The sequence below is a fragment of the Mya arenaria genome, chromosome 12 (genome assembly GCF_026914265.1).
Source record: "Mya arenaria isolate MELC-2E11 chromosome 12, ASM2691426v1".
NCBI lineage: Eukaryota > Metazoa > Mollusca > Bivalvia > Myida > Myidae > Mya > Mya arenaria.
The window spans coordinates 34,634,408-34,706,496 of NC_069133.1; the positions used below are offsets into that span (position 1 = coordinate 34,634,408).

Sequence of the window (72,089 nt, forward strand, 5' to 3'; positions counted from 1 at the left end):
AGTTTACTCTCTTTTTTGGGGGGGTGGGGGGTGGGGCGGGAGTAAAGATTTCGGTTCTGAGGTAGGGGCGCAAGTCAAAATGTTACGCTCCCTCTGACGTCGAATCCCGTATCCGCCCGTATTAGGTATCCAAAGCTAAATAATAAACATACAGTTCTGATTTATGGTTCATGACTTCTGCAGTACTTAATGATGATATATGTATAAAAATAATCAGCAGTGCTACCTGTCACAGTGTGGTAAGACTTCGATAAGTATTGCTTTCCAACCTAGGTTTTCCATTCAATGTACGATCTATAAATACTACATAGGTAATGTCTTTACAGACGTGGGCGAATTGTTAGATCAGGGTATATTTTTATTTTTCCTTGGCCTACTTGGGTGACATCACGGTTATATATTTTGTCACATATCATACATGTGAACAAGATCGAGTTGGGCATGGTGGTCGAACACGTTAAGGTGTAATAAGTGTATATGCAAAGTATTTGCACGTGAACGAACGCACGTTTACCAGGTCGGCGTGAAATAAAACACGACCACATGTAACGGTTGTCAATATGATGAAATTGCCGATTTAAAAAAAACGTATTCCCCAAAAACGTGGGCAGGGTGTAGTTTTTCTTAAATGCCCCCACCCCCGACTTTTTAGGGCTAAACGTCATAAAAAAAAACTGGATGGCATTTGAGAATGACCAGGGGGACCTAGCGAGTGCATTAAAGTTATGTTGTGAACCTGGTACGAGCTACTCCGGTTCGCGTGCACCAGCGTATAGCACTGACGCACGGGGACCCCCGTACGTCCCGCTTGGAAGATGGGACATTCATTACCCACATTCTCTTTGTGTATTGTATATATAATTAAGCTCGGTGCACTCAAACGTACATCAACTGTGTACTGATAAAACAAACACGTATAGCATTTGCTTTAATTCCATTCGTAATCAAGATTAGAAACAATATGTTCATGCCACTGTGTTAGGGGCCTCAGAAATTACTCATTTTAAATATCGGTCACATTGACCTACTTCATAATTTGTTTGTTGACGTATATTTTTGAAAAAATATATCATATGATGTGATGCGTAATGCTGCTTTTTTGACATCGTACATCGGTGTCAGTTCCAAATTAAGTCAGATGGTCATATTTTTGCCCCCATATAAAAACTCATTATGTACAAAATGAGGCACCTGAGGGTGCCGTTGCCATGTCAAATTAACGGACAGTTGTTTAAATATTTATCTTTGAAACATGTTCTAGACAAAAAGTCAACAGTTCTGATAAAATATGAAGGGGTTAACATTTGTGCAGAACCTGCTATTTACTTGTGAAAGATCGCTGGGCTGGTGTTCAAACCCTGACCTTAGCAGATCGCAGCTGATCACTGTTATTGGTGGGCGGAGCTACGTGTGATCATATGACTTAAACTGTTATCTGAATGTTGGATTGTATCAGCTTCACAGAATAGTCTTCCTCATTCTGATCCACCAATCATACTGTCATATTTCGGGCGCTCAACCAATGAAAATTGCGCTTACAAACCGCTCTAGTGAAATTTGGTAAACAAACATCGCTTTGCCTCAACGTGAAAAGCTCGCCTGTCAAAACAAAACTGACGTTCGAATGCAGAAGTAGCTTTGGAAAATTCAATTTATTTTGTTGTGATTGTCGCGATCTCTAAATTTTTACCATGTTTAATATTACACAACTAATACAAGCAGCAGAATATTTGGACAGACGAGAAAGAGGTGAGAATTTTAGCAGAAGTGGATTTTATGTGAGCGTTCCTGAAATTTTCGTCTGTTCTGCAATTTGCCACGTAGCTAAGGACGTTAATGTTTGCGAAGAATCTATGTTATAATTGTTAAATTTCAGAAGCTGAACATGGATATGCATCGACCCTTCCAATGCCAGATGACTTTAGCTTAAAGAAGCGTTCAAAATCAAAGAAAACTCAGGGAAATAGGTAGGGTGTTGGAAAAAATGGGTCATGTTTATAGAATGTTTAGTGTCGGATTTTACAAAATCAAGTGTAATTGTGATGTTAATTCTGGATTTTAATGTTAATGTTGGCATTCAATTACATGAATGTTGGATTTATTTCTCTGGATTATACTCCTATATTGGATTTCTGAAAAATCTTTTGGATCAGGTATCTGAAGGCAAAACCAAGATGGCCGCCAATCCGTTTGTGTTGGTTGCAAAACTTGCCAATTCAGCAGTCAGCTTAACTCATTAAAATATCCTCAAGTCGATAAGACTGATTTTGTATTAAATAGAATTGTGTTACAACGAACAACATTTATTGAATGGAATAATACCGCATTGAAACATTACAATTTTAATGAATTAAAGTCTTGAGAAATTAGGTCACTAATTAATTTTTGTTTCTGTTTAGTTTCTGATCACTTTTCATTAAGTGTTTGTTTCTTGATTGATTCTACATACCACCTTCTTTGTCGGAAATGTAATTGTCACTTAAATCTGAATATATCATTTGATCATTCTAACCCACCAACCGGGTGACCAACCCGTGGCAGTGAAAATTGAAATGCCGCCCTTTACTTCAAAATTTGTTTAAGTCACACTGGCAAATGTGACGAAACAAGCCATAATGCTGCAATTATAGGGCGTTGGCAGAGGTTTATAAATTTTAAAAAAAGTTTGTACTACAGCAAACTTGCACTTTTTTAATATTGTAATGCATCTGAAAGCTAGTGAGGTCAATGGTTATTTGTTATGTGATGATTTCCTAAAAAATACAATGCTGAATGATTAAAAAAAAAATGTAATTTGAGCTTTGCAACAGAAAAAAGTTTTTATTCCGATTCTAAACAATTGTCAAATCTGGTCGCATCTTAAAGCATAATGTATGTCCTTTGAAGTTTTAACAAAACATTTATGTGGTCAATGTATGACAGGCATACATCTAAGCTCACAGTTTAGATTTAGCAAAAAGTTAATTTAATTTTGAATATTTATAACATTCAGCGCCAGTACTTGGAGTCTTCTTACTGCAAAAACACGTCAACACACGGTCCAGAATGAAATGAAAAATTTTGGTATCTAAAATGCAGATTTTTTTAAAAGCCTTTGTTTTAACTTACAGGTCAACTCACAACGAACTAGAGAAAAACCGGTAAGTTACTTTCTCAAGTTAAATCATTTTTTGGAGTAGCATCAGTACTTGTGTCACCTTAGAACGTCCTAAGTTTGCTTCAAATTCATGTAAACATCCTTTCCACAAATATATAATCAGGGAGTAACCTTGACATGTTAAGTACATAGCCACTGAACACTGTAGCTCTATGGGAATTTTTGATGCACAATAGTGGAAGTGGTATTTGGGTCAATGTAAACTTGTATGAGTCTTATAAAGTTACTTCCCTTTACTTGGTGAATAAATGCTGTGTGCTTTACAAAAGGGAAATGTTGAGATGATGACATTGATCTGAAATTTTGTTAAATTGTTTCCCAAATTCTGATGATGCTTTCATACACATATAATCCTGTTCTTTTGATTCTTACCAGATTTTCTTTCTATTTTCATGTATTGGAATTTGAGTAAAATAGAATAAAATGTTTTTTTTTAATAGGCCTTAGCCTGCGTAACTCATCACATCGGAACATTGTTGTTGACTGTCATACCATGGTTTCTCTTATATGTTTTTGCAGAAGAGCAAATTTGCGATACTGCTTAGAAAAGTTAAAAGACATCGTGCCATTGGGACCAGACTCATCGAGACATACAACATTAGGGCTTTTAATGAAAGCGAAATCATTTATTAAGGTAAGTGTTAAACAACTTTGTATTAAGACCTAAAAAAACAAATATTGTCCCTACTAACCACATTTTTTTGTATACTTTTAAATTAATGTGTTGCTGCTAAGACTGACTTCATGATGTATCATGAAATGGGTATTACAGCTATTGTGAACACTAAGGTCTTTGATTTGAAATATTTAATGCTATTGGAGAGGTATGTGACTCAGCTTCTGTTTCCAAATTAAATAAGCCTTCCAAAATTTTGAAGCCATGAACAATTTTGGCTTTCAATCCGCTATTTTGGAAAAAAAAAAGGAAGTGGGAAACATTTCTGTTTGAAGCCACTTTGATGTCAGGGGAAATCAACCATCTCTTAAGTTGCAAAATGGGATTAAAGTGATTTTTTAAATTCACTTACAAGTATGTTTTGTTAAGTTTATTTTGAAGTAGTTGTAATTTACTCAAGGTTTCATTTTTCGGGTTGGGGAGTCAGGTTGAAGGAATTGGGGAATGGATGCTGGGACAGCACAATACACTGACTGATAAAATGTGAACGCTGGCTGACTCAGATACGAAACACTTGTCACAAGGAAATTATAATACTGTTTCTGGTTAGGTCAATGTATCTCAGGAATATGTAAGATATTGTGAATGGATCAATATCATATGAATTTAAATACAATACATGTGTTTTTTACCAGACTAAAATCTTTTTTTGCTCATAACTTGTGTTTTTAGTAAATTGGCAATTCTTACTGACACACTCAAATATTCCCAGACTTTTCTAGTGGTTCTGAAGATTTTTCACAAAATATGGCCTACATAGCTTAGTTCATCAGGAATATCATATAATTTCTTGTTGTTAATGTTTTTTCGATGAGGTATGTTTTTTGTGGTTGAGTGGTTCACCAAATTAAGAGGACTTTTTTGCCGATGTTATTATTACCTGATTATAAACAGTCATTATTACCATTTTTATTATTTGGTTTAATGCCAGTGGCCCATATATATTTTCCCCTGTTCAAGATTTACTGTGATCATTGACAATAATTTTTCTCTGAATGGCTTATTGATTAGATATGGGATATTTACTTAGAAATATATTAGTAATAAATTGGTCCGCTTTGGGCAAAATAAAGTCAGCCGATCAGATAGATTGTTATTAAGCCTATAAAAACATAGATGGCCGTTTAAAGGGGCTGTACTCCGTATGATAAAGTAGAGAAATAATAAGAAAATTGTTGAAAACTGACATAAACTTGGCATCTATGTGTACAATGCATTGAAACTTACTAACTGATGTTCCACATAGTTTACAATTTATTTAAGTTTAGCAGTTATTTCATACTTTTCCATTAAAAAAGATTACTGTAGTATGTCTACCAGGTAGAATTCATTCCTTATGCGTGATTGGCTAGTCGGTGTTATCACGTGATATTACCGAGGTAGGTGTATAGCTTAATTATGTCATCCAATTATAGTTAGCCGTCGTAGCTCAGTGGAGACGTCGCTGGACTGCAATTTTGGCGGCACGGGTTCGAACCCGGTCTCCGACACAATTTTTTTTTTTACATTTTGGTGCTTTTTTTACAATTATGATATCAAAGCGTAACACACTCTATTAGATAATTGTCATGAGATTCGTTACAGAAAAAAACTTTTTTGGTGCCAATCTGGTGTACAGTCCCTTTATAAACCATTGGTAGCAGTATCGGGCAGTGACGAGGGTTTTTTATGTAAGATATTTACTTGAAAAGTTACTTTTAAGAAATTGCCACAACAAAATCAGAATGCTGTTTCCGACTGTTAAAATGATGTGTAACAGTATTGATTAGGGATGGGGATTTTTTTAATAAAATATTTGTTTTCAAAATAAAAATTTCCTTAATATGCTTATAATGGATATAAATATGAACATATGAATAATAACTTCACCATCAGCGGCAAATACTGGCACCTATGGTTCAAGCATTATGTGAAGAAATAATGCTCTGTTATGTTACTGGATGAAAAATCAGCCGATTATCAGCTGATATCGCAGCAGGTATGCACTTAAACAGCAAGAATTAGTGCAGGTCAGCTAAATAAAACATAAACTGGAATCCCATGATCTATGATGTAAGATTCCTTTTTTCCTTTTGGTATTCCATGAATTTATGACTTGTCAAATGTGTGGCGTGTCAATGGCTTGTCATATCTAATGCCTTATTTAGTCAGAAACATGGTGCTGATGTACCCAATTATGGTTGGGTTCATAAAGTATATTATTTTCACCAAATTTTTTAAGTGCAATGGTGATGTAATGTTTGCAACCACTTGTAACGAGGTGGTGATTTTAAACAAATGTTCCTAGTACTTAATAATGAAACAATTTCATCATTCTTTTTGAAGTGGATCCCACCTATCTCGTACATTGATCACAGAACAGTTTTATTGGAATATGAAATATGAAAGTTGATTAGCTTATCTGGCTCTTAATGGACACTATCTCGCAATGCAGTACATAGTATTATAGGCTCGTCAACACTTTAATAAGGATTGCACTTCCTGAACAATGGTCTGTTATCAAGTACAGATCATAAGTTAATATCAGTGACTGTATTGACTGAAAAATGTCCTGTTTCGATGACGAATTTCATTCCTATGTATTGAAACTATTTCAAATTTGAAGAACATGCATATGACAGTCTGGATTAATGGTTTGAAGTTTCCTTAAGCTTTTCAAATGTTTAAATATATGGCTTTGTATACAGTTGATTATTATTCTTTATATCTCTTACATTTAAACGGGTTAAAGGGAGTATAAGGTTTTATGTGAGGTTAAATGAAGAAGTTGATAGAGCCTTTTCGCGTTTATCTTGCGTTACTTATGTACACACTTAACTCAATTACTCTTGGTTTCCGTTTTAACCGTAAACAACTTTAATATCATAGTGAACAAGAATGAATGATACTATTCAATGATTCATTTTGAAATGCAATCAGATTCACACATTTCAAAACCATTGGTCTTCAGGAAATAATTGAGGGTCCGAAGCTTATAGTTGTGTGCACAGATTACCGTTAAATTATGCATTCAGCATATGCACATGTTTAAGGATGATGAATCCTCGGGGGGTGGGGGACTTCTTTCCTGAACAATTTAGGGCAAAAGTTCAACTCATTTCCCTATGTTTGAAAAAAAAACTTTTCCACCAAAAGTGCAAATAACAAAGTTCTTTCTTACAAGTAAAAATATGTTATTAAATTATTTCATGTTTTATCCTTTTGTAAAAATGCGCTTATTTCATCTTATTTCAGCAAAAAAATTAGACCCCTAAACAAAACACATGAATTAACATGAATTAACATCCACACTAGTTTATGTTAAATTTATTATGGACAAATCATATAAGATTTAGTTGAGGTTTCCACAGGTTATAGGTTATATGCTCAAAAGATCAAAGTGATTCATTTAAGTATAGTTTTGTTGCTTTATTATTTACATATTTCTTTGTACTGTATATATAATTATGTACCTAAAGGGCTTTGAATAAGAAATGATTGAATGAAGGATGTGGGTAGATCAATTAAAAAGCGGTTTCCCCAGAACATGTAAGCACGGACCATTGTACATGACAGTTTACTGAATAGAAATAAATACAGCTGAAGTCATTTTTTAAAAGAAGACTTGTTTGCAGTAGGGTGTCAGAATGTCCCGATTGAATTTACAACTTGATACAAGAAATAACTCTTGAATAGACCAGCTTATGATAATAAAACAAAAACATTTTAGCTGCTTATCTGTTGTTGCTGTTTTTTTTTAAAGAAAAAAACTATTCAAGATATTCAAATGAAACTTGGTACAATATATGTTTGCCGGAGGCAAAACACACGAGTGCAGTAAAATCCATAACTCTAGCGCCAACAATTCTTGAGATATGCCCCTTGTTTGATTTGGAAAAAGTTAAAGGCCCATAAATCTGGCTGGCTTAAATGAAACTTTGGTTATGTCACTTGTTTTACTAAAAAACCTCAACAAAAAAGGGCCGCATTGTGAGGTCTATTCGTATTCAGTGAGTCCAATGGACCATGGCGAACAGTTTCAGGATGGCCCTACAAAGATTGCCCATAATGTCGGAATAAAGCAGTATCGATCAGGCAAGTAGGTTAATGCCCTAAGTATCAGATTTTCAACCAGCGAAATTGACACTGATCAATAGCCTTATGGAGTTCTATTACCGGTACATTAAATGACTATAAAATGACCAGTAGAACTGATTGATTATACCAGTATTTGCTCAGTGAATGGTTTTCAGTTTCAAATTGGTTTGACAAATATTGCAAGTCAAACATTTTATGAAATGATCATGTTACGGAAACTTTAAGAGGGCTATTTTTCAAGCATTGTTTATACATGAACTCCATATTGGAGCTGTTACAAGGTGGAGCTTAACCATTCAATAACTAGCATCATGAGCATGTGGATGAATCACAAAGCTTTTCACTTATAATGCATGCTAGTTATTGAATGATTATACAAAACAGTTAATTCAACCATAAGCTGCCCTCATGATTAATATACTTTGCTTGTGCTGAAGCACTTCTGTAAAATTTCAATGAATTTGGTTGTGGGTGCAGTATGACTATAGTCCAACCTTGTTGACTCGAACACCCAGGGACCCACGAATACCTTGAGCCTGGATTACCTTCAGTAGAAATAAATCTGTCCTTTACATCCAGTTCAAGCAAACAAGGAAATCGAGCCAAGCAAGTTGGAGTCAATGGTGTTCGACTGTATTTTATATTTGTCTAGCCTGGCCTGCATCACCGTATCCTAATGTAAACATTTTTTTTTTTTTAATCCTTAAAATACTGCTATTTCGCTGAACTTCTTGGTTTGTATGACCTGTTTACATACACTTATCAGTTGTTGTTTTTTGTAAGAAACATTACTATATACAAGATACTACTTAATTGCATGAAATCTGAGGAAGTCTCTCATTGGGTGAACAACTGGTGAAATGGAAATTTAGCGTGAGAAAACTGTATTGATCCAGTTCAATCAAGATCTTTGTCCAAAAAAAATCTTGTAGATAGTAATCTTCAAGAGAGGAGTAAATGATTGTGATTGCTTATATGCGGGAATCAGTAGCTAAGGGAAAGGGTCAACGATGTCACAGGTTGAATAATAATAGCGTTGCACAAAGTCACCGTGTGAAAATAAATACTTGTCAACTTTTGTAAAGAATGCTTTCGCTTTTAATTTGCGCTCCTAGCGAGTTATTTTGTGGTAGGAAAACTACTGGAGCTAATTGGTGAAAAGTAATGTGTTGTGTTCAAATTACCGTTTTCACAAATTTAACTAAAAGTTAATCATAGCGTAAAGGCTCTCGTTGTTGTGTTGTAATTTACAACGAACCATTTTCTTTGTATTTTTCTTATAATAATGTGGCTATGGTCGACTAGATGAGGATTTCAGGGTTCTTTATAAAGTCGACTGAAATGAATGTATGACTAGTTTCACCTAGATGTGGTTTTCGCTATTATCTTTTGAACAATTAGATAGGCTACACGCGCCTATTGTTCTTTAAACTGTCATTATCAGCTGATCATGTTTGAATGAAGTCAGATTTTTATCAGCTATTTATGGTATTTCTGATGACATAGCTATTTCGATAAACTCAGTCTTCCTCTCATCACTAGTGAATTTTGTTTGTACAACTTGAACTTTTGGAGTTTAGTTGATAAGTTTATACACAGATTACCATAAGCAAAAAGTATCCTTCACCTTTTCAGTTTGAACTTAATATGCAAATATGATGAAATAAATTTTGATGTTTTTTTGAGACATTGAAGAAAATTGACAAAAATAAATTGTTGATTAGGTGTGACGTGTCATTTGGAACATAAATCATTCTGTTTCCCCATGCACTGTCTGTTCAACTCTGGAAAAAAACATTGTTATATCAACGGCAGAGTAATATTTTCTGTTCAGCTCCTTTCTTGAATAAAACCCATTATTATATCAACTGTAGAGATATATTCTTTGTTTACATTTTCATTATACTGCTAATAACATTCGTTGCTGTTTCCTTGATTTGAAAGTAACATCGTATGATTATTAACAAATTGCTTCCTTCTAAACATTTCAAACAATCAACGTTGAGTGCGGCTTCTAACCAATTACTGCAACGTTTTAAAATTTCCCCCTTTTGTGAACGTTATAAAATACCGCCTTGCATTACCTTGAATTGCAAACAAAACTAATTCCCATTAAAAGCCGTCCTTTGCACTGCAAAGAACAAGATCAGAAAAAGTAATGAATAAACGGATGGCACTGTCAGTGGAATATCAGGGCGCCTGAATAACAGCATTCAGAAAAGTAGGTCTTCGAACTTGGCAAATAAATCGCCCAATTTTTTTCCCAGCTTCATTTTGGGTTATTGTTCACAATTATCATGATATCATCAAAGCCAATATTAATGGATTTTGTTCCCCTCAAGCCCTACATCCATCATGTTGATCTAACTATTTAATTAATGTACAGAAGTACCCATTGATTTCCTTTCCGCCATTCTGATCAATAGATTGTCACAAGTTCTTTCAATCATAGCCGCAATTCTGACGGGATTTTAACATTATTCTAAGGCACTGAACACTAATGACAGCAATAGTTCATTCCAGTGCTATCAGTGGTCAAAATAAGGACAAGCCTGCAAGCACTGCTCTGAGCTTTCTTTCTGATTTTTTTTATGACCAACACTAGTGTCAGAAATCAAGCAGTCTTCAGATCATCAGAAAGTCTTTAATATAGATTTTGCTAACTGCGCTAGCACTTTATTTAATAATAAGAGTACCTTGGTACTTTACTAAAACAGAGTCACAATCTCTCATACAATTTATTTAAATTCACAATCAAAGTAAACAAACATTTTGAAAAAAAGAGAAAAATGGTCTGGTGCTCTGTAATGATTCATGATCGTATTAAACACGCACAGCCGTCCATTTTTCAATCACTAAAATTGGGGAACAAGACTCCTTGTGCAGATTTTTTGGGTCCCCTTAAAGGGCTTTCAGGTGTCAAGTTTCTGTTTTGTTCACAAAGCATGCTTGCGTTCCTACAAAACTGTTTTTGTCCTTGTTGTTCGATTGTGCTCATTTTGTATGATTCATTTCAAGGTTCAATGTGATTTAACTATATTTTTAGTTTGACACAAGAAAGATCTTGACCTGACGTGCGTTTGAGTTATAATTTTCTGTGACCCTATTGTTCATTGGTCGTTGAATGGGCTGAAAGGGTTATCGATCATTTCATGTTTAAATAACAGGTTTTTTCTATAAAAACATAAAAAACATCTTCATGTGGTTCTGTAAACATTCAGATTTCCATTGGAAAAATATCTTCAAAATCCCCTGAAAGTCTTTTGAGCTGTTCACAATAGCTGTTTAATGAATACTTTTTTGTACAAAGTCATGTGGTTTGTGATTAAAATTCTTTTTGTTGTGTTTGATTTTCAATTAGTAATGTAAATTAGATATTATATGGTGTATATTTAATATCTCCACAGCTGAGCAAAAAATAAATTGGTTTAAACTTTTAAAAACGAAATAGTCTTAAAATCTTTAACTTGTCTGATATATCCATTTTTTATCTCTGTAGAATCTTGAAGAAAAGGATCGAAAGACGGCGTCCACCCGGGAGCAGTTGCGACGAGAGCAGCGCTTCCTCCAGCGACGATTGGACCAGCTTATGGAAGGGCAATACCGTGTGCGACAGGAGAGGTCCATCTCAGAGTGTAGCACGGCCACCAATTCTACATCCTCCTCTACCTCAGAATCAGGTTAGATTGGTAGTCAGTACAGGAGGGGGGCACTCGGTTGTTGTACCACCTTGTTTACGTACGGGGGGAATACAAGGAGAAATCCGTCTCAGTACACAGCACCATTACCATCTTGACTTTTTTTTTCAGAACCATATTAGAATCATTAATGAAGTTTCTTAGTGCTCCAGCTAGGCCCATTTTTTGGTTGCAGCACCCATGCCCTCTTTTCCAAACACCCATGACCAAAGTAACTAAGTTGAAGGCACTTTCTTACCTCATAAATAGTGGCAGTTATGAGTTGAGTTTTGAAATAAGAGTCTTTATAATGGACGATTGTTCAGTTAAACCAAGGATAGTGTCAGATTATTTTAGGTGATAACTAAAACTTGCCACTTGCTTCATGTTTGGCCTTGACAGGTCGGCCATGTTTTCAATTTTGATATACCTGCTAAATACCAAGCCTGCTAAATACCAAGGCCTGGCATGAATTGTCTTGACATTTCAATGCAATTTAAACTTTTACCTTTAAAACAACATGCTCATAATTTTCTGACTACCTGGCTGGTGCTGCTTGATTGAAAGATCAATATATATCTGAAGTCAGCTGTTTCATAATAGAATATGTAAGTCAGTTTGTAAACAATATTTTTTGGCAGGTTTACCATTTAAATGAGCATGCTTCACTGAATCCTTATAATTACTACAAACTTGAAAAAAAATCAGCTGACTTTCTTAATCAATTCACCATTAACTTGGCGTAGGGCCTACTTGTCAGTACCAATGAAACAGGCTTTTCTTTCATGATTAAATCAAGGTCAACGACCCAGCAAAAAAATCTCTACTCTTAGGGGGATTAGAGTTGATGAATTTTGTCTCTTGGTATGAATAATGAATAGATTGATACTTATCCAATGATTTAGTGATGAATTGTTTCTGAAAGCCAATTGTAGACTATTCCTGCATGTATATAATAATCGCGTGAGAGTTCCGACAGAATAACTTGCGTTAGAAGTCTTCATTAATGACGGCAAGGCGATACAGCTGAAATTTAACGTATAGACAAAACAACGAGATCTATAGGTACAAAGGGAAAATATGCATTCGTCAGCAATTGAGGGGGTTGGGGGGGGTGAGGTTGGCTGAAGGTGGCGCCCCGGCCTTAAATCGTTACAAGTTTACTTTTTAAGTTTATATCAGAGAATAAAGTAATAATTTTCACTATTAAAATCAAAATTTATTGTAACTTGAATTGTTAAAAGTTTCTTGCAGTAGAACCCTCAACCCCAATGCAAACATTTTAAACCTTATCAATTTTGTTTCTGAGGGAGGGGCTTATGTCTTAAGGTTGCACCCTTAAGTTTCAACCCCTCTAGCATCAATTTCTGGATCCGTCCCTGGTATAAACAAGGTCACTATAAATGCAATGCTGTAAAGCTAAAAAAAAGGGTTCCATCAGGTATATCCCTGACACATTCAACCATTATAAGTCCCTGCCTCACTTTTCGTGCCAGGGACAACCACTTCCAACAAATGTGTATTTCTGAATTTTTTTTATTTATAAACCATGTAAAGGGTCCTTTTAAAATTACCAGAGTCCTCAACTATGAGAGTTCAAGGCTTTAGCTGAAAATTCCTAGGGAAATCCCCTGTTACATCTGTTTATGCTGAGAGCTGCTATTTATTAAGTTTTTGCAGACATATGATGCATATAAATAGTCACAAAAATTCTTTCAAAGTAGCTGTGTGAAGTTAGCTAAACATACGACATTGGACATTGGACATTGAAAATCGAATGTTGTGCTGGCACGACATTGGACATTGGACATTCAAAAGTGAAAGTCGTGCTAGCACGACATTGGACATTGGACATTGAAAATCGAATGTTGTGCTGGCACGACATTGGACATTGGACATTCAAAATCGAATGTTGTGCTGGCACGACATTGGACATTGGACATTCAAAAGTGAAAGTCGTGCTAGCACGACATTGGACATTGGACATTCAAAATCGAATGTTGTGCTAGCACGACATTGGACATTGGACATTCAAAAGTGAAAGTTGTGCTGGCACGACATTGGACATTGGACATTCAAAATCGAATGTTGTGCTGGCACGACATTGGACATTGGACATTCAAAATCGAATGTTGTGCTGGCACGACATTGGACATTGGACATTCAAAAGTGAAAGTCGTGCTAGCACGACATTGGACATTGGACATTCAAAATCCAATGTCGTGCCAGCACAACATTCGATTTTGAATGTCCAATGTCCAATGTCGTGCCAGCACAACATTCGATTTTGAATGTCCAATGTCCAATGTCGTGCTAGCACGACTTTCACTTTTGAATGTCCAATGTCCAATGTCGTGCTAGCACGACTTTCACTTTTGAATGTCCAATGTCCAATGTCGTGCCAGCACAACATTCGATTTTGAATGTCCAATGTCCAATGTCGTGCTAGCACGACTTTCACTTTTGAATGTCCAATGTCCAATGTCGTGCCAGCACAACATTCGATTTTGAATGTCCAATGCCCAATGTCGTGCCAGCACAACATTCGATTTTGAATGTCCAATGTCCAATGTCGTGCTAGCACGACTTTCACTTTTGAATGTCCAATGTCCAATGTCGTGCCAGCACAACATTCGATTTTGAATGTCCAATGACCAATGTCGTGCTAGCACGACTTTCACTTTTGAATGTCCAATGTCGTGCCAGCACAACATTCGATTTTGAATGTCCAATGTCCAATGTCGTGCCAGCACAACATTCGATTTTCAATGTCCAATGTCCAATGTCGTGCTAGCACGACTTTCACTTTTGAATGTCCAATGTCCAATGTCGTGCCAGCACAACATTCGATTTTGAATGTCCAATGTCCAATGTCGTGCCAACACAACATTCGATTTTGAATGTCCAATGTCCAATGTCGTGCTAGCACGACTTTCACTTTTGAATGTCCAATGTCCAATGTCGTGCCAGCACAACATTCGATTTTGAATATCCAATGTCCAATGTCGTGCCAGCACAACATTCGATTTTGAATGTCCAATGTCGTGCTAGCACGACTTTCACTTTTGAATGTCCAATGTCCAATGTCGTGCCAGCACAACATTCGATTTTGAATGTCCAATGTCCAATGTCGTGCCAGCACAACATTCGATTTTGAATGTCCAATGTCCAATGTCGTATGTTTAGCTAACTTCACACAGCTTTTCAAAGTAGTGTTGACAATTTTTTGGAATAGAAATGCACACACAAGAAGGCATTGCAGTGATCTGGTCTATCTATTCCTTCTGCGAATTGCCATGACCTACGCGTGTGGGAGGTTCGGGGGGATGTCGATAGCGACTCAGTTGGATGATGTATACGGATGTTTCCTACTTTCCTAACCAGCTGGCTTGATGTGTAACCAGTTGAAAAAAGTTGTTTTTTTCTATTTTTTAACTTGCATTTATCTTTATTTTACAAGATGTTTTGTCAATGTATTATCATCTGATCCTTATTATGTAAAACAAGAACTTGACAACTTGTTTTAGTTTTATATCACCCTCTCTTAAATATATGAACTCTACTTCGCAGGAACGGCTCATATTTTCTTTAATGTGTCTGTGTTTGATAGAATGCAATTTTTACTTTCATTATTTCATTAGCAAGTAGCTGTGATGTCATTTTACCTGCTAATTGCAGTTATGCATACATGCATATTTCTACTTATAACGGTTCAACTTTGCTTTTATACAATTTACACATTGTTTACGAAGCCAGACAACAAATGGGCTCTATTTAACCGATTTTGATCATAACATCATGCGTTGGCGATATAGAATCATGTTTCAAGGAGGAACTATTTATAACCGTGTGAGCATCGAAAAATGTATTTACACTTAAACATTTTTTATGTATACTATATTCCTTAAAGTGATATAAAATGTCGTATATTTTTGTTTATTTTTAAAAAAGCGCGCCTATTTTTATGCGAACAAAACGTCATTTCGGAAAACACGATTTTAAAATTGTGTCCAAACCCTGTGTGCGCTGACATTTGAATTTTAAGTTAAAGCGGGCCGATATCAAGACGGTGAAAAATATCAAATTCTTATTTCACTGTTGGAAAAAGTGAACTATTATTATTACTTTCTTTATAAATCTACATATATCACCGGAAAGCATATAATAAACACTGACAATAACAAGTTAAAGACGTTACAATTTAAAGACGTTGAACAAGAAATATGTTAACACGACAACACTTAGTCTAAGCATATTTGACTCTTCTTCCTAAGTTTGAGGCTTAGAGCTCCTTACACACTGGTCACTTAAGAATGCAAAGTATGTTTTACACAACTTTAATCATCGCTTGCGAATAAACGCTTGAAGCAACATGTTGACAGTTTGGCAGTTTATGCTGCCAAATTGGATTTGAACGCTGAGCAAAAATGTTTTTTTAAAACGTGAATTGTTTAAAGGTTATCTGTTTATGCCAGCAACTGACTTCTATAGAACGTCAATGTGAATGTTTAAGCTGACTTACATTAAGCAGTTACCCTAACCAGGAGTCAAAGAAAAGTGTAAGGCCTTTTTGCATTTACAAGTATCTAAAACTCTTTATGGATAGGCTGAAATGGAAAATTTGACTTCTGATTTCAGAAAATCTTATCATTTCTTCATAACACGGCATTGATTCGGATTATGTGCCTCGGTCAATATGCCCTTTCATTAATGACTTTCAGGTCATATTGAATGGCTCACTAAGCAATAACTGTAAACTTTTAGTGAGAAACTATTATACAAATTTGTACAAGTATATTTACATGTGATGTTGTAGTGGATGGGATCTCTGATTTGTGTCAGGGGAGATCACTGCATGGGACATTTGCGGTTATTACTTTTCAAATTGTCTTGAGTGCATTCATTGAGAATCTCATATTTCACAGCAAATCGGCACTATGCAAAACTCGTCTGAGAGTCTCAAATATTAAATTTTAAAGACAGTGCATCCGTACAAATAATATATTTTGGGAATATTAGTAATAATTAGTACTAATACAATGAAAAATACAGAAACAAGCCAAGGAGTCCAAAATTCAAAAAAAATAACTAAGCCTTGTTTAGGGGCGCAAGGCATGGACCAAAATGACAAGAACTATAGACACAGACATATAGGACTCGGCATGCCCAACAAAATGAATGACTGCCCTAAAACATCTCCGACGAAGAACATGACACTATGGCTATAGATCCTGCGTATGGTGGAAAATTCTGAAATTGCAAACCCCGAAGATGTCAACAATTGTTTATTTTTATTGTTTTGTGGGTTGTTGAAAGATCCTAAAGACAAAGTTATGATTTTTGACGCCACGTTTGCTAGTAGGTAGTTGGTTATTGATAAGCTTTGAAGATGCCCAATTTAACCCATTTTTGATATATTTATTCCTAAATATAAACACATGTACTCCCTTAGGCCGAGGTTGCCCCTTAAATGAACAATGTTGCTGCTAAAGCATGATTGCAGCTCGGGCAATATTTCAAGGGTATATTTATTTTCTTACAAGGCAATTGGTACGTCGATATGATGAAACAACAAATACATGACTTTTAGTTAAATTGTCTTCTTTATCAAGTACTCATTGATTTCTTTTAATTGCAAGCGATAACGCAATATGAAAACTAGGTAAAGACAGACAGACAGACAGACAGACAGACAGAAGACAGACAGACAGACAGACAGACAGACAGGCAGGCAGGCAGGCAGGCAGGCAGACAGACAGACAGACAGACAGACAGACACCCCAAAAGAACCCCAGAAAGACAGAACATGACATGGTAATGTCATAATATTTACATTACCACTAAGATACTACATTGAATAAACATATAGTGAGGAAAGTATTCTAAGTTAAATAGGCCTATGAACAAAATAGGAAATGAAAACAAATACCTAATTCTGTCACAAAAGCCAAAATCTATTAAGAAATAAAAATGTAATGATTTCAGATCCTGCTGAAACCATTTTTTTTTAAATGTGTACAGTATATTTTTATTTTAAAGTTTATGTGTTTGTCAAGTTTAAAAGTGTTTGCAAGGCACGTCTTATTTGTCGTTAAAACCCGATTATTTTACGTTATTTTTTTTATTAGACTGAACAAATCCATCATACCATATTTTACGAGAATTCTTCGATGCTCAAGAGGACACATGTTCAATTCGTACAGCAAAATATAACATCTTGCACGGCGGATTTATTGGGTTGTTTATTGACTTATGCATCGGGTCACAAAGACTAGAATTAACTCATCTTGGGACCTGGTTTTGCAAAAGAGCCTGTCTTTGAATACAATTGGATTCACGCGACCAGCACTTATTGGTGTCTCGAGGAAGAATTAGCCTATGTAATAGGATGGAAATACAAGAAAGTAAACATCTATGTTAGACGATTTAGGGATAATACCTAGGCAATACAGAAGTAGCTTGACATCAAAGTTCTAAACTTTCTCAAGATCGATGTTTTTCTTTGGTTATCAGGAACAGTCGTTATCGTAATGTAAAATGTTGACACGCTCAGCCAAAATAAAGCTAGCGTATTTTTATATTGTTGTGATAAAATTACCTTCCAGAAAAACAACAACAAAAAAAACTCTTCCATAAAAAGAAGGGCAAGGGTAAATTACCTTGGAACTATGGGTCAACGTGGATAAACTGTATATCATGATAACTTAAAGGTTGCAACACAAGTTGTTTGTTTCCACTAATCCGACATATTATATTTTGAAGTATGCTTCATAACTGCTAACATTATTTAAACCAGTTACAGTTCCAAACGCATAACGATTTCTGACTTGTTTCAGCATTGATTACCATTCTGCTGTAACATTCTTAATTGTATATGCGTAACAGTTATTGCTTAAGCTGCAAATTCTTTTAGTAAAACATTTCTGGCACGTTCAGTACTGCCTTTCCGACATGGTCTTAAACTCTCGCTTGTTCTGTAATATCATGACATATACATTGATGAAATCGTGTTGTGCGTGTGCCTAATAACTATACTCTTCTCCTTTATATCATAGATTGAGTGGCAAAACATCTTTGACGAAACTTATACTTTAATAACAACTTTTAAAATTATTTTTAGCCACTTTCCTTTGGTCAAAACTGAGTACTTTTTCAACGCCAAATAATTTCAAAATAATAATTTTATATTTAAAAATAATGTTTATGTTTAAATAAAGATATTTGTGATGGATGGCTGGAAATACATAACTAAAAGTCGATTTGGAAATTCTAATCATTGTTTTCAAACGTGTTCTTGAAGCTAAATGCTCACCAGCTAAATGCTCGCCAATTTGCTTCGTACTTAAGAGTTCACCACCAATGAAAAAAAGAAAGATTTTGTTATGACAATAATGAAATGAATACGAAATAACACTAAATTTAACAAATATCCTCTTTTAAATATTTTTTTCCGTTGGTAAATAGACTAAATACAGATACTTTAGTAAAATAAAAATGATATTTAACTGTTTTAAACAGTGGATTTATTAATTGATATTATTGATATTCTTAACATTTTGTTCAGACTTGGCCACTCGTGAACTATTCATTTCGATGCTCTCTCTATGACTATATTGTGATCTTACACTGAATCAAATAACTATCCTCTTTATGCTTCACTAAATGACTGATTCAGATCCACTTCTGCTGACATCCGTGTACAAACTGAAATAACATATGTACCAGAAACGAGCTCTTTAGATCTCTGATTGTTTATACTAGTAGTTGAATATTGTTTTCCAAAAAAGAAAGACATATCATATATTTAACATAACGAGGAAAACTCTTTAAATAGTATACCTGTGTTTTCAGACCTGATTTCTTGGTTTCGATCATGCAAACCATTCGGACACTAGTCATCCCGGTGGTTTACCACTTCCGGGTGTTTTCATTAAATATACCTCTTGGTTGCATTGTTTATATAGACTAGGCTTATTTACCTTGTAATCATATTGCATAATCGTTTGTTTCATTAAATGACATGTATTTGTTCTGCTAACATATTGACGTTTCAGTTGTCTGGTAAGAACAATTGATACACTGTGGAAATATGTTTCGTGTTGCAACTTTTACACTATGGTAAACCTGAGCTGTTGATCAAACAAAGCACGGATAATGTTATAGATATACAACTTTTCATATAAAAAAATTCGTCATATCATGACAACTGGCACAATTCGTAGTTGAAAAAAACAATAGTGTGGGGGTTATTCTATGTAGTAAATACTTTGTTGTTTGCAATCAAAGTGCACGGAGTATTAAGAAAACATATTAAAGAAGGCCTGTTATTTTCAAAGTATTCCATAATAAGTCAGCAACCTAAAACATTTGTGTGGATTAAAAATTGTATTATCTAATAAAACATCAATCTGCTTTTCTAATTCCCTTGTTTCAAAATATTGCGAATTAAACAAGAAAATTCCGAATAACTTCGAAGTTGAATTGATCGCAGGCGATGATAATTGCAAACAATGAATGTAAATAGTTCATTAGAAGGAGACATAAAATTCATGTAAAAGAAAATGATTTCAATTTCAATCCCTTATGAGCCTTTAATGTTTTGAATAATCCATTTCAGTCATAATATAATCTTTAAAGGGCAATTAGAAACAGCTCATGCTCTATGTTAAGTTCCTAAAACATTTATCTGTAATCAGTTCTTAAAGAAGATGAAAACACGTACTCCCATGGCAATTATTGCGTGCAGAACCAAGAAAAAAGATTAAATTTTAGATTTTACGCTGATGGGTTTGACAATGGGACACAATTACATATTCTGATCTTATCACTTTAAAATGATTCTGACAAATATAACTGTCAACTTTCCATTATTTCATAATTATGTTTTATGTAGGAAGTCATTAAGAGATTCACGCATGGTATAGAGATATTCACGCAAAATAAGCAAGTTATTTTTAATTTTGGTTTACTAAAAGGTTGTGCCGATTTCTGGTCTGCGGCCAGTTTATGCCGAATCAATGATTTAGTAAAGCAAAAAGAAAACACTTACTATTACTTAAAATGAAAGAGAAACAAAAGGTATTAATAAAATTATATTGGTATATTAAAAATGACATTCCTTTTTTAAATGCCTTTTAGCTTGAATATTTTAAAAAAAACCTCTCGATATTTCTAAGTGTTTGCTTCACAGAACTGTAATATTCATTAAGGTTTCTCCATGAATACTATTATTTATGCGAAAAGCTACAGAAACAAGCTCTGTAGCAAAAAGTTTAAACATAAACCCGGTTTAATGGCACTGGGTAAACGCCAAAGACATATAACATAAAATCACAAACAAGAATCATGGAAAAACAGCAAATAACCCCACAAACAGCACAGTGCATACATACTATATATAAAAAACTAGGTATGTTTATCAAGGAGTGTTAGGTATCGCCTTGGAACGGTCAGTGAAATGTAAATTTACTAGGGGTTTAAACCAGTTTATGTGCACAAACCTCACTCTTATACCAAAAATCCTAAATAAAGATAAAACGCAAAAAGCAAATCTTATCAAAGTATGCATTAACATGAGGGAACTTAACAATAAAACAAATAGAAATAAACTTATAGATATGTCTAAACGATAAAGACCGTACACGTAGTAACTTCAGAATAAAATCATATGAGTATTGACATGATTATCTAGCTTTCCATTGGTTAAAAGTCTAGAGCAAACACGTTATACTTTAACATGTAGGACATACCACTATTTATTTTATCGTTTAGTGTGCAAACTGTTGAACTGTTAATGTAAACAAAGTCATGGGGATTATCAGAATTATGCAACCAGAGTTGTCTCCTGAGATGGCGCTGCTTTTGCCCAAAATAACACACGGTTTTCAGCTGCCCTCTGTTAACTATTGAAGCTTATTTGAAATACAAGTCAACCTGGATGCTACTCATAGCAGTGCGTTACAATATCATGTATGATCTGAATGATTTAGAATGTTCTTCATGTCCTTCGTTATCATGTATATTGTACATAATATGTTCTGACTTACATTGTCTGTGAAGTACCAAAACTGCAATCCTAGCTATCGCGTTGGGTACTTATTGAGGTCGAGAGGCGATCTCCTTGGCTGGAAATATAGATTATAGTCAAATAGGTCGTAGTACATAGGTCACTCTCATGAAAGTTCCTGCATCTTTGATAATTGTCAATTTTAGAAGTGAAACAAGGAAGGTATATACATGTATATATAATATATATATATAATTCATTGTACCCTGGCAACATGTGAACCACAGGTCCTTTAAATAACTCGATCGGCTTTTAAGTTATGATCAAATTTTGCACGACGACGCCGCAGCCGGCTAACATCAAGACTAGAATAATTTCTTATGTTTTTAAAGAAAACCCAGACGAACTGAATTTGAGCAAAATGTGTTCTGTTGGGTTTTAAATGATACAGATATAAAAAATAGCTATCCTGCTGAGGATATATCAAGCTTGAAAATGGTGAGTGTCAGTCCGTCCTCTACAAGCTTCACACTCACAAACGTCACGATAAATCTTAATCATGGACAACATTCCATGTAATAAATTAGGAATGCGGTATTCGACAAAAAGCTGAAGGGAAAGTAAAACACGAGACAAAGTAATTCACACCCTCGGCGTCTGGACATAATTACGACTAAAGATATATCCAAAAATGTGCTGGCCATATATTAATTAAAACACGCACTTTTATGCTGTTGTTTCCAGATAAAATGTTGAAAATTATAGGGCCGGGCGGTACAATAATCCGATGGTCTAGCTTAATATTCTCGTGTGATGCGGCTGTGAACGAAAAGCTCAAAACAGTCGTAACGCGCGTATATGCGCCCATAAATATCTGTTATGGGCATACCGATACATAACGAGAGCACTCCTAGGATATGGGTCCACTGATTTATAGTTATTGTTGTAAAATACGTATGATTTTATGTATAGATAAGACGCTTAAAGTTCCTGGTCACGTGGAGTGTTGAATAATTGTATATGGAAAGTGGAAACAATCTTCCGAATGAGGTTATTATTTTTCCTACAGAATATGCTCTCAGATAGAGGGGTAATAAGAACATAGAGAACATAGAGTTCAAGGGGCTTAATATCAACAAACCCGAAGTCAAACGTTTCACTGTGACGAGTGCGTGCTTCTCGAAGACATACCTTAAACTGTGGTGAGTGCGAGTTTGTCCCGAAGACAAATATTTCACAGTGACGAGTGCGTGCGTATATTACGTACGTTATTGTTCGTTTCCGCTTATCCTCAAAACCATATTCAATTTCAACGAACATTTAAGCTATTTTACATAAACTATTTAGTGCACTGAAGGACAGCTAAAAGCTTTTATTTTTGAGATAAAATATAGATTAAGCATTTAAGCTGTCTGCCGTTTAAGGTCTGAGCCAATCTTACCACAATTCTTGAATCTGAATCAAGGTCATCAAAGCCGCAAAGCACTATCATATGTCTGTTTTTTTTTGTTTAAAGTTCGCATTGTCATCAACTTTTAGTATACTGTTTTATATAAACAGCCACCTTAAAGAAATGTACGAATGGACTGTATTCATGGATCGTTTCTCTAAGCGATGCAAGTTTTAACATAAATTTAAATTGAATATTTTCTCTTAAATTCTTTGTCGAAGTTTGGCAAAAGACTAACAATATTGTTATTCAGCTTCACTCGCATATTACAACAAAGTAACGAGGAGGGATTTTGCATATTTAGATACTTGATCCAGACCATGCATTGTTTATATGAACTCAATAACATCATCAACGGTATTTTATGTGCGTTCTAGTAGACTTATGAACGCTTTTGGTAACTTTGCAAATTCACGAAGCGCTTAGGCCTAAAGAAAATACATATATTCGGTTCGGGTTACCCGACCCTACCGTTTTATAGTCAGTTTGAAAAAAAAATGAAATACTAAAAAAAAAAATATGTATATATATAATATTTTTTTTTAATTGCTTTTCACTTTGTACTTGAAAACCTTAAATTCTTATACAGAAGATAACTTTAACACCATTATCCAATGATAAAAATGACATTCTTATATGAAGCCTAATAAAAAAAAGCCTACCTACCCTACCTATTTTTGAAAAGCATGTAACCCTAACCAAACATTTTTTAGGCCTTACCATTAAATCATACTATGTGTACTACTGAACTATACATACTTTTTTGCAATAAGGTTTGTCCCTTCTTTATATTAAGTATATCGGTATGTATGACAAATTAGGTGGTATGATTTTAAATCCGGCAAGCAAATTGTCTGACAGTGTCTGTCCGTGTGTCCTTAATACATCATTGATATTTTGTTTTCGGATATATTTTTTATGAAAACAAGTGAAACACATATACAGACTTATGCGTATAACCTGCATTGAACGAAAGCTTTACATAATAAAATACCCCGAAGTGTTGCAGCAGTGTTACACTACATTTGCTTTAAGTTAAAACATTGACTGAAATTCATTACCATTGATGGAGCTGACAAGCTAAAAGACTGCTGACAAAATATGAGACACAAATTTTCATATTTCAGTTCGAAAATTAAGGTCATATGGTTTAAACCGTTACAAACGGTTTAAGAAAAATGCATTAAATATCCATTTTTGAGCTTAAATATAAAAATCTATTTTTTGTCAACATTTTCATTTAACGGTTTCCATGCATTTTCGTTCCGAGACCAAAAAAAAAAAAAAAATGTCAAAACGTTCAATCTGTGAGAGGGCAGCTTAAAAAAGATACAACTTAAATTGATTTCCATAATTAGATAATAATTACTAAATAATTAATGCACATTATTTATGCCATCTGGGCATTACAACTCATGTGACCCTGACAGTTTGACTTTGCGTCATGTGGTTTATTTTTTGGACGACAATTCATTGAAAATCTTCAAGTGAACTTTAATGTAAAATTATTAAAGTCAAATGACGCAAAAAATAATAATGAATTGAAATAAAAGGGAAAAAAATGCCTCAAAATAATATCCGTTTGCAATTCATGCTAAGGTTAATACAATTGGTATGATTAGTATTAATCAGTACGCAATACATATATTCTTATGATTTTTATTGATTGATTTTAAGTCTTTGGAAATGTCACATTTTGTCTCATATTCGTACCAGTCAGCAGGGAGCAGTTTCCATTAAGATCTTATTCGATTTCAGTCGTAAAGTGAAATGATTTTAGTTTATTATTTTACAAATAAACCGTTAACATTACTGAGGAATTTTAACATTGTGTTGCCATAGATGACATTTATACATATTGAAGTTACTACTGAATTCCCAAATTGAAACGTGCAGATGATGTTAAAAAGAGAATAATTTAAGCATCGCCTTGTTTACAATGAAGAGGCGTTCCTTAAGCTTTAAAAGAAAATCTCACTATCAAAAGTTTAGGGATAAAACGCTACCTACTCAACGTCAGAGGTCATACTTTGGTCAACAAATCAAGCTTCGGTATTTATGAAAGAAACCAGGAAGAAAACGGGTCCTTTCTTAAGTTTGCATTTTACGAATTCTGATCACGATGTTTAAACTCATCGTATAAATCAGTGAAAATTATCTACTGGAGAGAAACGCGATTACATCAAAATACAGTATAATTAATGAAAACAAAACATGTCTACATCGGACGAAGAAATACTTCAGCAGCTTAATTATGAAGAAGCTAAACAATACGTTGCAGGTGTTGTGTTTGTGACTTTAATCATGATTGCTGGCGTTGTTGGTAACCTCCACGTTCTCTTCGCGTACGCCTTCCGATCAAGCCTTCCAATCATCAAGTGTTTATTTTGACGCTAGGGGTGTTGGATTTCACAACGTGTGTCGTCGGGATGCCGTTTATTCTGGTGGATCTAAGGCATCCGCTGACGTTCACGCTCATAGCTGCGTGTAAGCTGCTGCGGTTATTCAATTACTTCATCTGCACTCCAATTGGTTGTCATCGTTATTGACAGGTATTTTTTCAAGTTTAATTTGTTGTTCTTCTTCTATTGTTGCAATTTTGTTTAAAGTAACTCCATCACATTAGACGAAGACCATGAAAACCGCACTACGTCCTGGCAATTTCAACGAACACCGGGAGGACGAGGTCAAATTCTTAAAAAAATGCTTTACCCAAGTTCATACTACGTCCTAACTGCGTCCTTGCCAGGCATTCACTGCGTCTCACACGTTCCAAATACGTTCGTACTACACGCATCTCCACGCGCGCACCACGTCCAATGCGTTCTTAATACGTGCACACCACGTCAACTACGTTCTTTGTTCGTTCTTAATACGATCTGGAAGTGCTTATCACGTCCTCATTACGTTCTTATGACTTAAATTTATTTGTATGTGATCGAGATGAAATTAACGTGTTCTATTTATAACTGGCCTATTTTTTATTCATATCTAGAGTTGGTTTAAAGTTATAAGGGAGTTGAATCCCGTATTTATACATGATCACTGTTCGGAACCTAACTGGACGTGAAAAGAACCGGATACAAATGTGTCTAAGACGTGTTAAGCACCGAAAGAACGTGTTAACAAGCGAACGAGGTCTTCTTCAACCTGGCACGAACGGACATGAGCGTAGAGAGGTTGTGGTGAGAACTCCATTGACGAAGCAAGAAAGCAATAACAACCTTAGATACAACTCGAAGAGAACACCATTCAATATTTCCCGTCCAGTGTCACGCTTGCTCTACGTCAATCAAGTTCCTAATATGTTTTGGTTACGCCGTCACTTCTTCCATGTCATCGTTAATACGTTCTTATTAAGTTCATACTACGTCCTGATTTGACAACGTCTTCACTACGTTTTTTTAACATGTTCAAAGTCCGCTTACGTCCTTCATGTCCATAAAGACCATACCACGTCTTTATCGGTGTCTACTGCGTTCCTTCTACGTTGACCAAGTTCTGACTGCGTCCTGCCAGATTGTTGAGGACGTTAAGGGAACGTGGCCTAGTGTGATGGGTGCATAATTTTACCTAGAACAATCTTGTTTGTTGCAGATATTGTTAGCTTAAGCATTGCATATAAAACATTCTGCGCGGAGAATGTTTATATACTGTTTTTCATAAGAGGCGTCAAAAGGCGCAGACGTGATGCACTTTATATGAAATTAATATTAATGTATTGTAGTAAATCGACTTAAGATAATTATTTGAAAGCAAATTGTTGGTTTTATTTTACCCATGTTTCATTTCGTAGTAGGCTCGTAGTTACCAGCAAAACTATCAGTTTAAAACAAACAGCACGAACAAACGTACTATGAAATAACGCCAGCAACAAACGCAAAAAAGGAAAAAAGTAAACCACCGTTGTTCTGTTATAGAATAAGTATGTTGTTGTTTTTCAGATACAGAAAAATCTGCGTTCCATTTGGTCGCCAGATGTCACTCACACAGGTCAAGATTTCTTGCGTCATCGTTTTGGGCGTGTCTCTTCTGATATCTTGGGCAGCCCCTAAGCTCTATGGGCGAGATACTATTGTGACGTCAGACGTAAATATCAACGGCACGCGGTACTACGAAGAGGACCGATTCCACTGCACCAAATACATGGCCTACTTTAACGCCCTGTTAATCCTTGTCTTCTTTTCAGCGTTGATTATTCTAGCTGTGCTATATTCTTTGATATGGCGGAAAATTAGGAACCATAGTGCCACCAAGAAGAAATTCAGCCAGAAAGAAACTGAATCAGGAACAAGTACAGCCATGTCGGTAGTGACAACTTCAGATAGCAACAGTTGTTCTTAAGGCGAGAAGAATGACGTATCCAGTGATGAAAACATTCCTGAAAAAGTTGAGTCCAAAGGCAACAATGTGCTTCCCCACTCAGCAAAATGCAGCGTAGGTAATGATCAGAGGGCCAGTCGAACTACCGTCATGTTCCTCCTCATAACAGCCGTGTTTTGCTTAGTTATTTCCCACATCTGTTGTTGAAGATCATAACATTCCTCAACAAGGGTTTTGTGGAAAACATGACTTTTGCGGGTAAAGTGTTCTATCACACATTCATCTGGTGCTTTTTCATTAACAACATGGCAAATGCGTTCATCTACGGTTTTTTGACAGGAGGTTTAGGTCTGAGGTGAAGAACATGTATTCGAAACTGTTTTCATATGGAAAGAAATAAAATGTGTGCATGCATACCATTTCATTGTAAACATTTCTTTGCCGTGTGTCCATTCATTTCATATAAATGTAAATAAACTCCTAAAATCTTCACAATCGATCATTGGCAATTTTTTAAAAATATATTCATATTTGATTTGAGAAATCCGCAAACTTTCTTCTGTCTTGGACGAATATGAATTGGCGCATTATGAAACGTTATTTACTGACGAAGCCCATGTATAAAAACAATACTAATGACAAACAGTAAAAACTCTTATAAACACTTCGATATAGCGGAACTTCGAGATAACAGAGCTTGACATTGAATTCCAACTCTTACATATGCATATGCTTTTAGCCCGCCGTCTGGACTACAGTGTAGTCATACACTTTCTGGTTTTAACACCAATCATTATGACCAAGATATGTTTACAAATACTTTAATGCAAATACCTAATTATGGCTAAATCTGGCTCCCTTGAATGATGTTTTAAGTCTGGCCCTTCCAATTTAAATGTTATTACATAAAAAATATATCTGCTCTCGATAAAAAAACCTTTTTTGATAAAAGAACTCATTATAATAATCAATGATATTTGTCTTAACCTTTTATCTTCTTAAGGTTTGACAGTTGGAAATGGGGTCATTTTAGTCATTACCTTAATGCTCTGATCTCATACATTACATATTTTTGAAAGTAAAAGTCCTAAAATTGTATGTTCTGCCAGGGAAAAATCAGTCATGGTATGATGCACAATTACGACAATTATAAAATAACCTGCAGGAATGTACGTCCTACACCATTTTCTGTGTTCCTGGAAATTTCGTCTTACGGTCACATTTTTTTCTCCCAATCCAAAAAAGAAGATCCAAATATTAAGCCACCCCGGAAATCTTTACCTTGCTCATCGGTGAAGATAAAAAATAAATCCGTATGTAAAATATAAATTACAATACATTTTTACTGAATTTTGTTCAACTTTTGCGGAAAACAAAGCACCAATATCGCCGTTCGTTTCAGAAAAACACCCTACGCTCGGGTTTTGATGAACCTATCTAACACTCTCGGCCCTGAGAGAAACTGAAAATCTATATATGGCTTCATTCGCATGTTTTTTTATTATAAAACAGTGATTTGCAATTTCAAATACTACTGCAGTCAAGTTGAAAATTACATGCATTTACACTGCTCTGTTTTAATCATAATCACTAAACCAATTAAAATCGCAAAAATATCGCTAATATTTTGATGTTGTTGTTGTTGTTGTTTTTCAATGCAATAATAAATAGTGCAATAAAATATTATTTGTTAGTCCGTCATTGTAGGCTCTCGTTGGTGACAGGTGGTCTCGAACCATCACTTGTTGCGTTCACACCTCTCGTTCGACAACAAGGTTAGATTTCACTGCGAGACCACAAGGCCATTGTGTCTGCTCACCGTCCACCCATCGAGTGTATATAAACATATGAGTAATACGTTTGAAAGAGTTGCATCCCTTGCAAATAAACGTATCCATATGTACGACACGCATGCCAATGGATATAGATTCCGAATATAAATCACAATTAAACTGCTTGCCGATTTGATGAACTTTTTCTTTCAAAAATAAAGCACTTTAATAGATATACAGATTCTTTTTGTCGAAGTCGAAGATTTCCTACCGTCATTTTGCAGTCCCACTAGTAGTGTGTTTTTCTTCATAGAATTGCATTTTTTAAGCATGCCGTATGATAACTGCAAATATATATATACATAATTATATTGTATAACTGCATTTGCTTCGATTACTTTATTCCGTTTTCAGCAATAAACTTAAAGGCCTTTCAAATACTCTAAATCTTTATTTACTTTTCCCGCTTACATGCACAGAGGACGTTAACAGGAATAAGTTTGTGTGTATTAACATCCGCATCTTGGTCAACGAGGTGCAATCTGGTTATATTTTTATATGTAATGAGTCTAACCGCGAATGCCACATTCCACCTGTTTACAGTTTTTGAGTGTGTTCTGTATGATTTCTTCAAGCTATAAATGCTCGATGAAGTATCGTGAGTAAAGCAAATGGTGAGGGTACAATACAGTCCTAATACGTTGATAGGTACAAGTTATACATACGTTGACAAAGAGTTTTAATGATCCAAATTGGCGCGTTTTAGTCTTTTTAGTTTGTTCAGAAATTTGTTTAAATTCACAACGCCGTTGTTGAGTTTTTTAATATAGCAAATAAAGAATGTCATTAGGAAAAATATAACAGGCTTCTGAATAACTGCGATTTATGTCACACAAAAATCTGCGTGTAAGCGTTACCATAAGCCTATTCTTTTCGCCTTTTTAGGCCCTTCCAAAAACACGTTGACTTTTCGTATTGTGTAAATATTATTTTGATAACATTCATTCAGAAAATACTTCTATGATAATATAAACCTTTCAAGTCAAAATGAAATGTTAATGATATTACGTGTTTTATCTGTTTTGTTTAACTAACACTTTTGTTTCATGCTATGCATGCCCTAATGATTTCTTTGGTGTTACTTTTTTAATAAACAGAAAGTGAATAAACAGTATAACAACAAACTGGAGAACGAATAACCACCGCTGATGTGCAATTTCAAATACTAGTGATTTGCAATTTCAAATACTACAGCAGTCAAGTTGAGTATTACATGCATTTACACTGCACAGTTTTAATCATAATCACTGTTATTGATGGACACTAGATAGATATCAGCCTTTATTAAAAAAATTGTAGCCACGTGGCCACAAATCCCAAATAAATTCGCCACAATATCGCTATTATTTTGATATTGTTGTTGTTGTTGTTTTTCAATGCAATAATAAATAGTGCAATAAAATATTATTTGTTAGTCCGTCGCTGTATGCTATCGTTGGTGACGGGTGGTCTCGAACCATCACTTGTTGCGTTCACACCTCTCGTTCGACAACAAGGTTAGTTCTCACTGCGAGACCACAAGGCCATTGTGTCTGCCCACCGTCCACCCTTTTAACACATCGAGTGTATATAAACATATGAGTAATACGTTTGAAAGAGTTGCATCCCTTGCAAATAAACGTATCCATATGTACGACACGCGTGCCAATGGATATAGATTCCGAATATAAATCACAATTAAACTGCTCGCCGATTTGATGAACTTTTTCTTTCAAAAATAAAGCACTTTAATAGATATACAGATTCTTTTTGTCGAAGTCGAAGATTTCCTACCGTCATTTTGCAGTCCCACTAGTAGTGTGTTTTTCCTCATAGAATTGCATTTTTTAAGCATGCCATATGATAACTGCAACTATATATATACATAATTATATTGTATAACTGCATGTGCTTCGATTACTTTATTCCGTTTTCAGCAATAAACTTAAAGGCCTTTCAAATACTCTAAATCTATATTTACTTTTCCCGCTTACATGCACAGAGGACGTTAACAGGAATTAGTTTGTGTGTATTAATATCCGCATCTTGGTCAACGAGGTGCAATCTGGTTATATTTTTATATGTAATGAGTCTAACCGCGAATGCCACATTTCATCTGTTTACAGTTTTTGAGTGTGTTCTGTATGATTTCTTCAAGCTATAAATGCTCGATGAAGTATCGCGAGTAAAGCAAATGGTGAGGATACAATACAGTCCTAATACGTTGATAGGTACAAGTTATACATATGTTGACAAAGAGTTTTAATGATCCAAATTGGCGCATTTTAGTCTTTTTAGTTTGTTCAGAAATTTGTTTAAATTCACAACGCCGTTGTTGAGTTTTTTAATATAGCAAATAAAGAATGTCATTAGGAAAAATATAACAGGCTTCTGAATAACTGCGATTTATGTCACACAAAAATCTGCGTGTAAGCGTTACCATAAGCCTATTCTTTTCGCCTTTTTAGGCCCTTCCAAAAACACGTTGACTTTTCGTATTGTGTAAATATTATTTTGATAACATTCATTCAGAAAATACTTCTATGATAATATAAACCCTTCAAGTCAAAATGATAATGTTAATGATATTACGTGTTTTATCTGTTTTGTTTAACTAACACTTTTGTTTCATGCTATGCATGCCCTAATGATTTCTTTGGTGTTACTTTTTTAATAAACAGAAAGTGAATAAACAGTATAACAACAAACTGGAGAACGAATAACCACCGCTGATGTGCAATTTCAAATACTAGTGATTTGCAATTTCAAATACTACAGCAGTCAAGTTGAGTATTACATGCATTTACACTGCACAGTTTTAATCATAATCACTGTTATTGATGGACACTAGATAGATATCAGCCTTTATTAAAAAAATTGTAGCCACGTGGCCACAAATCCCAAATAAATTCGCCACAATATCGCTATTATATTGTGTCTGCCCACCGTCCACCCTTTTAACACATCGAGTGTATATAAACATATGAGTAATACGTTTGAAAGAGTTGCATCCCTTGCAAATAAACGTATCCATATGTACGACACGCATGCCAATGGATATAGATTCCGAATATAAATCACAATTAAACTGCTCGCCGATTTGATGAACTTTTTCTTTCAAAAATAAAGCACTTTAATAGATATACAGATTCTTTTTGTCGAAGTCGAAGATTTCCTACCGTCATTTTGCAGTCCCACTAGTAGTGTGTTTTTCCTCATAGAATTGCATTTTTTAAGCATGCCATATGATAACTGCAACTATATATATACATAATTATATTGTATAACTGCATGTGCTTCGATTACTTTATTCCGTTTTCAGCAATAAACTTAAAGGCCTTTCAAATACTCTAAATCTATATTTACTTTTCCCGCTTACATGCACAGAGGACGTTAACAGGAATTAGTTTGTGTGTATTAACATCCGCATCTTGGTCAATGAGGTGCAATCTGGTTATATTTTTATATGTAATGAGTCTAACCGCGAATGCCACATTTCATCTGTTTACAGTTTTTGAGTGTGTTCTGTATGATTTCTTCAAGCTATAAATGCTCGATGAAGTATCGTGAGTAAAGCAAATGGTGAGGGTACAATACAGTCCTAATACGTTGATAGGTACAAGTTATACATATGTTGACAAAGAGTTTTAATGATCCAAATTGGCGCATTTTAGTCTTTTTAGTTTGTTCAGAAATTTGTTTAAATTCACAACGCCGTTGTTGAGTTTTTTAATATAGCAAATAAAGAATGTCATTAGGAAAAATATAACAGGCTTCTGAATAACTGCGATTTATGTCACACAAAAATCTGCGTGTAAGCGTTACCATAAGCCTATTCTTTTCGCCTTTTTAGGCCCTTCCAAAAACACGTTGACTTTTCGTATTGTGTAAATATTATTTTGATAACATTCATTCAGAAAATACTTCTATGATAATATAAACCCTTCATGTCAAAATGATAATGTTAATGATATTACGTGTTTTATCTGTTTTGTTTAACTAACACTTTTGTTTCATGATATGCATGCCCTAATGATTTCTTTGGTGTTACTTTTTTAATAAACAGAAAGTGAATAAACAGTATAACAACAAACTGGAGAACGAATAACCACCGCTGATGTGCAATTTCAAATACTAGTGATTTGCAATTTCAAATACTACAGCAGTCAAGTTGAGTATTACATGCATTTACACTGCACAGTTTTAATCATAATCACTGTTATTGATGGACACTAGATAGATATCAGCCTTTATTAAAAAATTTGTAGCCACGTGGCCACAAATCCCAAATAAATTCGCCACAATATCGCTATTATATTGTGTCTGCCCACCGTCCACCCTTTTAACACATCGAGTGTATATAAACATATGAGTAATACGTTTGAAAGAGTTGCATCCCTTGCAAATAAACGTATCCATATGTACGACACGCGTGCCAATGGATGTAGATTCCGAATATAAATCACAATTAAACTGCTCGCCGATTTGATGAACTTTTTCTTTCAAAAATAAAGCACTTTAATAGATATACAGATTCTTTTTGTCGAAGTCGAAGATTTCCTACCGTCATTTTGCAGTCCCACTAGTAGTGTGTTTTTCCTCATAGAATTGCATTTTTTAAGCATGCCATATGATAACTGCAACTATATATATACATAATTATATTGTATAACTGCATGTGCTTCGATTACTTTATTCCGTTTTCAGCAATAAACTTAAAGGCCTTTCAAATACTCTAAATCTATATTTACTTTTCCCGCTTACATGCACAGAGGACGTTAACAGGAATTAGTTTGTGTGTATTAACATCCGCATCTTGGTCAATGAGGTGCAATCTGGTTATATTTTTATATGTAATGAGTCTAACCGCGAATGCCACATTTCATCTGTTTACAGTTTTTGAGTGTGTTCTGTATGATTTCTTCAAGCTATAAATGCTCGATGAAGTATCGTGAGTAAAGCAAATGGTGAGGGTACAATACAGTCCTAATACGTTGATAGGTACAAGTTATACATATGTTGACAAAGAGTTTTAATGATCCAAATTGGCGCATTTTAGTCTTTTTAGTTTGTTCAGAAATTTGTTTAAATTCACAACGCCGTTGTTGAGTTTTTTAATATAGCAAATAAAGAATGTCATTAGGAAAAATATGACAGGCTTCTGAATAACTGCGATTTATGTCACACAAAAATCTGCGTGTAAGCGTTACCATAAGCCTATTCTTTTCGCCTTTTTAGGCCCTTCCAAAAACACGTTGACTTTTCGTATTGTGTAAATATTATTTTGATAACATTCATTCAGAAAATACTTCTATGATAATATAAACCCTTCAAGTCAAAATGAAATGTTAATGATATTACGTGTTTGATCTGTTTTGTTTAACTAACACTTTTGTTTCATGATATGAATGCCCTAATGATTTCTTTGGTGTTACTTTTTTAATAAACAGAAAATGAATAAACAGTATAACAACAAACTGGAGAACGAATAACCACCGCTGATGTGCAATTTCAAATACTAGTGATTTGCAATTTCAAATACTACTGCAGTCAAGTTGAGTATTACATGCATTTACACTGCACAGTTTTAATCATAATCACTGTTATTGATGGACACTAGATAGATATCAGCCTTTATTAAAAATATTTGTAGCCACGTGGCCACAAATCCCAAATAAATTCGCCACAATATCGCTATTATTTTGATATTGTTGTTGTTGTTGTTTTTCAATGCAATAATAAATAGTGCAATAAAATATTATTTGTTAGTCCGTCGCTGTATGCTATCGTTGGTGACGGGTGGTCTCGAACCATCACTTGTTGCGTTCACACCTCTCGTTCGACAACAAGGTTAGTTCTCACTGCGAGACCACAAGGCCATTGTGTCTGCCCACCGTCCACCCTTTTAACACATCGAGTGTATATAAACATATGAGTAATACGTTTGAAAGAGTTGCATCCCTTGCAAATAAACGTATCCATATGTACGACACGCGTGCCAATGGATAGTAGATTCCGAATATAAATCACAATTAAACTGCTCGCCGATTTGATGAACTTTTTCTTTCAAAAATAAAGCACTTTAATAGATATACAGATTCTTTTTGTCGAAGTCGAAGATTTCCTACCGTCATTTTGCAGTCCCACTAGTAGTGTGTTTTTCCTCATAGAATTGCATTTTTTAAGCATGCCATATGATAACTGCAACTATATATATACATAATTATATTGTATAACTGCATGTGCTTCGATTACTTTATTCCGTTTTCAGCAATAAACTTAAAGGCCTTTCAAATACTCTAAATCTATATTTACTTTTCCCGCTTACATGCACAGAGGACGTTAACAGGAATTAGTTTGTGTGTATTAACATCCGCATCTTGGTCAATGAGGTGCAATCTGGTTATATTTTTATATGTAATGAGTCTAACCGCGAATGCCACATTTCATCTGTTTACAGTTTTTGAGTGTGTTCTGTATGATTTCTTCAAGCTATAAATGCTCGATGAAGTATCGTGAGTAAAGCAAATGGTGAGGGTACAATACAGTCCTAATACGTTGATAGGTACAAGTTATACATATGTTGACAAAGAGTTTTAATGATCCAAATTGGCGCATTTTAGTCTTTTTAGTTTGTTCAGAAATTTGTTTAAATTCACAACGCCGTTGTTGAGTTTTTTAATATAGCAAATAAAGAATGTCATTAGGAAAAATATGACAGGCTTCTGAATAACTGCGATTTATGTCACACAAAAATCTGCGTGTAAGCGTTACCATAAGCCTATTCTTTTCGCCTTTTTAGGCCCTTCCAAAAACACGTTGACTTTTCGTATTGTGTAAATATTATTTTGATAACATTCATTCAGAAAATACTTCTATGATAATATAAACCCTTCAAGTCAAAATGAAATGTTAATGATATTACGTGTTTGATCTGTTTTGTTTAACTAACACTTTTGTTTCATGATATGAATGCCCTAATGATTTCTTTGGTGTTACTTTTTTAATAAACAGAAAAGTGAATAAACAGTATAACAACAAACTGGAGAACGAATAACCACCGCTGATGTGCAATTTCAAATACTAGTGATTTGCAATTTCAAATACTACTGCAGTCAAGTTGAGTATTACATGCATTTACACTGCACAGTTTTAATCATAATCACTGTTATTGATGGACACTAGATAGATATCAGCCTTTATTAAAAATATTTGTAGCCACGTGGCCACAAATCCCAAATAAATTCGCCACAATATCGCTATTATTTTGATATTGTTGTTGTTGTTGTTTTTCAATGCAATAATAAATAGTGCAATAAATTATTATTTGTTAGTCCGTCGCTGTATGCTATCGTTGGTGACGGGTGGTCTCGAACCATCACTTGTTGCGTTCACACCTCTCGTTCGACAACAAGGTTAGTTCTCACTGCGAGACCACAAGGCCATTGTGTCTGCCCACCGTCCACCCTTTTAACACATCGAGTGTATATAAACATATGAGTAATACGTTTGAAAGAGTTGCATCCCTTGCAAATAAACGTATCCATATGTACGACACGCATGCCAATGGATATAGATTCCGAATATAAATCACAATTAAACTGCTCGCCGATTTGATGAACTTTTTCTTTCAAAAATAAAGCACTTTAATAGATATACAGATTCTTTTTGTCGAAGTCGAAGATTTCCTACCGTCATTTTGCAGTCCCACTAGTAGTGTGTTTTTCCTCATAGAATTGCATTTTTTAAGCATGCCATATGATAACTGCAACTATATATATACATAATTATATTGTATAACTGCATGTGCTTCGATTACTTTATTCCGTTTTCAGCAATAAACTTAAAGGCCTTTCAAATACTCTAAATCTATATTTACTTTTCCCGCTTACATGCACAGAGGACGTTAACAGGAATTAGTTTGTGTGTATTAATATCCGCATCTTGGTCAATGAGGTGCAATCTGGTTATATTTTTATATGTAATGAGTCTAACCGCGAATGCCACATTTCATCTGTTTACAGTTTTTGAGTGTGTTCTGTATGATTTCTTCAAGCTATAAATGCTCGATGAAGTATCGTGAGTAAAGCAAATGGTGAGGGTACAATACAGTCCTAATACGTTGATAGGTACAAGTTATACATATGTTGACAAAGAGTTTTAATGATCCAAATTGGCGCATTTTAGTCTTTTTAGTTTGTTCAGAAATTTGTTTAAATTCACAACGCCGTTGTTGAGTGTTTTAATATAGCAAATAAAGAATGTCATTAGGAAAAATATAACAGGCTTCTGAATAACTGCGATTTATGTCACACAAAAATCTGCGTGTAAGCGTTACCATAAGCCTATTCTTTTCGCCTTTTTAGGCCCTTCCAAAAACACGTTGACTTTTCGTATTGTGTAAATATTATTTTGATAACATTCATTCAGAAAATACTTCTATGATAATATAAACCTTTCAAGTCAAAATGAAATGTTAATGATATTACGTGTTTTATCTGTTTTGTTTAACTACCACTTTTGTTTCATGATATGCATGCCCTAATGATTTCTTTGGTGTTACTTTTTTAATAAACAGAAAGTGAATAAACAGTATAACAACAAACTGGAGAACGAATAACCACCGCTGATGTGCAATTTCAAATACTAGTGATTTGCAATTTCAAATACTACTGCAGTCAAGTTGAGTATTACATGCATTTACACTGCACAGTTTTAATCATAATCACTGTTATTGATGGACACTAGATAGATATCAGCCTTTATTAAAAAAATTGTAGCCACGTGGCCACAAATCCCAAATAAATTCGCCACAATATCGCTATTATATTGTGTCTGCCCACCGTCCACCCTTTTAACACATCGAGTGTATATAAACATATGAGTAATACGTTTGAAAGAGTTGCATCCCTTGCAAATAAACGTATCCATATGTACGACACGCGTGCCAATGGATATAGATTCCGAATATAAATCACAATTAAACTGCTCGCCGATTTGATGAACTTTTTCTTTCAAAAATAAAGCACTTTAATAGATATACAGATTCTTTTTGTCGAAGTCGAAGATTTCCTACCGTCATTTTGCAGTCCCACTAGTAGTGTGTTTTTCCTCATAGAATTGCATTTTTTAAGCATGCCATATGATAACTGCAACTATATATATACATAATTATATTGTATAACTGCATGTGCTTCGATTACTTTATTCCGTTTTCAGCAATAAACTTAAAGGCCTTTCAAATACTCTAAATCTATATTTACTTTTCCCGCTTACATGCACAGAGGACGTTAACAGGAATTAGTTTGTGTGTATTAACATCCGCATCTTGGTCAACTGAGGTGCAATCTGGTTATATTTTTATATGTAATGAGTCTAACCGCGAATGCCACATTTCATCTGTTTACAGTTTTTGAGTGTGTTCTGTATGATTTCTTCAAGCTATAAATGCTCGATGAAGTATCGTGAGTAAAGCAAATGGTGAGGGTACAATACAGTCCTAATACGTTGATAGGTACAAGTTATACATATGTTGACAAAGAGTTTTAATGATCCAAATTGGCGCATTTTAGTCTTTTTAGTTTGTTCAGAAATTTGTTTAAATTCACAACGCCGTTGTTGAGTTTTTTAATATAGCAAATAAAGAATGTCATTAGGAAAAATATGACAGGCTTCTGAATAACTGCGATTTATGTCACACAAAAATCTGCGTGTAAGCGTTACCATAAGCCTATTCTTTTCGCCTTTTTAGGCCCTTCCAAAAACACGTTGACTTTTCGTATTGTGTAAATATTATTTTGATAACATTCATTCAGAAAATACTTCTATGATAATATAAACCCTTCAAGTCAAAATGAAATGTTAATGATATTACGTGTTTGATCTGTTTTGTTTAACTAACACTTTTGTTTCATGATATGAATGCCCTAATGATTTCTTTGGTGTTACTTTTTTAATAAACAGAAAATGAATAAACAGTATAACAACAAACTGGAGAACGAATAACCACCGCTGATGTGCAATTTCAAATACTAGTGATTTGCAATTTCAAATACTACTGCAGTCAAGTTGAGTATTACATGCATTTACACTGCACAGTTTTAATCATAATCACTGTTATTGATGGACACTAGATAGATATCAGCCTTTATTAAAAATATTTGTAGCCACGTGGCCACAAATCCCAAATAAATTCGCCACAATATCGCTATTATTTTGATATTGTTGTTGTTGTTGTTTTTCAATGCAATAATAAATAGTGCAATAAAATATTATTTGTTAGTCCGTCGCTGTATGCTATCGTTGGTGACGGGTGGTCTCTAACCATCACTTGTTGCGTTCACACCTCTCGTTCGACAACAAGGTTAGTTCTCACTGCGAGACCACAAGGCCATTGTGTCTGCCCACCGTCCACCCTTTTAACACATCGAGTGTATATAAACATATGAGTAATACGTTTGAAAGAGTTGCATCCCTTGCAAATAAACGTATCCATATGTACGACACGCATGCCAATGGATATAGATTCCGAATATAAATCACAATTAAACTGCTCGCCGATTTGATGAACTTTTTCTTTCAAAAATAAAGCACTTTAATAGATATACAGATTCTTTTTGTCGAAGTCGAAGATTTCCTACCGTCATTTTGCAGTCCCACTAGTAGTGTGTTTTTCCTCATAGAATTGCATTTTTAAGCATGCCATATGATAACTGCAACTATATATATACATAATTATATTGTATAACTGCATGTGCTTCGATTACTTTATTCCGTTTTCAGCAATAAACTTAAAGGCCTTTCAAATACTCTAAATCTATATTTACTTTTCCCGCTTACATGCACAGAGGACGTTAACAGGAATTAGTTTGTGTGTATTAATATCCGCATCTTGGTCAACGAGGTGCAATCTGGTTATATTTTTATATGTAATGAGTCTAACCGCGAATGCCACATTTCATCTGTTTACAGTTTTTGAGTGTTTTCTGTATGATTTCTTCAAGCTATAAATGCTCGATGAAGTATCGTGAGTAAGGCAAATGGTGAGGGTACAATACAGTCCTAATACGTTGATAGGTACAAGTTATACATATGTTGACAAAGAGTTTTAATGATCCAAATTGGCGCATTTTAGTCTTTTTAGTTTGTTCAGAAATTTGTTTAAATTCACAACGCCGTTGTTGAGTGTTTTAATATAGCAAATAAAGAATGTCATTAGGAAAAATATAACAGGCTTCTGAATAACTGCGATTTATGTCACACAAAAATCTGCGTGTAAGCGTTACCATAAGCCTATTCTTTTCGCCTTTTTAGGCCCTTCCAAAAACACGTTGACTTTTCGTATTGTGTAAATATTATTTTGATAACATTCATTCAGAAAATACTTCTATGATAATATAAACCTTTCAAGTCAAAATGAAATGTTAATGATATTACGTGTTTTATCTGTTTTGTTTAACTACCACTTTTGTTTCATGATATGCATGCCCTAATGATTTCTTTGGTGTTACTTTTTTAATAAACAGAAAGTGAATAAACAGTATAACAACAAACTGGAGAACGAATAACCACCGCTGATGTGCAATTTCAAATACTAGTGATTTGCAATTTCAAATACTACTGCAGTCAAGTTGAGTATTACATGCATTTACACTGCACAGTTTTAATCATAATCACTGTTATTGATGGACACTAGATAGATATCAGCCTTTATTAAAACATTTGTAGCCACGTGGCCACAAATCCCAAATAAATTCGCCACAATATCGCTATTATATTGTGTCTGCCCACCGTCCACCCTTTTAACACATCGAGTGTATATAAACATATGAGTAATACGTTTGAAAGAGTTGCATCCCTTGCAAATAAACGTATCCATATGTACGACACGCATGCCAATGGATATAGATTCCGAATATAAATCACAATTAAACTGCTCGCCGATTTGATGAACTTTTTCTTTCAAAAATAAAGCACTTTAATAGATATACAGATTCTTTTTGTCGAAGTCGAAGATTTCCTACCGTCATTTTGCAGTCCCACTAGTAGTGTGTTTTTCCTCATAGAATTGCATTTTTTAAGCATGCCATATGATAACTGCAACTATATATATACATAATTATATTGTATAACTGCATGTGCTTCGATTACTTTATTCCGTTTTCAGCAATAAACTTAAAGGCCTTTCAAATACTCTAAATCTATATTTACTTTTCCCGCTTACATGCACAGAGGACGTTAACAGGAATTAGTTTGTGTGTATTAACATCCGCATCTTGGTCAACTGAGGTGCAATCTGGTTATATTTTTATATGTAATGAGTCTAACCGCGAATGCCACATTTCATCTGTTTACAGTTTTTGAGTGTGTTCTGTATGATTTCTTCAAGCTATAAATGCTCGATGAAGTATCGTGAGTAAAGCAAATGGTGAGGGTACAATACAGTCCTAATACGTTGATAGGTACAAGTTATACATATGTTGACAAAGAGTTTTAATGATCCAAATTGGCGCATTTTAGTCTTTTTAGTTTGTTCAGAAATTTGTTTAAATTCACAACGCCGTTGTTGAGTTTTTTAATATAGCAAATAAAGAATGTCATTAGGAAAAATATAACAGGCTTCTGAATAACTGCGATTTATGTCACACAAAAATCTGCGTGTAAGCGTTACCATAAGCCTATTCTTTTCGCCTTTTTAGGCCCTTCCAAAAACACGTTGACTTTTCGTATTGTGTAAATATTATTTTGATAACATTCATTCAGAAAATACTTCTATGATAATATAAACCCTTCAAGTCAAAATGAAATGTTAATGATATTACGTGTTTTATCTGTTTTGTTTAACTAACACTTTTGTTTCATGATATGCATGCCCTAATGATTTCTTTGGTGTTACTTTTTTAATAAACAGAAAGTGAATAAACAGTATAACAACAAACTGGAGAACGAATAACCACCGCTGATGTGCAATTTCAAATACTAGTGATTTGCAATTTCAAATACTACTGCAGTCAAGTTGAGTATTACATGCATTTACACTGCACAGTTTTAATCATAATCACTGTTATTGATGGACACTAGATAGATATCAGCCTTTATTAAAAATATTTGTAGCCACGTGGCCACAAATCCCAAATAAATTCGCCACAATATCGCTATTATTTTGATATTGTTGTTGTTGTTGTTTTTCAATGCAATAATAAATAGTGCAATAAAATATTATTTGTTAGTCCGTCGCTGTATGCTATCGTTGGTGACGGGTGGTCTCGAACCATCACTTGTTGCGTTCACACCTCTCGTTCGACAACAAGGTTAGTTCTCACTGCGAGACCACAAGGCCATTGTGTCTGCCCACCGTCCACCCTTTTAACACATCGAGTGTATATAAACATATGAGTAATACGTTTGAAAGAGTTGCATCCCTTGCAAATAAACGTATCCATATGTACGACACGCATGCCAATGGATATAGATTCCGAATATAAATCACAATTAAACTGCTCGCCGATTTGATGAACTTTTTCTTTCAAAAATAAAGCACTTTAATAGATATACAGATTCTTTTTGTCGAAGTCGAAGATTTCCTACCGTCATTTTGCAGTCCCACTAGTAGTGTGTTTTTCCTCATAGAATTGCATTTTTTAAGCATGCCATATGATAACTGCAACTATATATATACATAATTATATTGTATAACTGCATGTGCTTCGATTACTTTATTCCGTTTTCAGCAATAAACTTAAAGGCCTTTCAAATACTCTAAATCTATATTTACTTTTCCCGCTTACATGCACAGAGGACGTTAACAGGAATTAGTTTGTGTGTATTAACATCCGCATCTTGGTCAACGAGGTGCAATCTGGTTATATTTTTATATGTAATGAGTCTAACCGCGAATGCCACATTTCATCTGTTTACAGTTTTTGAGTGTGTTCTGTATGATTTCTTCAAGCTATAAATGCTCGATGAAGTATCGTGAGTAAAGCAAATGGTGAGGGTACAATACAGTCCTAATACGTTGATAGGTACAAGTTATACATATGTTGACAAAGAGTTTTAATGATCCAAATTGGCGCATTTTAGTCTTTTTAGTTTGTTCAGAAATTTGTTTAAATTCACAACGCCGTTGTTGAGTTTTTTAATATAGCAAATAAAGAATGTCATTAGGAAAAATATAACAGGCTTCTGAATAACTGCGATTTATGTCACACAAAAATCTGCGTGTAAGCGTTACCATAAGCCTATTCTTTTCGCCTTTTTAGGCCCTTCCAAAAACACGTTGACTTTTCGTATTGTGTAAATATTATTTTGATAACATTCATTCAGAAAATACTTCTATGATAATATAAACCCTTCAAGTCAAAATGAAATGTTAATGATATTACGTGTTTGATCTGTTTTGTTTAACTAACACTTTTGTTTCATGATATGAATGCCCTAATGATTTCTTTGGTGTTACTTTTTTAATAAACAGAAAGTGAATAAACAGTATAACAACAAACTGGAGAACGAATAACCACCGCTGATGTGCAATTTCAAATACTAGTGATTTGCAATTTCAAATACTACTGCAGTCAAGTTGAGTATTACATGCATTTACACTGCACAGTTTTAATCATAATCACTGTTATTGATGGACACTAGATAGATATCAGCCTTTATTAAAAATATTTGTAGCCACGTGGCCACAAATCCCAAATAAATTCGCCACAATATCGCTATTATTTTGATATTGTTGTTGTTGTTGTTTTTCAATGCAATAATAAATAGTGCAATAAAATATTATTTGTTAGTCCGTCGCTGTATGCTATCGTTGGTGACGGGTGGTCTCGAACCATCACTTGTTGCGTTCACACCTCTCGTTCGAAAACAAGGTTAGATCTCACTGCGAGACCACAAGGCCATTGTGTCTGCCCACCGTCCACCCTTTTAACACATCGAGTGTATATAAACATATGAGTAATACGTTTGAAAGAGTTGCATCCCTTGCAAATAAACGTATCCATATGTACGACACGCATGCCAATGGATATAGATTCCGAATATAAATCACAATTAAACTGCTCGCCGATTTGATGAACTTTTTCTTTCAAAAATAAAGCACTTTAATAGATATACAGATTCTTTTTGTCGAAGTCGAAGATTTCCTACCGTCATTTTGCAGTCCCACTAGTAGTGTGTTTTTCCTCATAGAATTGCATTTTTTAAGCATGCCATATGATAACTGCAACTATATATATACATAATTATATTGTATAACTGCATGTGCTTCGATTACTTTATTCCGTTTTCAGCAATAAACTTAAAGGCCTTTCAAATACTCTAAATCTATATTTACTTTTCCCGCTTACATGCACAGAGGACGTTAACAGGAATTAGTTTGTGTGTATTAACATCCGCATCTTGGTCAACGAGGTGCAATCTGGTTATATTTTTATATGTAATGAGTCTAACCGCGAATGCCACATTTCATCTGTTTACAGTTTTTGAGTGTGTTCTGTATGATTTCTTCAAGCTATAAATGCTCGATGAAGTATCGTGAGTAAAGCAAATGGTGAGGGTACAATACAGTCCTAATACGTTGATAGGTACAAGTTATACATATGTTGACAAAGAGTTTTAATGATCCAAATTGGCGCATTTTAGTCTTTTTAGTTTGTTCAGAAATTTGTTTAAATTCACAACGCCGTTGTTGAGTTTTTTAATATAGCAAATAAAGAATGTCATTAGGAAAAATATAACAGGCTTCTGAATAACTGCGATTTATGTCACACAAAAATCTGCGTGTAAGCGTTACCATAAGCCTATTCTTTTCGCCTTTTTAGGCCCTTCCAAAAACACGTTGACTTTTCGTATTGTGTAAATATTATTTTGATAACATTCATTCAGAAAATACTTCTATGATAATATAAACCCTTCAAGTCAAAATGAAATGTTAATGATATTACGTGTTTTATCTGTTTTGTTTAACTAACACTTTTGTTTCATGATATGCATGCCCTAATGATTTCTTTGGTGTTACTTTTTTAATAAACAGAAAGTGAATAAACAGTATAACAACAAACTGGAGAACGAATAACCACCGCTGATGTGCAATTTCAAATACTAGTGATTTGCAATTTCAAATACTACTGCAGTCAAGTTGAGTATTACATGCATTTACACTGCACAGTTTTAATCATAATCACTGTTATTGATGGACACTAGATAGATATCAGCCTTTATTAAAAATATTTGTAGCCACGTGGCCACAAATCCCAAATAAATTCGCCACAATATCGCTATTATTTTGATATTGTTGTTGTTGTTGTTTTTCAATGCAATAATAAATAGTGCAATAAAATATTATTTGTTAGTCCGTCGCTGTATGCTATCGTTGGTGACGGGTGGTCTCGAACCATCACTTGTTGCGTTCACACCTCTCGTTCGACAACAAGGTTAGATCTCACTGCGAGACCACAAGGCCATTGTGTCTGCCCACCGTCCACCCTTTTAACACATCGAGTGTATATAAACATATGAGTAATACGTTTGAAAGAGTTGCATCCCTTGCAAATAAACGTATCCATATGTACGACACGCATGCCAATGGATATAGATTCCGAATATAAATCACAATTAAACTGCTCGCCGATTTGATGAACTTTTTCTTTCAAAAATAAAGCACTTTAATAGATATACAGATTCTTTTTGTCGAAGTCGAAGATTTCCTACCGTCATTTTGCAGTCCCACTAGTAGTGTGTTTTTCCTCATAGAATTGCATTTTTTAAGCATGCCATATGATAACTGCAACTATATATATACATAATTATATTGTATAACTGCATGTGCTTCGATTACTTTATTCCGTTTTCAGCAATAAACTTAAAGGCCTTTCAAATACTCTAAATCTATATTTACTTTTCCCGCTTACATGCACAGAGGACGTTAACAGGAATTAGTTTGTGTGTATTAACATCCGCATCTTGGTCAACGAGGTGCAATCTGGTTATATTTTTATATGTAATGAGTCTAACCGCGAATGCCACATTTCATCTGTTTACAGTTTTTGAGTGTGTTCTGTATGATTTCTTCAAGCTATAAATGCTCGATGAAGTATCGTGAGTAAAGCAAATGGTGAGGGTACAATACAGTCCTAATACGTTGATAGGTACAAGTTATACATATGTTGACAAAGAGTTTTAATGATCCAAATTGGCGCATTTTAGTCTTTTTAGTTTGTTCAGAAATTTGTTTAAATTCACAACGCCGTTGTTGAGTTTTTTAATATAGCAAATAAAGAATGTCATTAGGAAAAATATAACAGGCTTCTGAATAACTGCGATTTATGTCACACAAAAATCTGCGTGTAAGCGTTACCATAAGCCTATTCTTTTCGCCTTTTTAGGCCCTTCCAAAAACACGTTGACTTTTCGTATTGTGTAAATATTATTTTGATAACATTCATTCAGAAAATACTTCTATGATAATATAAACCCTTCAAGTCAAAATGAAATGTTAATGATATTACGTGTTTTATCTGTTTTGTTTAACTAACACTTTTGTTTCATGATATGCATGCCCTAATGATTTCTTTGGTGTTACTTTTTTAATAAACAGAAAGTGAATAAACAGTATAACAACAAACTGGAGAACGAATAACCACCGCTGATGTGCAATTTCAAATACTAGTGATTTGCAATTTCAAATACTACTGCAGTCAAGTTGAGTATTACATGCATTTACACTGCACAGTTTTAATCATAATCACTGTTATTGATGGACACTAGATAGATATCAGCCTTTATTAAAAATATTTGTAGCCACGTGGCCACAAATCCCAAATAAATTCGCCACAATATCGCTATTATTTTGATATTGTTGTTGTTGTTGTTTTTCAATGCAATAATAAATAGTGCAATAAAATATTATTTGTTAGTCCGTCGCTGTATGCTATCGTTGGTGACGGGTGGTCTCGAACCATCACTTGTTGCGTTCACACCTCTCGTTCGACAACAAGGTTAGATCTCACTGCGAGACCACAAGGCCATTGTGTCTGCCCACCGTCCACCCTTTTAACACATCGAGTGTATATAAACATATGAGTAATACGTTTGAAAGAGTTGCATCCCTTGCAAATAAACGTATCCATATGTACGACACGCATGCCAATGGATATAGATTCCGAATATAAATCACAATTAAACTGCTCGCCGATTTGATGAACTTTTTCTTTCAAAAATAAAGCACTTTAATAGATATACAGATTCTTTTTGTCGAAGTCGAAGATTTCCTACCGTCATTTTGCAGTCCCACTAGTAGTGTGTTTTTCCTCATAGAATTGCATTTTTTAAGCATGCCATATGATAACTGCAACTATATATATACATAATTATATTGTATAACTGCATGTGCTTCGATTACTTTATTCCGTTTTCAGCAATAAACTTAAAGGCCTTTCAAATACTCTAAATCTATATTTACTTTTCCCGCTTACATGCACAGAGGACGTTAACAGGAATTAGTTTGTGTGTATTAACATCCGCATCTTGGTCAACGAGGTGCAATCTGGTTATATTTTTATATGTAATGAGTCTAACCGCGAATGCCACATTTCATCTGTTTACAGTTTTTGAGTGTGTTCTGTATGATTTCTTCAAGCTATAAATGCTCGATGAAGTATCGTGAGTAAAGCAAATGGTGAGGGTACAATACAGTCCTAATACGTTGATAGGTACAAGTTATACATATGTTGACAAAGAGTTTTAATGATCCAAATTGGCGCATTTTAGTCTTTTTAGTTTGTTCAGAAATTTGTTTAAATTCACAACGCCGTTGTTGAGTTTTTTAATATAGCAAATAAAGAATGTCATTAGGAAAAATATAACAGGCTTCTGAATAACTGCGATTTATGTCACACAAAAATCTGCGTGTAAGCGTTACCATAAGCCTATTCTTTTCGCCTTTTTAGGCCCTTCCAAAAACACGTTGACTTTTCGTATTGTGTAAATATTATTTTGATAACATTCATTCAGAAAATACTTCTATGATAATATAAACCCTTCAAGTCAAAATGAAATGTTAATGATATTACGTGTTTTATCTGTTTTGTTTAACTACCACTTTTGTTTCATGATATGCATGCCCTAATGATTTCTTTGGTGTTACTTTTTTAATAAACAGAAAGTGAATAAACAGTATAACAACAAACTGGAGAACGAATAACCACCGCTGATGTGCAATTTCAAATACTAGTGATTTGCAATTTCAAATACTACATGCAGTCAAGTTGAGTATTACATGCATTTACACTGCACAGTTTTAATCATAATCACTGTTATTGATGGACACTAGATAGATATCAGCCTTTATTAAAAAATATTGTAGCCACGTGGCCACAAATCCCAAATAAATTCGCCACAATATCGCTATTATTTTGATATTGTTGTTGTTGTTGTTTTTCAATGCAATAATAAATAGTGCAATAAAATATTATTTGTTAGTCCGTCGCTGTATGCTATCGTTGGTGACGGGTGGTCTCGAACCATCACTTGTTGCGTTCACACCTCTCGTTCGACAACAAGGTTAGATCTCACTGCGAGACCACAAGGCCATTGTGTCTGCCCACCGTCCACCCTTTTAACACATCGAGTGTATATAAACATATGAGTAATACGTTTGAAAGAGTTGCATCCCTTGCAAATAAACGTATCCATATGTACGACACGCATGCCAATGGATATAGATTCCGAATATAAATCACAATTAAACTGCTCGCCGATTTGATGAACTTTTTCTTTCAAAAATAAAGCACTTTAATAGATATACAGATTCTTTTTGTCGAAGTCGAAGATTTCCTACCGTCATTTTGCAGTCCCACTAGTAGTGTGTTTTTCCTCATAGAATTGCATTTTTTAAGCATGCCATATGATAACTGCAACTATATATATACATAATTATATTGTATAACTGCATGTGCTTCGATTACTTTATTCCGTTTTCAGCAATAAACTTAAAGGCCTTTCAAATACTCTAAATCTATATTTACTTTTCCCGCTTACATGCACAGAGGACGTTAACAGGAATTAGTTTGTGTGTATTAACATCCGCATCTTGGTCAACGAGGTGCAATCTGGTTATATTTTTATATGTAATGAGTCTAACCGCGAATGCCACATTTCATCTGTTTACAGTTTTTGAGTGTGTTCTGTATGATTTCTTCAAGCTATAAATGCTCGATGAAGTATCGTGAGTAAAGCAAATGGTGAGGGTACAATACAGTCCTAATACGTTGATAGGTACAAGTTATACATATGTTGACAAAGAGTTTTAATGATCCAAATTGGCGCATTTTAGTCTTTTTAGTTTGTTCAGAAATTTGTTTAAATTCACAACGCCGTTGTTGAGTTTTTTAATATAGCAAATAAAGAATGTCATTAGGAAAAATATAACAGGCTTCTGAATAACTGCGATTTATGTCACACAAAAATCTGCGTGTAAGCGTTACCATAAGCCTATTCTTTTCGCCTTTTTAGGCCCTTCCAAAAACACGTTGACTTTTCGTATTGTGTAAATATTATTTTGATAACATTCATTCAGAAAATACTTCTATGATAATATAAACCCTTCAAGTCAAAATGAAATGTTAATGATATTACGTGTTTTATCTGTTTTGTTTAACTACCACTTTTGTTTCATGATATGCATGCCCTAATGATTTCTTTGGTGTTACTTTTTTAATAAACAGAAAGTGAATAAACAGTATAACAACAAACTGGAGAACGAATAACCACCGCTGATGTGCAATTTCAAATACTAGTGATTTGCAATTTCAAATACTACTGCAGTCAAGTTGAGTATTACATGCATTTACACTGCACAGTTTTAATCATAATCACTGTTATTGATGGACACTAGATAGATATCAGCCTTTATTAAAAATATTGTAGCCACGTGGCCACAAATCCCAAATAAATTCGCCACAATATCGCTATTATTTTGATATTGTTGTTGTTGTTGTTTTTCAATGCAATAATAAATAGTGCAATAAAATATTATTTGTTAGTCCGTCGCTGTATGCTATCGTTGGTGACGGGTGGTCTCGAACCATCACTTGTTGCGTTCACACCTCTCGTTCGACAACAAGGTTAGATCTCACTGCGAGACCACAAGGCCATTGTGTCTGCCCACCGTCCACCCTTTTAACACATCGAGTGTATATAAACATATGAGTAATACGTTTGAAAGAGTTGCATCCCTTGCAAATAAACGTATCCATATGTACGACACGCATGCCAATGGATATAGATTCCGAATATAAATCACAATTAAACTGCTCGCCGATTTGATGAACTTTTTCTTTCAAAAATAAAGCACTTTAATAGATATACAGATTCTTTTTGTCGAAGTCGAAGATTTCCTACCGTCATTTTGCAGTCCCACTAGTAGTGTGTTTTTCCTCATAGAATTGCATTTTTTAAGCATGCCATATGATAACTGCAACTATATATATACATAATTATATTGTATAACTGCATGTGCTTCGATTACTTTATTCCGTTTTCAGCAATAAACTTAAAGGCCTTTCAAATACTCTAAATCTATATTTACTTTTCCCGCTTACATGCACAGAGGACGTTAACAGGAATTAGTTTGTGTGTATTAACATCCGCATCTTGGTCAACGAGGTGCAATCTGGTTATATTTTTATATGTAATGAGTCTAACCGCGAATGCCACATTTCATCTGTTTACAGTTTTTGAGTGTGTTCTGTATGATTTCTTCAAGCTATAAATGCTCGATGAAGTATCGTGAGTAAAGCAAATGGTGAGGGTACAATACAGTCCTAATACGTTGATAGGTACAAGTTATACATATGTTGACAAAGAGTTTTAATGATCCAAATTGGCGCATTTTAGTCTTTTTAGTTTGTTCAGAAATTTGTTTAAATTCACAACGCCGTTGTTGAGTTTTTTAATATAGCAAATAAAGAATGTCATTAGGAAAAATATAACAGGCTTCTGAATAACTGCGATTTATGTCACACAAAAATCTGCGTGTAAGCGTTACCATAAGCCTATTCTTTTCGCCTTTTTAGGCCCTTCCAAAAACACGTTGACTTTTCGTATTGTGTAAATATTATTTTGATAACATTCATTCAGAAAATACTTCTATGATAATATAAACCCTTCAAGTCAAAATGAAATGTTAATGATATTACGTGTTTTATCTGTTTTGTTTAACTAACACTTTTGTTTCATGATATGCATGCCCTAATGATTTCTTTGGTGTTACTTTTTTAATAAACAGAAAGTGAATAAACAGTATAACAACAAACTGGAGAACGAATAACCACCGCTGATGTGCAATTTCAAATACTAGTGATTTGCAATTTCAAATACTACTGCAGTCAAGTTGAGTATTACATGCATTTACACTGCACAGTTTTAATCATAATCACTGTTATTGATGGACACTAGATAGATATCAGCCTTTATTAAAAATATTTGTAGCCACGTGGCCACAAATCCCAAATAAATTCGCCACAATATCGCTATTATTTTGATATTGTTGTTGTTGTTGTTTTTCAATGCAATAATAAATAGTGCAATAAAATATTATTTGTTAGTCCGTCGCTGTATGCTATCGTTGGTGACGGGTGGTCTCGAACCATCACTTGTTGCGTTCACACCTCTCGTTCGAAAACAAGGTTAGATCTCACTGCGAGACCACAAGGCCATTGTGTCTGCCCACCGTCCACCCTTTTAACACATCGAGTGTATATAAACATATGAGTAATACGTTTGAAAGAGTTGCATCCCTTGCAAATAAACGTATCCATATGTACGACACGCATGCCAATGGATATAGATTCCGAATATAAATCACAATTAAACTGCTCGCCGATTTGATGAACTTTTTCTTTCAAAAATAAAGCACTTTAATAGATATACAGATTCTTTTTGTCGAAGTCGAAGATTTCCTACCGTCATTTTGCAGTCCCACTAGTAGTGTGTTTTTCCTCATAGAATTGCATTTTTTAAGCATGCCATATGATAACTGCAACTATATATATACATAATTATATTGTATAACTGCATGTGCTTCGATTACTTTATTCCGTTTTCAGCAATAAACTTAAAGGCCTTTCAAATACTCTAAATCTATATTTACTTTTCCCGCTTACATGCACAGAGGACGTTAACAGGAATTAGTTTGTGTGTATTAACATCCGCATCTTGGTCAACGAGGTGCAATCTGGTTATATTTTTATATGTAATGAGTCTAACCGCGAATGCCACATTTCATCTGTTTACAGTTTTTGAGTGTGTTCTGTATGATTTCTTCAAGCTATAAATGCTCGATGAAGTATCGTGAGTAAAGCAAATGGTGAGGGTACAATACAGTCCTAATACGTTGATAGGTACAAGTTATACATATGTTGACAAAGAGTTTTAATGATCCAAATTGGCGCATTTTAGTCTTTTTAGTTTGTTCAGAAATTTGTTTAAATTCACAACGCCGTTGTTGAGTTTTTTAATATAGCAAATAAAGAATGTCATTAGGAAAAATATAACAGGCTTCTGAATAACTGCGATTTATGTCACACAAAAATCTGCGTGTAAGCGTTACCATAAGCCTATTCTTTTCGCCTTTTTAGGCCCTTCCAAAAACACGTTGACTTTTCGTATTGTGTAAATATTATTTTGATAACATTCATTCAGAAAATACTTCTATGATAATATAAACCCTTCAAGTCAAAATGATAATGTTAATGATATTACGTGTTTTATCTGTTTTGTTTAACTAACACTTTTGTTTCATGCTATGCATGCCCTAATGATTTCTTTGGTGTTACTTTTTTAATAAACAGAAAGTGAATAAACAGTATAACAACAAACTGGAGAACGAATAACCACCGCTGATGTGCAATTTCAAATACTAGTGATTTGCAATTTCAAATACTACAGCAGTCAAGTTGAGTATTACATGCATTTACACTGCACAGTTTTAATCATAATCACTGTTATTGATGGACACTAGATAGATATCAGCCTTTATTAAAAATATTTGTAGCCACGTGGCCACAAATCCCAAATAAATTCGCCACAATATCGCTATTATTTTGATATTGTTGTTGTTGTTGTTTTTCAATGCAATAATAAATAGTGCAATAAAATATTATTTGTTAGTCCGTCGCTGTATGCTATCGTTGGTGACGGGTGGTCTCGAACCATCACTTGTTGCGTTCACACCTCTCGTTCGACAACAAGGTTAGATTCTCACTGCGAGACCACAAGGCCATTGTGTCTGCCCACCGTCCACCCTTTTAACACATCGAGTGTATATAAACATATGAGTAATACGTTTGAAAGAGTTGCATCCCTTGCAAATAAACGTATCCATATGTACGACACGCATGCCAATGGATATAGATTCCGAATATAAATCACAATTAAACTGCTCGCCGATTTGATGAACTTTTTCTTTCAAAAATAAAGCACTTTAATAGATATACAGATTCTTTTTGTCGAAGTCGAAGATTTCCTACCGTCATTTTGCAGTCCCACTAGTAGTGTGTTTTTCCTCATAGAATTGCATTTTTTAAGCATGCCATATGATAACTGCAACTATATATATACATAATTATATTGTATAACTGCATGTGCTTCGATTACTTTATTCCGTTTTCAGCAATAAACTTAAAGGCCTTTCAAATACTCTAAATCTATATTTACTTTTCCCGCTTACATGCACAGAGGACGTTAACAGGAATTAGTTTGTGTGTATTAACATCCGCATCTTGGTCAACGAGGTGCAATCTGGTTATATTTTTATATGTAATGAGTCTAACCGCGAATGCCACATTTCATCTGTTTACAGTTTTTGAGTGTGTTCTGTATGATTTCTTCAAGCTATAAATGCTCGATGAAGTATCGCGAGTAAAGCAAATGGTGAGGATACAATACAGTCCTAATACGTTGATAGGTACAAGTTATACATATGTTGACAAAGAGTTTTAATGATCCAAATTGGCGCATTTTAGTTTGTTTAGAAATTTGTTTAAATTCACAACGCCGTTGTTGAGTTTTTTAATATAGCAAATAAAGAATGTCATTAGGAAAAATATAACAGGCTTCTGAATAACTGCGATTTATGTCACACAAACATCTGCGTGTAAGCGTTACCATAAGCCTATTCTTTTCGCCTTTTTAGGCCCTTCCAAAAACACGTTGACTTTTCGTATTGTGTAATATTATTTTGATAACATTCATTCAGAAAATACTTCTATGATATATAAACCCTTCAAGTCAAAATGAATGTTAATGATATTACGTGTTTTATCTGTTTTGTTTAACTAACATTTTGTTTCATGATATGCATGCCCTAATGATTTCTTTGGTGTTACTTTTTTAATAAACAGAAAGTGAATAAACAGTATAACAACAAACTGGAGAACGAATAACCACGCTGACTGATGTGCAATTTCAAATACTAGTGATTTGCAATTTCAAATACTATATTGTTGTTGTTGTTGTTTTTCAATGCAATAAAAATAGTGCAATAAAATATTATTTGTTAGTCCGTCGCTGTATGCTATCGTTTGACGGGTGGTCTCGAACCATCACTTGTTGCGTTCACACCTCTCGTTCGAAAACAAGGTTAGATCTCACTGCGAGACCACAAGGCCATGTGTCTGCCCACCGTCCACCCTTTTAACACATCGAGTGTATATAAAACATATGAGTAATACTTTTGAAAGAGTTGCATCCCTTGCAAATAAACGTATCCATATGTACGACACGCATGCCAATGATATAGATTCCGAATATAAATCACAATTAAACTGCTCGCCGATTTGATGAACTTTTTCTTTCAAAAATAAAGCACTTTAATATATACAGATTCTTTTTGTCGAAGTCGAAGATTTCCTACCGTCATTTTGCAGTCCCACTAGTAGTGTGTTTTTCCTCATAGATTGCATTTTTTAAGCATGCCATATGATAACTGCACTATATATATACATAATTATATTGTATAACTGCATGTGCTTCGATTACTTTATTCCGTTTTCAGCAATAAACTTAAAGCCTTTCAAATACTCTAAATCTATATTTTACTTTTCCCGCTTACTGCCACAGAGGACGTTAACAGAATTAGTTTGTGTGTATTAACATCCGCATCTTGGTCAACGAGGTGCATCTGGTTATATTTTTATATGTAATGAGTCTAACCGCGAATGCCACATTTCATCTGTTTACAGTTTTTGAGTGTTTCTGTATGATTTCTTCAAGCTATAAATGCTCGGATGAAGTATCGGGAGTAAAGCAAATGGTGAGGTACAATACAGTCCTAATACGTTGATAGGTACAAGTTATACATATGTTGACAAGAGTTTTAATGTCCAAATTGGCGCATTTTAGTCTTTTAGTTTGTTCAGAAATGTGTTTAAATTCACAACGCCTTTGTTGATTTTTTTTATATAGCAAATAAAGAATGTCATTAGGAAAAAATTAACAGGCTTCTGAATAACTGCGATTTATGTCCACACAAAATCTGCGTGTAAGCGTTACCATAAGCCTATTCTTTTCGCCTTTTTAGGCCCCTTCCAAAAACACGTTGACTTTTCGTATTGTGTAAATATTATTTTGATAACATTCATTCAGAAAATACTTCTATGATAATATAACCTTCAAGTCAAAATGAAATGTTAATGATATTACGTGTTTTATCTGTTTTGTTAACTACACACTTTTGTTCATGATATGCATGCCCTAATGATTCTTTGGTGTTACTTTTTTAATAAACAGAAAGTGAATAAACAGTATAACAACAAACTGGAGAACGAATAACCACCGCTGATTGCAATTTCAAATACTAGTGATTTGCAATTTCAAATACTACTGCAGTCAAGTTGAGTATTACATGCATTTACACTGCACAGTTTTAATCATAATCACTGTTATTGATGGACACTAGATAGATATCAGCCTTTATTAAAAATATTTGTAGCCACGTGGCACACATCCCAAATAATTCGCCACAATATCGCTATTATTTTGATATTGTTGTTGTTGTTGTTTTTCAATGCATAATAATAGTGCAATAAAATATTATTTGTTAGTCCGTCGCTGTATGCTATCGTTGGTGACGGGTGGTCTCGAACCATCACTTGTTGCTTCACACCTCTCGTTCGAAAACAAGGTTAGATCTCACTGCGAGACCACAGGCCATTGTGTCTGCCCACCGTCCACCCTTTTAACACATCGAGTGTATATAACAATGAGTAATACGTTTGAAAGAGTTGCATCCCTGCAAATAAACGTATCCATATGTCGACACGCATGCCAATGGATATAGATTCCGAATATAACACAATTAAACTGCTCGCCGATTTGATGAACTTTTTTCTTCAAAAATAAAGCACTTTAATGATATACAGATTCTTTTTCGAAGTCGAAGATTTCCTACCGTCATTTTGCAGTCCCACTAGTAGTGTGTTTTTCCTCATAGAATTGCTTTTTTTAAGCATGCCATATGATAACTGCAACTATATATATACATAATTATATTGTATAACTGCATGTGCTTCGATTACTTTATTCGTTTTCAGCAATAAACTTAAAGGCCTTTCAAATACTCTAAATCTATATTTACTTTTCCCGCTTACATGCCAGAGGACGTTAACAGGAATTAGTTTGTGTGTATTAACATCCGCATCTTGGTCAACGAGGTGCATCTGGTTATTTTTTATATGTAATGAGTCTAACGCGAATGCCACATTTCATCTGTTTACAGTTTTTGAGTGTGTTCTGTATGATTTCTTCAGCTATAAATGCTCGATGAAGTATCGTGAGTAAAGCAAATGGTAGGGTACAATACAGTCCTAATACGTTGATAGGTACAAGTTATACATATGTTGACAAAGAGTTTTAATGATCCAAATTGGCGCATTTTAGTCTTTTAGTTTGTTCAGAAATGTTTTTTAAATTCACAACGCCGTTGTTGAGTTTTTTAATATAGCAAATAAAGAATGTCATTAGGAAAAATATAACAGGCTTCTGAATAACTGCGATTTATGTCACACAAAAATCTGCGTGTAAGCGTTACCATAAGCCTATTCTTTTCGCCTTTTTAGCCCTTCCAAAAACACGTTGACTTTTCGTATTGTGTAATATTATTTTGATAACATTCATTCAGAAAATACTTCTATGATAATATAAACCCTTCAAGTCAAATGAAATGTTAATGATATTACTGTTTTATCTGTTTTGTTTAACTAACACTTTGTTTCATGATATGCATGCCCTAATGATTTCTTTGGTGTTACTTTTTTAATAAACAGAAAGTGAATAAACAGTATAACAACAAACTGGAGAACGTAAACCCCACCGCTGATGTGCAATTTCAAAACTAGTGATTTGCAATTTCAAATACTACTGCAGTCAAGTTGAGTATTACATGCATTTACACTGCACAGTTTTATCATAATCACTGTTATTGATGGACACTAGATAGATATCAGCCTTTATTAAAAATATTTGTAGCCACGTGGCCACAATCCCAAATAAATTCGCCACAATATCGCTATTATTTTGATATTGTTGTTGTTGTTGTTTTTCAATGCAATAATAAATAGTGCATAAAATATTATTTGTTAGTCCGTCGCTGTATGCTATCGTTGGTGACGGGTGGTCTCGAACCATCACTTGTTGCGTTCACACCTCGTTCGAAAACAAGGTTAGATCTCACTGCGAGACCCAAGCATTGTGTCTGCCCACCGTCCACCCTTTTAACACATCGAGTGTATATAAACATATGAGTAACGTTTGAAAGAGTTGCATCCCTTGCAAATAAACGTATCCATATGTACGACACGCATGCCAATGGATATAGATTCCGAATATAAATCACAATTAAACTGCTCGCCGATTTGATGAACTTTTTCTTCAAAAATAAAGCACTTTAATAGATATACAGATTTTTTGTCGAAGTCGAAGATTTCCTACCGTCATTTTGCAGTCCCACTAGTAGTGTGTTTTTCCTCATATGCATTTTTTAAGCATGCCATATGATAACTGCAACTATATATATACATAATTATATTGTATAACTGCATGTGCTTCGATTACTTTATTCGTTTTCAGCAATAAACTTAAGGCCTTTCAAATACTCTAAATCTATATTTACTTTTCCCGCTTACATGCACAGAGGACGTTAACAGGAATTAGTTTGTTTGTATTAACATCCGCATCTTGGTCAACGAGGTGCAATCTGGTTATATTTTTATATGTAATGAGTCTAACCGCGAATGCCACATTTCATCTGTTTACAGTTTTTTGAGTGTGTTCTGTATGATTTCTTCAAGCTATAAATGCTCGATGAAGTATCGTGAGTAAGCAAATGGTGAGGGTACAATACAGTCCTAATACGTTGATAGGTACAAGTTATACATATGTTGACAAAGAGTTTTAATGATCCAAATTGGCGCATTTTAGTCTTTAGTTTGTTCAGAAATGTGTTTAAATTCACAACGCCGTTGTTGAGTTTTTTATATAGCAAATAAGAATGTCATTAGGAAAAATATAACAGGCTTCTGAATAACTGCGATTTATGTCACACAAAAATCTGCGTGTAAGCGTTCCCATAAGCCTATTCTTTTCGCCTTTTTAGGCCCTTCCAAAAACACGTTGACTTTTCGTATTGTGTAAATATTATTTTGATAACATTCATTCAGAAAATACTTCTATGATAATATAAACCCTTCAAGTCAAAATGAAATGTTAATGATATTACGTGTTTTTATCTGTTTTGTTTAACTAACACTTTTGTTTCATGATATGCATGCCCAATGATTTCTTTGGTGTTACTTTTTTAATAAACAGAAAGTGAATAAACAGTATAACAACAAACTGGAGAACGAATAACCACCGCTGATGTGCAATTCAAATACTAGTGATTTGCAATTTCAAATACTACTGCAGTCAAGTTGAGTATTACATGCATTTACACTGCACAGTTTTAATCATATCACTGTTATTGATGGACACTAGATAGATATCAGCCTTTATTAAAAAATTTGTAGCCACGTGCCACAATCCCAAATAATTCGCCACAATATCGCTATTATTTTGATATTGTTGTTGTTGTTGTTTTTCAATGCAATAATAAATAGTGCAATAAAATATTATTTGTTAGTCCGTCGCTGTATGCTATCGTTGTGACGGTGGTCTCGAACCATCACTTGTTGCGTTTCACACTCTCGTTCGAAAACAAGGTTAGATCTCACTGCGAGACCACAAGGCCATTGTGTCTGCCCACCGTCCACCCTTTTAACACATCGAGTGTATATAAACATATGAGTAATACGTTTGAAAAGGTTGCATCCCTTGCAATAAACGTATCCTATGTACGACACCATCCAATGGATATAGATTCCGAATATAAATCCCAATTAAACTGCTCGCCGATTTGATGAACTTTTTCTTTCAAAAATAAAGCACTTTAATAGATATACAGATTCTTTTTGTCGAAGTCGAAGATTTCCTACCGTCATTTTGCAGTCCCACTAGTAGTGTGTTTTTCCTCATAGAATTGCATTTTTTAAGCATGCCATATGATAACTGCAACTTATATATACATAATTATATTGTATAACTGCATGTGCTTCGATTACTTTATTCCGTTTTCAGCAATAAACTTAAAGGCCTTTCAAATACTCTAAATCTATATTTACTTTTCCCGCTTACATGCACAGAGGACGTTACAGGAATTAGTTTTGTGTGTATTAACATCCGCATCTTGGTCAACGAGGTGCAATCTGGTTTATTTTTATATGTAATGAGTCTAACCGCGAATGCCACATTTCATCTGTTTTACAGTTTTTGAGTGTGTTCTGTATGATTTCTTCAAGCTATAAATGCTCGGAAGTATCGTGAGTAAAGCAAATGGTGAGGGTACAATACAGTCCTAATACGTTGATAGGTACAATTTTATATATGTTGACAAAGAGTTTTAATGATCCAAATTGGCGCATTTTAGTCTTTTTAGTTTGTTCAGAAATTGTTTATTCACAACGCCGTTGTTGAGTTTTTTATATAGCAATAAAGAATGTCATTAGGAAAAATATAACGCTTCTGAATAACTGCGATTTATGTCACACAAAAATCTGCGTGTAAGCGTTACCATAAGCCTATTCTTTTCGCCTTTTTAGGCCCTTCCAAAAACACGTTGACTTTTCGTATTGTGTAAATATTATTTTGATAACATTCATTCAGAAAATACTTCTATGATAATATAAACCTTTCAAGTCAAAATGAAATGTTATGATATTACGTGTTTTATCTGTTTTGTTAAACTACCACTTTTGTTTCATGATATGCATGCCCTAATGATTTCTTTGGTGTTACTTTTTTAATAAACAAAAAGTGAATAAACGTATAACAACAAACTGGAGAACGAATAACCACCGCTGATGTGCAATTTCAAATACTAGTGATTTGCAATTTCAAATACTACTGCGTCAAGTTGAGTATTACATGCATTTACACTGCACAGTTTTAATCATAATCACTGTTATTGATGGACACTAGATAGATATCAGCCTTTATTAAAAATATTGTAGCCACGTGGCCACACATCCCAAATAAATTCGCCACAATATCGCTATATTTTGATATTTTGTTGTTGTTGTTGTTTTCAATGCAATAATAAATAGTGCAATAAAATATTATTTGTTAGTCCGTCGCTGTATGCTATCGTTGGTGACGGGTGGTCTCGAACCATCACTTGTTGCGTTCACACCTCTCGTTCGAAAACAAGGTTAGATCTCACTGCGAGACCACAAGGCCATTGTGTCTGCCCACCGTCCACCTTTTTAACACATCGAGTGTATATAAACATATGGTAATACGTTTGAAAGAGTTGCATCCCTTGCAAATAAACGTATCCATATGTACGACACGCATGCCAATGGATATAGATTCCGAATATAAATCACAATTAAACTGCTCGCCGATTTGATGAACTTTTTCTTTCAAAAATAAAGCACTTTAATAGATATACAGATTCTTTTTGTCGAGTCGAAGATTTCCTACCGTCATTTTGCAGTCCCACTAGTAGTGTGTTTTTCCTCATAGAATTGCATTTTTTAAGCATGCCATATGATAACTGCAACTATATATATACATAATTATATTGTATAACTGCATGTGCTTCGATTACTTTATTCCGTTTTCAGCAATAAACTAAAGGCCTTTCAAATATCTAATCTATATTTACTTTTCCCGCTTACATGCACAGAGGACGTTAACAGGAATTAGTTTGTGTGTATTAACATCCGCCCTTGGTCAACGAGGTGCATCTGGTTATTTTTTATATGTAATGAGTCTAACCGCGAATGCCACATTTCATCTGTTTACAGTTTTTGAGTGTGTTCTGTATGATTTCTCAAGCTAAAAATGCTCGATGAAGTATCGTGAGTAAAGCAAATGGTGGAGGTACATACAGTCCTATACGTTGATAGGTACAAGTTATACATATGTTGACAAAGAGTTTTAATGATCCAAATTGGCGCATTTTAGTCTTTTTAGTTTGTTCAGAAATGTGTTTAAATTCACAACGCCGTTGTTGAGTTTTTTAATATAGCAAATAAAGAATGTCATTAGGAAAAATATAACAGCTTCTGATAACTGCGATTTATGTCACACAAAATCTGCGTGTAAGCGTTACCATAAGCCTATTCTTTTCGCCTTTTTAGGCCCTTCCAAACACTTTGACTTTCGTATTGTGTAAATATTATTTTGATAACATTCATTCAGAAAATACTTCTATGATAATAAAAACCTTCAAGTCAAAATGAAATGTTAATGATATTACGTTTTATCTGTTTTGTTTAACTACCACTTTTGTTTCATGATATGCATCCTAATGATTTCTTTGTTGTTACTTTTTTAATAAACAGAAAGTGAATAACAGTATAACAACAAACTGGAGAACGAATAACCACCGCTGATGTGCATTTCAAATACTAGTGATTTGCAATTTCAAATACTACTGCAGTCAAGTTGAGTATTACATGCATTTACACTGCACAGTTTTAATCATAATCACTGTTATTGATGGACACTAGATAGATATCAGCCTTTATAAAATATTTGTAGCCACGTGGCCACAATCCCAAATAATTTCGCCACAATATCGCTATTATTTTGATATTTGTGTTGTTGTTGTTTTTCAAGCAATAATAAATAGTGCAATAAAATATTATTTGTTAGTCGTCGCTGTATGCTATCGTTGGTGACGGGTGGTCTCGAACCATCACTTGTTGCGTTCACACCTCTCGTTCGAAAACAAGTTAGATCTCACTGCGAGACCACAAGGCCATTGTGTCTGCCCACCGTCCACCCTTTTAACACATCGAGTGTATATAAACATATGAGTAATACGTTTGAAAGAGTTCATCCCTTGCAATAAACGTATCCATATGTACGACACGCAGCCAATGGATATAGATTCCGAATATAAATCACAATTAAACTGCTCGCCGATTTGATGAACTTTTTCTTTCAAAAATAAAGCACTTTAATAGATATACAGATTCTTTTTGTCGAAGTCGAAGATTTCCTACCGTCTTTTGCAGTCCCACTAGTAGTGTGTTTTTCCTCATAGAATTGCATTTTTTAAGCATGCCATATGATAACTCAACTATATATAACATAATTATATTGTATAACTGCATGTGCTTCGATTACTTTATTCCGTTTTCAGCAATAAACTTAAAGGCCTTTCAAATACTCTAAATCTATATTTACTTTTCCCGCTTACATGCACAGAGGACGTAACAGGATTAGTTTGTGTGTATTAACATCCGCATCTTGGTCAACGAGGTGCATCTGGTTATATTTTTATATGTATGAGTCTAACGCGAATGCCACTTTTCATCTGTTTACAGTTTTTGAGGTTGTGCTGTATGATTTCTTCAAGCTATAAATGCTCGATAAGTTCGTGAGTAAAGCAAATGGTGAGGGTACAATACAGTCCTAATACGTTGATAGGTACAAGTTATCATATGTTGACAAAGAGTTTTATGATCCAAATTGGCGCATTTTAGTCTTTTTAGTTTGTTCAAATTGTTTAAATTCACAACGCCGTTGTTGAGTTTTTTAATATAGCAAATAAAGAATGTCATTAGGAAAAATATAACAGGCTTCTGAAAACTGCGATTTATGTCACACAAAAATCTGCGTGTAAGCGTTACCATAAGCCTATTCTTTTCGCCTTTTTAGGCCCTTCCAAAACACTTGACTTTTCGTTTGTGTAAATATTATTTTGATAACATTCATTCAGAAAATACTTCTAGGATAATATAAACCTTCAAGTCAAAATGAAATGTTAATGATATTACGTGTTTTATCTGTTTTGTTAACTAACATTTGTTTTCATGATATGCATGCCCTAATGATTTCTTTGGTGTTACTTTTTTAATAAACAGAAAGTAATAAACAGTATAACAACAAACTGGAGAACGAATAACCACCGCTGATGTGCAATTTCAAATACTAGTGATTTGCAATTTCAATACTACTGCAGTCAAGTTGAGTATTACATGCATTTACACTGCACAGTTTTAATCATAATCCTGTTATTGATGGACACTAGATAGATATCAGCCTTTATTAAAAATATTTGTAGCCAGTGGCCAACATCCCAATAAATTCGCCACAATATCGCTATTATTTTGATATTTTGTTGTTGTTGTTTTCAATGCAATTAAATAGTGCAATAAAATATTATTTGTTAGTCGTCGCTGTATGCTATCGTTGGTGACGGGTGGTCTCGACATCTTGTTGCGTTCACACCTCTCGTTCGAAAACAGGTTAGATCTCACTGCGAGACCACAAGGCCATTGTGTCTGCCCACCGTCCACCTTTTAACACATCGAGTGTATATAACATATGAGTAATACGTTTGAAAGAGTTGCATCCCTTGCAAATAACGATCCATATGTACGACACGCATGCCAATGGATATAGATTCCGAATATAAATCACAATTAAACTGCTCGCCGATTTGATGAACTTTTTCTTTCAAAAATAAAGCACTTTAATAGATATACAGATTCTTTTTGTCGAAGTCGAGATTCCTACCGTCATTTTGCAGTCCCACTAGTAGTGTGTTTTTCCTCATAGAATTGCATTTTTTAAGCATGCCATTGATAACTGCAACTATATATATACATAATTATATTGTTAACTGCATGTGCTTCATTACTTTATTCCGTTTTCAGCAATAAACTTAAAGGCCTTTCAAATACTCTAAATCTATATTTACTTTTCCCGCTTACATGCACAGAGACGTTAACAGGAATTAGTTTGTGTGTATTAACATCCGCATCTTGGTCAACGAGGTGCAATCTGGTTATATTTTTATATGTAATGAGTCTAACCGCGAATGCCACATTTCATCTGTTTACAGTTTTTGAGGTGTTCTGTATATTTCTTCAAGCTATAAATGCTCGATGAAGTATCGTGAGTAAAGCAAATGGTGAGGGTACAATACAGTCCTATACGTTGATAGGTACAAGTTATACATATGTTGACAAAGATTTTTAATGATCCAAATTGGCGCATTTTAGTCTTTTTAGTTTGTTCAAAATGTGTTTAAATTCACAACGCCGTTGTTGAGTTTTTTAATATAGCAAATAAAGAATGTCATTAGGAAAAATATAACAGGCTTCTGAATAACTGCGATTTATGTCACAAAAAAAATCTGCGTGTAAGCGTTACCATAAGCCTATTCTTTTCGCCTTTTTAGGCCCTTCAAAAAACACGTTGACTTTTCGTATTGTGTAAATATTATTTTGATAACATTCATTCAGAAAATACTTCTATGATAATATAAACCCTTCAAGTCAAAATGAAATGTTAATGATTTTACGTGTTTTATCTGTTTTGTTTAACTAACACTTTTGTTTCATGATATGCATGCCCTAATGATTTCTTTGGTGTTACTTTTTTAATAAACAGAAAGTGAATAAACAGTATAACAACAAACTGGAGAACGAATAACCACCGCTGATGTGCAATTTCAAATACTAGTGATTTGCAATTTCAAATACTACTGCAGTCAAGTTGAGTATTACATGCATTTACACTGCACATTTTTAATCATAACACTGTTATTGATGGACACTAGATAGATATCAGCCTTTTATAAAAATATTTGTAGCCACGTGGCCACAATCCCAAATAAATTCGCCACAATATCGCTATTATTTTGATATTGTTGTTGTTGTTGTTTTTCAATGCAATAATAAATAGTGCAATAAATATTATTTGTTAGTCCGTCGCTGTATGCTATCGTTGTGACGGGTGTTCTCGAACCATCACTTGTTGCGTTCACACCTCTCGTTCGAAAACGGTTAGATCTCACTGCGAGACCACAAGGCCATTGTGTCTGCCCACCGTCCACCCTTTTAACACATCGAGTGTATATAAACATATGAGTAATACGTTTGAGAGTTGCATCCCTTGCAAATAAACGTATCCATATATTACGACACGCATGCCAATGGATAAGATTCCGAATATAAATCACAATTAAACTGCTCGCCGATTTGATGACTTTTTCTTTCAAAAATAAAGCACTTTATAGAATACAGATTCTTTTTGTCGAAGTCGAAGATTTCTACCGTCATTTTGCAGTCCCACTAGTAGTGTGTTTTTCCTCATAGATTGCATTTTTTAAGCATGCCTATGATAACTGCAACTATATATATACATATTATATTGTATAACTGCATGTGCTTCGATTACTTTATTCCGTTTTCAGCAATAAACTTAAGGCCTTTCAAATACTCTAAATCTATATTTACTTTTCCCGCTACATGCACAGAGGACGTTAACAGGAATTAGTTTGTGTGTATTAACATCCGCATCTTGGTCAACGAGGTGCAATCTGGTTATATTTTTATATGTAATGAGTCTAACCGCGAATGCCCATTTCATCTGTTACAGTTTTTGAGTGGGTTCTGTATGATTTCTTCAAGCTATAAATGCTCGATGAAGTATCGTGAGTAAAGCAAATGGTGAGGGTACAATACAGTCCTAATACGTTGATAGGTACAAGTTATACATATGTTGACAAAGAGTTTTAATGATCCAAATTGGCGCATTTTAGTCTTTTTAGTTTGTTCAGAAATGTGTTTAAATTCACAACGCCGTTGTTGAGTTTTTTAATATAGCAAATAAAGAATGTCTAGGAAAAATAAACAGGCTTCTGAATAACTGCGATTTATGTCCACAAAAAATCTGCGTGTAGCGTTACCATAAGCCTATTCTTTTCGCCTTTTTAGCCTTCCAAAACACGTTGACTTTTCGTATTGTGTAAATATTATTTTGATAACTTCATCTAGAAATACTTCTATGATAATATAAACTTTCAAGTCAAAATGAATGTTAATGATATACGTGTTTTATCTGTTTTGTTAACTACCACTTTTGTTTCATGATATGCATGCCCTAATGATTTCTTTGGTGTTACTTTTTTAATAAACAGAAAGTGAATAAACAGTATAACAACAAACTGGAGAACGAATAACCACCGCTGATGTGCAATTTCAAATACTAGTGATTGCAATTCAAATACTACTGCAGTCAAGTTGAGTATTACATGCATTTACACTGCACAGTTTTAATCATAATCACTGTTATTGATGGACACTAGATAGATATCAGCCTTTATTAAAAATATTTGTAGCCACGTGGCCACAAATCCCAAATAAATTCGCCACAATATCGCTATTATTTTGATATTTTGTTGTTGTTTGTTTTCAATGCAATAATAAATAGTGCAATAAAATATTATTTGTTAGTCCTTCGCTGTATGCTATCGTTGGTGACGGGTGGTCTCGAACCATCACTTGTGGCGTTCACACCTCTCGTTCGAAAACAAGGTTAGATCTCACTGCGAGACCACAAGGCCATTGTGTCTGCCCACCGTCCACCCTTTTAACACATCGAGTGTATATAACATATGAGTAATACGTTTGAAAGAGTTGCATCCCTTGCAAATAAACGTATCCATATGTACGACACCATGCCAATGGATATAGATTCCGAATATAAATCACAATTAAACTGCTCGCCGATTTGATGAACTTTTTCTTTCAAAATAAAGCACTTTAATAGATATACAGATTCTTTTTGCGAAGTCGAAGATTTCCTACCGTCATTTTGCAGTCCCACTAGTATGTGTTTTTTCCTCATAGAATTGCATTTTTTAAGCATCCATATGATAACTGCAACTATATATATACATAATTATATTGTATAACTGCATGTGCTTCGATTACTTTATTCCGTTTTCAGCAATAAACTTAAAGGCCTTTCAAATACTCTAAATCTATATTTACTTTTCCCGCTTACATGCACAGAGGACGTTAACAGGAATTAGTTTGTGTGTATTACATCCGCATCTTGGTCAACGAGGTGCAATCTGTTATATTTTTATATGTAATGAGTCTAACCGCGAATGCCCATTTCATCTGTTTACAGTTTTTGAGTGTGTTCTGTATGATTTCTTCAAGCTATAAATGCTCGATGAAGTATCGTGAGTAAACAAATGGTGAGGGTACAATACAGTCCTAATACGTTGATAGGTACAAGTTATACATATGTTGACAAAGAGTTTTAATGATCCAAATTGGCGCTTTTAGTCTTTTTAGTTTGTTCAGAAATGTGTTTAAATTCACAACGCCGTTGTTGAGTTTTTTATATAGCAAATAAAGAATGTCATTAGGAAAAATATAACAGGCTTCTGAATAACTGCGATTTATGTCACACAAAAATCTGCGTGTAAGCGTTACCATAAGCCTATTCTTTTCGCCTTTTTAGGCCCTTCCAAAAACACGTTGACTTTTCGTATTGTGTAAATATTATTTTGATAACATTCATTCAGAAAATACTTCTATGATAATATAAACCCTTCAAGTCAAAATGAAATGTTAATGATATTACGTGTTTTATCTGTTTTTTGTTAACTAACACTTTTGTTTCATGATATGCATGCCCTAATGATTTCTTTGGTGTTACTTTTTTAATAAACAGAAAGTGAATAAACAGTATAACAAAAAACTGGAGAACGAATAACCACCGCTGATGTGCAATTTCAAATACTATGATTTTGCAATTTCAAATACTACTGCAGTCAAGTTGAGTATTACATGCATTTACACTGCAAGTTTTAATCATAAACTGTTATTGATGGACACTGATAGATATCAGCCTTTATTAAAATATTTGTAGCCACGTGCCCACAATCCCAAATAATTCGCCCAATATCGCTATTATTTTGATTTTTGTTGTTGTTGTTTTCAATGCAATAATAAATAGTGCAAAAAAATATTATTTGTTAGTCCGTCGCTGTATGCTTCGTTGGTGACGGGTGGTCTCGAACCATCACTTGTTGCGTTCCACATCTCGTTGAAAACAAGGTTAGATCTCACTGCGAGACCACAAGGCCATTGTGTCTGCCCACCGTCCACCCTTTTAACACATCGAGTGTATATAACATATGAGTAATACGTTTGAAAGAGTGCATCCTTGCAAATAACGTATCCATATGTACACACGCATGCCAATGGATATAGATTCCGAATATAAATCACAATTAAACTGCTCGCCGATTTGATGAACTTTTTCTTTCAAAAATAAAGCACTTTAATAGATATACAGATTCTTTTTGTCGAAGTCGAAGATTTCCTACCGTCATTTTGCAGTCCCACTAGTAGTGTGTTTTTCCTCATAGAATTGCTTTTTTAAGCATGCCATATGATAAGGCAACTATATATATACATAATTATATTGTATAACTGCATGTGCTTCGATTACTTTATTCCGTTTCAGCATAAACTTAGGCCTTTCAAATACTCTAAATCTATATTTACTTTTCCCGCTTACATGCACAGAGGACGTTAACAGGAATTAGTTTTTGTGTATTAACATCCGCATCTTGGTCAACGAGGTGCAATCTGGTTATATTTTATATGTAATGAGTCTACCCGCGAATGCCACATTTCATCTGTTTACAGTTTTTGAGTGTGTTCTGTATGATTTCTTCAAGCTATAAATGCTCGATGAAGTATCGTGAGTAAAGCAAATGGTGAGGGTACAATACAGTCTAATACGTTGATAGGTACAAGTTATACATATGTTGACAAAGAGTTTTAATGATCCAATTGCGCATTTTAGTCTTTTTAGTTTGTTCAGAAATGTGTTTAAATTCACAACGCCGTGTTGAGTTTTTTAATATAGCAAATAAAGTGTCATTAGGAAAAATATACAGGCTTCTGAATAACTGCGATTTATGTCACACAAAAATCTGCGTGTAAGCGTTACCATAGCCTATTCTTTTCGCCTTTTTAGGCCCTTCCAAACACGTTGACTTTTCGTATTGTGTAAATATTATTTTGATAACATTCATTCAGAAAATACTTCTATGATAATATAAACCCTTCAAGTCAAAATGAAATGTTATGATATTACGTGTTTTATCTGTTTTTGTTAACTAACATTTTTGTTTCATGATATGCATGCCTAATGATTTCTTTGGTGTTACTTTTTTATAAACAGAAAGTGAATAAACAGTATAACAACAAACTGGAGAACGATAAACCACCGCTGATGTGCAATTTCAATACTAGTGATTTCAATTTCAAATTACTGCAGTCAAGTTGAGTATTACATGCATTTACACTGCACAGTTTTAATCATATCACTGTTATTGATGGACACTAGATAGATATCAGCCTTTATTAAAAATATTTGTAGCCACGTGGCCACACATCCCAAATAAATTCGCCACAATATCGCTATTATTTTGATATTGTTGTTGTTGTTGTTTTGCAATGCAATAATAAATAGTGCAATAAAATATTATTTGTTAGTCCGTCGCTGTATGCTTCGTTGTGACGGGTGGTCTCGAACCATCACTTGTGCGTTCACACCTCTCGTTCGAAAACAAGGTTAGATCTCACTGCGAGACCACAAGGCCATTGTGTCTGCCCACCGTCCACCTTTTTAACACATCGAGTGTATATAAACATATAGTAATACGTTTGAAAGAGTTGCATCCCTTGCAAATAAACGTATCCATGTACGAACGCATGCCAATGGATATAGATTCCGATATAAATCACAATTAAACTGCTCGCCGATTTGATGAACTTTTTCTTTCAAAAATAAAGCACTTTAATAGATATACAGATTCTTTTTGTCGAAGTCGAAGATTTCCTACCGTCATTTTGCAGTCCCACTAGTAGTGTGTTTTTCCTCATAGAATTGCATTTTTTAAGCATGCCATATGATAACTGCAACTATATATATACATAATATATTTGTATAACTGCATGTGCTTCGATTACTTTATTCCGTTTTCAGCAATAAACTTAAAGGCCTTTCAAATACTCTAAATCTATATTTACTTTTCCCGCTTACATGCACGAGGACGTTAACAGGAATTAGTTTGTGTGTATTAACATCCGCTCTTGGTCAACGGGTGCAATCTGGTTATATTTTTATATGTAATGAGTCTAACCGCGAATGCCACATTTCATCTGTTTACAGTTTTTGAGTGTTTTCTGTATGATTCTTCAAGCTATAATGCTCGATGAAGTATCGTGAGTAAAGCAAATGGTGAGGGTACAATACAGTCCTAATACGTTGATAGGTACAAGTTATACATATGTTGACAAAGAGTTTTAATGATCCAAATTGGCGCATTTTAGTCTTTTTAGTTTGTTCAGAAATGTGTTTAAATTCACAACGCCGTTGTTGAGTTTTTTAATATAGCAAATAAAGAATGTCATAGGAAAAATTAACAGGCTTCTGAATAACTGCGATTTATGTCACACAAAAATCTGCGTGTAAGCGTTACCATAAGCCTATTCTTTTCGCCTTTTTAGGCCCTTCCAAAAACACGTTGACTTTTCGTATTGTGTAAATATTTTTTTGATAACATTCATTCAGAAAAAACTTCTATGATAATATAAACCCTTCAAGTCAAAATGAAATGTTATGATATTACGTGTTTTATCTGTTTGTTTTAACTAACACTTTTGTTTCATGATATGCATGCCCTAATGATTTCTTTGGTGTTACTTTTTTAATAAACAAAAGTGAATAAACAGTTAACAACAAACTGGAGAACGAATAACCACCGCTGATGTGCAATTTCAAATACTAGTGATTTGCAATTTCAAATATACTGCAGTCAAGTTGAGTATTACATGCATTTACACTGCACAGTTTTAATCATAATCACTGTTATTGATGGACACTAGATAGATATCAGCCTTTATTAAAATATTTGTAGCCACGTGGCCACAATCCCAAATAAATTCGCCCCAATATCGCTATTATTTTGATATTGTTGTTGTTGTTGTTTTCAATGCAATAATAAATAGTGCAATAAAATATTATTTGTTAGTCCTTCGCTGTATGCTATCGGTGTGACGGTGTTCTCGAACCACACTTGTTGCGTTCACACCTCTCGTTCGAAAAACAGGTTAGATCTCACTGCGAGACACAGGCCATTGTGTCTGCCCACCGTCACCTTTTAACACATCGAGTGTATATAAACATATGAGTATACGTTTGAAAGAGTTGCATCCCTTGCAAATAAACTATCCATATGTAGAACGCATGCCAATGGATATAGATTCCGAATATAAATCAATTAAACTGCTCGCCGATTTGATGAACTTTTCTTTCAAAAATAAAGCACTTTAATAGATATACAGATTCTTTTTGTCGAAGTCGAAGATTTCCTACCGTCATTTTGCAGTCCCACTAGTAGTGTGTTTTTCCTCATAGAATTGCATTTTTTAAGCATGCCATATGATAACTGCAACTATATATATATAATATTATATT

General features: G+C 34.3%; 1 protein-coding gene and 1 pseudogene across 1 annotated transcript; both read left to right on the forward strand.

Moving 5' to 3' along the window:
• Positions 1-1,569: 1,569 nt before the first annotated feature.
• Positions 1,570-11,595, forward strand: LOC128212222 (max dimerization protein 1-like). Its single transcript, XM_052917559.1, has 5 exons — positions 1,570-1,749; positions 1,877-1,967; positions 3,111-3,140; positions 3,677-3,791; positions 11,410-11,595. The coding sequence occupies exons 1-5, from the start codon at positions 1,692-1,694 to the stop codon at positions 11,593-11,595; spliced, it is 480 nt and encodes a 159-aa protein (XP_052773519.1). The 5' UTR covers positions 1,570-1,691.
• A 13,662-nt stretch (positions 11,596-25,257) lies between these two features.
• On the forward strand, positions 25,258-27,766 carry LOC128210633 (cholecystokinin receptor type A-like; annotated as a pseudogene).
• Positions 27,767-72,089: the final 44,323 nt, after the last annotated feature.

Excerpts from the sequence above, each read along its gene's own strand:
- LOC128212222 (XM_052917559.1), top strand. The coding sequence starts at position 1,692 with ATGTTTAATATTACACAACTAATACAAGCAGCAGAATATTTGGACAGA. Across the intron at positions 1,750-1,876 it reads TTTGGACAGACGAGAAAGAG|AAGCTGAACATGGATATGCA; the intron begins GTGAGAATTTTA and ends GTTAAATTTCAG. Across the intron at positions 3,141-3,676 it reads AACGAACTAGAGAAAAACCG|AAGAGCAAATTTGCGATACT; the intron begins GTAAGTTACTTT and ends ATGTTTTTGCAG.